The 72,089-nt window shown below is 51.0% G+C and overlaps 1 protein-coding gene and 1 long non-coding RNA gene across 2 annotated transcripts; both read left to right on the top strand.

Moving 5' to 3' along the window:
• Positions 1 to 20,348: 20,348 nt before the first annotated feature.
• LOC144947782 (uncharacterized) lies at positions 20,349 to 35,631 on the top strand. The gene is made up of 7 exons (XM_078877137.1): positions 20,349 to 20,444; positions 22,062 to 22,181; positions 22,477 to 22,740; positions 23,778 to 23,897; positions 24,193 to 24,456; positions 25,494 to 25,613; positions 35,503 to 35,631. The coding sequence occupies exons 1-7, from the start codon at positions 20,349 to 20,351 to the stop codon at positions 35,629 to 35,631; spliced, it is 1,113 nt and encodes a 370-aa protein (XP_078733263.1).
• A 13,915-nt stretch (positions 35,632 to 49,546) lies between these two features.
• LOC144947808 (uncharacterized) lies at positions 49,547 to 57,976 on the top strand. The gene is made up of 3 exons (XR_013640092.1): positions 49,547 to 49,622; positions 56,189 to 56,325; positions 57,763 to 57,976. It is a non-coding gene; the product is annotated as an uncharacterized LOC144947808 (long non-coding RNA).
• Positions 57,977 to 72,089: the final 14,113 nt, after the last annotated feature.

Below are 72,089 nucleotides of genomic sequence, written 5' to 3'. Positions count from 1 at the left end.
CACCACTCCGCAGCTTCCTCTTATCTTCGGGGTTGGCTCCCGATCGCCGTCGGCGCCCCCCCTCTCCACACTTGCCCGCGTGGCCTCACTCTTTTCCGCTCACACCCCGACCACCTTCCCCTTCCGGTTTACCCGCTTAAAAGCCCCGAACCTTACCCCCACGTCACATGACTCCACCCCCCGTGACGTCACCTCCGGAAGGTCGCTTACGCCCGCATTACAGTAGTATGTACCGACTCTATAGTCGTAACTACATTACTCTATAGTCGTATCTAGTGACTCTACAGTAGTTTCTACTGACTGCAGTAGTATCTACTGACTCTATAATAGTGTATATTGACTCTATAGCAGTAGCTACTAACTCGACAGTAGTATATACTGACTATAGTAATATCTACTAACTATAGTAGTATCTACCGACTCGATAGCAGTATCTACCATCACTAAAGTAGTATGTACTGACTAGTAGTATCTACTATGTCTACAGTAGTATGTACTGGCTGTAGTAGTAGCTATTATCACGACAGTAGTTTGTACTGCCTGTAGTAGTAGCAGCTACTATCACTACAGTACTATGTACTTGCTGTAGTAGTAGCTATCACTACAGCAGTATGTACTGGCTGTAGTAGTAGCTAAATGCCAAGAACAAAATGTTGATCTATATATGGCTTTCGTTGATCTAACAAAAGCATTCGACACAGTCAGCCGGGAGGGCCTATGGAAAATCATGGCCAAGTACGGGTGTCCAGACAAGTTCATTGGCATCGTGCGCAATCTCCATGATGGCATGATGGCCAGCGTCAGAGACCAGCAAGAACTCTCTGATCCGTTCCCAATCACAAACGGGGTGAAGCAAGGCTGCGTTTTAGCGCCAACGCTCTTCAGCATGGTGTTTTCTGCCATGCTGCAAGACTCATTCCAGAACCACAACACTGGGATTAACTTCATCTACCGTTTTGATGGTGGGCTATTCAATCTGCGGAGGATGCAAGCCAAAACTAGAGTGGAGGAAGTCACTGTTCGAGAACTTTTGTTTGCTGATGACTGTGCTCTGGCTGCTGGCTCAAATAAAGATCTACAGGACAGTATGGACCACCTCTTCTCAGCTTGCAACAACTTCGGCCTAACAATCAGCACAAAGAAGATTGAAGTCCTATACCAACCTGCTCCTGGGAAACCCTACACTGAGCCAACCATCTTTGTGAATGGGCAAAAGCTTTCAGCCGTTGACAAGTTTATTTACCTTGGTAGTACACTGTCTCGCGCTGTGCACATAGATGATGAAGTTAACATCAGGATTGTCAAGGCCAGTGCAGCCTTTGGACGTCTACGTGACTTGGTATGGGAAAGGACTGGCATCAAGCAAGAGACAAAACTGAAGGTCTACCGGGCTGTTGTCTTACCAACTCTTCTGTATGGGTGCGAAGCCTGGACAGTTTACCAGAGCCATGCCAAGAAATGTAATCATCTCCACTTGAGCTGTCTGAGGAAACTGCTGAGGATCAAGTGGCAAGACAGAATCCCTGACACGGAAGTCATCAGCAAGGCAAATATCCCCAGCATCTACACCTTGCATGCGAAGGAACAGCTTAGATGGACTGGCCACGTAACCAGAATGCCCTACGCGAGACTTCCAAAACAAGTCTTCTTTGGCGAGCTGAAGAATGGCAAGCGAGCACAAGGTGGCCCCAAAAAGCGCTACAAGGACACCCTTAAAGCTTCCTTGCAGAGCTTTGGATTCGACCTGAAAAGCTGGGAATCACTAGCACAGGACCGACCTGCCTGGAGAAGAAAAGTACAGGACGGTGCAGTCCTCTGTGAGAGTAGGAGAAGCTCCGGTGCTATCTTGAAGAGGCAGCAGCGCAAATCTACCAAGGAAGGACTTGTGGCTGCACCTCAGAGCTCTACATCCTCCTTGACCTGTCCAGTGTGCCACAGAGAATTCCGGGCTCGGATTGGCTTGTTCAGCCATCTGCGCACTCATCAAAACCCAACAAAATGACAAACGTGCCATGGTCATCAACTTTGATGGACGAATAAGAAGAAGAAGTTGACTCTATAGCAGTAGCTACTATCACCACAGTAGTATATACTGGCTGTAGTAGTAGCTATTATCACCACAGTATGTACTGGCTGTAGTAGTAGCTACTATCACTACAGCAGTATGTACTGGCTGTAGTAGTAGCTACTATCACGACAGTAGTATGTACTGGTTGTAGTAGTAGCTATTATCACGACAGCAGAATGTACTGGCTGTAGTAGTAGCTACTATCACTACAGGAGTATGTACTGGCTGTAGTAGTAGCTATACTAACTCTTTTGCAGTGTGTACTGGCTCTAGTAGTAGCTATACTAACTGTATAGCAGTGTGTACTGGCTGTAGTAGTAGCTATACTAACTCTATAATAATAATCTTTAGTTCTTTCGGTAAAGTCACGTAGATAGAAAAATAATTTTAAAAAGTGAATAAAAATAATAAGATAATAAACAAATATCCATTCATGTAGACTGTAGCCTGGTTTTTAATCGGAATGTACTGGCAGTCTATAACGTAGACTTTAGCCTGGTTTTTAAGTTTGGTGAGTGCACTGGCAGTCTATAATGTAGACTATCAATGGTTATTAAGAACCCAAGAATAAGTCTACATTATAGACTGTCAGTATGCTCACTCAGGTTAAGAACCTGGCTACAGTGTACATTATAGACTGCCAATACGCTCACCAAGCTTAAAATCCAGGCTACAGTCTACATTATAGACTGCCAGTACTCACCCTGTCTATGTGTCTCCGTGACTGTGGTTCGTCTCTCTCTCAAATTTAGCACTCTTTGTAAGAATGTAATCAACCAGGTAGGGTGTTGACTGTTATGTTAGCCGACTCTGTGTTGTATTGCATTATATTTCTAAGATTACTAGTTTTGATTTTTCTCATTCATTCGTACCTGATGATGATTGCTTGTGTTGCAATCGAAACATCGTATTCTATTATTAAATGTATTTTCTTTCTACATGACTTTACCGAAAGAACCAAAAAGTACTAACTTCACAGAGTGATGGTGAGGCCTAGTCCTGTGCAGAACTCCCGGCCTCGCTTAGATTGCCCAGCCTGCCGAGGTGGCACCTTGGCAGGCTGGGGCTGGGCTGCTACCCCCCCCCCCCCACCCATGGTCCCCCCGCCTGCTCTGCAGTAGTATCTACAACCTATAGTAGTAACATCTACCGACTCTATTGCAGTAACTGCACACATTGGGGTGGTTGGGGGAGAAGAGGACATCACACTTTGAAGAATTTACCTCAGCGTTTTGTGTATTTTTATAGCATTTTTAACGCGAATGAGAATTTTTCCCCAATTCCACCGATCCCGCTTGTGCGTTGCTAGGGGCAACCACGGCTTTGTCGTGCATGCGCAAATGCGTGCTTTGGAGCGAGCTCAGCGGCGTAAGGAAATAAATAAGTAATAAATTGTGCTAAATGCTTCATTAAACTATTTTTAAGTTGACGGACGCGAAATCGGAAAAGCGCTGGCTCACCACGGGGCTTATGGCGTGGTACCTGGGTACTTTTTAGAACGTAAACCCCACGGTTTGCGAGCCAAATCCTTAGCAAGTTTCGTCCATACACAGACAGACACACAGACAGACAGACAAAAAACGAAGTTTATAGGTAAGATAAACAGCCTCGCTTAGTAGTGTCAAGACTTGATTTGAAGCTTTCATGATTGCAGGAATCCATACTCTTTGGTTCTTTCGGTAAAGTCACATAGGTAGAAATAAAATAATATGAAATAAAACAAATCGCAACACAAGCAAGCCTCATCAGGTGGGAACACCACAGCAAGAAAAAATACTGAAGTGGGCGTGGCAAGAGGTTATATAGCAAGAGGGGAGAGAGGGGGGGGGGTAGGGGAAGGAGGTGAGCTGCGTGAGCGCTAGGGGGAGAAGAAGTGAGGCTGGGGGGGGAAGTAGGCGGGGCTTGAAGTGGAAAGCTGGGGAAGGGGGGGGGGAAGAGACTCGGAAAAATAGACTAGTAACTGGCAGGTATGATGAAAACAATCACAACAGTTAAGGTTTTACCTGGTTAATAACATCCTTCCAATGATTGCTCGATCTGTATCCATTTTTTCGGTTGAATTTAAGTCTATGTTTATATATCTGGATGGCTTCATGAACAAACCCTTGATAGTAGTCCGAAGGTTTGCAGAGTACCTTGTTCTCGGAAAAGATTATCATGCGAGCCCACAGCGTTATAACAATGGTGAGCCACGGCAGAGGTATTGGTTCTGGCGTGTTTCAGATCTGCTTTGTGTTCGCGAACACGGTCCGAGACATGTCGTTTCGTTTCCCCAATGTAACTACTACCGCAGGTACAACTCAGTTTGTAGACTCCAGGATATTGCATGTCAGGAATGGCATCCTTCACAGATGGGGTTAGATCACGGATTTTGTGTACTGTATTGAATCGGACATGGATCTTGTGTTTGTTTAAGATTTTGGAAATCTTTTCGGTAACACCTACTATGTATGGTAAAGTGATGGTTTTGATTGGCTTCTCAGGGGATTGTTTCTCCATAGTTGGAGAAATAGCTTTGAAAATAATGCGGTCCGAGTACCCATTCATCTCGAGGGTCTGGTGGATGTGTAATAAAAGACTCGGACGCTTCTCTCTGTCCTGTGTCCTTTATTTGGGTTCGATCTCTTTTCCCTCACGGTACTCCCCTATATACTCTCCACTCTGCAGCCCCAGGCTGCTGTCGCTCACGTAGCCCAACTCCCTCCTAGCAGCCCCGCTGCTGTCACGTCGTGCAGACCCCTGCTGCCCGACTCCTCCCTTGCAGACCCGCTGCTCTCTGCAGCCTCCTCGCTGCTCCTCCTGCCCCGGAGTCGGTCACCGTTGGCCGACGGTGCCGATCCTCGTGGCTCGGGTGTGTGGCGACCTCGCCACTCTCTCCTCACCCTTCGCCCTGCGTGGCTTCTCACTTTCCCAGTCCCCGATCACTCCCGACTGCTTCCGGTTACCCCCCTTATAGACCATTACCCTCTCCCCCACGTGACGTAACTCCTCCCCCCATGACGTCACTTCCGGGAGGTCGTTTACGCCCGCATTACACCACCCTCCCCCGTAGAGAAAATCCAGCCGACCTCGGCTGAACACAACTCCAATAAGCAATGCGAGCGAACACGACCGAATACGAAAAAGGACACAAAACACACGATAATATACCGAAAGAACAAGAACACAACACAATAATTAACGAAATGTGAGGGATTTCGAGTGGGTGCGGGTCGCCGGGCCGTCCCGGATGGTCGGTGGCCCTCCCGCTTAAGAGCGACAGGCTGAAGTTCGTCTGTCGCTATTGGAGGCCTGGCAACGTCCCGGTCCCCTATTTTCGAAGCCGCAGCATCAGAGGCGTCCCGCGATCGTGTCCGCGGCGGGGTTTGGAAGGGCTGCGGGCCTCAAAGGTTCCGCAGCCGTGGTAGGCGCACCCCGAGCTGGGTCTTCTTTCCCCTGCCGCGTCACGGGCGGCTCGTCTGTGAAAGGCACGACAGGCGCTCTAGCAAAGTCAGCAGGCACAGGCAAGGGCGAGTCGGCAGCAACAGACCCCGGCAAGGCAACCTCAGGAGATGACGCATCCGGTCGAGGGGCCACGTATGGTTTCAACCGAGATGTATGGACGAACCAACGCCGAGAACCAAACCGAACACGCGCCGACTGTGGGTTGGGAACCTCGATGAGGCGAACCGGCCCTTGCCATGGCTTATGTAATTTAGGAGGAGAGGTACCTGGCCGCACCTGTGGACAATGGAGCCAGGCCAGGTCCCCCGTTTTCCAAGGGCATTCCCCCTTTGAACGTCGCGCACACCGCTCGTTCCGAGCCTGGGCTTTGGCCGTAGCCATGCGAGCCTCCACCCGCGCCTCAGTGACTCGGCGAACGGTGTCCTGAATATAATCAGGAAGAGGCTTGACAGGTCCCCTCGCCTCGGTTCCCAACTGTTCATTAATCGGCGGTACGTTTTCACGACCGTACATTAGAAAAAACGGCGAATATCCTGTAGCCGCATGCGGCGTCATCCGGTACGCTGAAAGCACCCCAGGGATATGCAAATCCCAATCCGATTGTTTTTCACTAACCGTATGGCACAACATGGTGGACAGGGTCCGATTAAGCCGTTCCACCATACCATCCGTTTGTGGGTGGTAGGGAGATGTCCGTATTTTTTTTGTACCCAGCGCCGCACACACCTCCCCCAACAATTTCGAGGAAAAATTCCGGCCTTGGTCTGTAAGGAGCCTCTCCGGCGCCCCTTTGTCCATAACATACCCAAAAAGAAAGGCGTCTGTGATAGACGCCGCTGACTGGTCATGCAAAGGCCAGGCCATCGGCCAGCGGGAGAGGTACTCCACCCCTACCAGCAAATATTTATTTCCCCTAGCGGATGGCGGAAAGGGTCCCAAAATATCTAACGCCACCAACTCATTAACTCGACACCTGGATGGATTGTATCGGCGGCACATATGGATGTTTAGGTGGCTTACGGCGGGCACAATCGGGACACGCGCGAACGTGCCCGACGACATGCGTCGTCATGCCGTACCAATAGTAGTCTCGCTGCAGCGTCAATAGCGTCTTCTGCACCCCCAGATGTAAAAGCGTGTCACAATGCAGAGTCCTAATCAATTCGTACCGCAATGATGCCGGTACAACCAGACGCCAGCGTTCCTGCATCCCTTCCCTCCACATCAGCAAGCCATCACGGAGAGCGGTTTCCGGCACGCCTCCCGCACAGAGTCGCCCACTCCCCTTCACAGGCCGCTTACGTAACGTTACCAAGGAATCATCCAACATCTGTTCCCGAATCCACACAGACCTCGGGAGATGTAGAATGCCATCAGCCGGTCCCCCATCAGCCGACCCCGCATCAGTCGGCCCCGGCTCAAGCGGAGCTTCCGGCACTTCGACTGCCAGCGCGACAGGCGGAGGGGGGTGCTGAATCTGGCCACACCTATGCGTCCCCGACGCACACGCGCAAGGGGATCGCTGCGGCAGCCTGGAAAGTGCGTCCGCATTAGCGTGACGCACTCCCTTCCGATGGTGAATTTGGAAGGAAAATTCTTGCAGCGTGTCCAACCATCGCGCCAGCTGGCCAGATGGTTGGTCCATTTTAAGAGCATACTGCAAGGCCGCATGATCCGTGCGAACAATAAACGAACGACCGTACAGATACGGTCGAAATTGGCGGAGAAAAAAAACAATAGCCAAAAGTTCCCTGCGAGTGACACAGTAGCGGGTTTCAGCGGGAGACAAAACCCGGCTACCATACGCGACCACGCGATCTACACCACCTTTGGACTGAGATAACACCGCCCCAATGCCCGTGTCACTCGCGTCCGTATCCAGAATGAAGGGATGCGCAAAATCCGGATAATCCAACGTCGGTGCCGTAGCCAATAGATCGCGTAGGCCTCGAAACGCCGCCTCCTCTGGCGGTCCCCAAGCAAATTTGTGTCCTTTACCCATCAGGAGATGCAAAGGCCTCGCGATCGTAGCAAAATTTGGAACAAACCTCCGATAATATGAGGCGAACCCCAAAAACCGACGCACATCCCCCATCGTGGCAGGGGTTGGCCAGTCACGGACGCACGCAGTTTTGTCCGGATCTGTGGCCACCCCATCCGCACTGACGATGTGCCCCAAATAACGCACGGAGTGTTGCAGCAGGTGACATTTCTTGGGCTTAAATTTCAAATTAGCAGAACGCATCCTGGTGAAGACGGCCTCCAACCGCGATAAATGCTCATCAAATGTGCGGCTGAAAACGATAATATCGTCCAAATATATGTAATGCGGGCGAAAGCGACCTTCCGGATGTGACGTCACGAGGAGGCGGAGCCAGGTGACGTGGGTGAAAGGTAGGGGGTCCTTAAGCGGGTAAACCGGAAGGAGAAGGCAGTCGGGGTGTGAATGGAAAGGTGTGGGGCCACGCGGGCGTACGAGCCGAGGGGGCACCGTCGAAGCGGGGGCCAACCCCGGGAACAGTAGGGAGCTACTGGGAGGTGTAAAGCTGCAGATAGAGATAGGCAGTAAGGCTGTGTGAGAGTGGCAGCGGGGTGGCTGCCAAGAGTCGCAGGAGCGACGAGAAGGCGAGACAGCACGAGGCTGTCAGAGCTGCAGCAGGAACAGCCAAGGGAGCTGTGTGAGAGTACAGCAGCGGAGCTGCTGTGGGGCTGCAAGAGCGACAAGAACAGCAGCGGGCTGCTGATGGTGACTGGAGTGACATCGGAACCAGCACTGAGAGAATAAGAGAGACAGCCGTGTGGGAACGCAGTACGGACCGAATAAAGGACACTAAGCCAGAGATCGTGGTCAAGTCTTTTATTACATATATAAGACATGTCTCCCACTGCAACCCCGTTAATACCAACTCCATCAACCTCTGAAAAGTGGCAGGGGCCGCATTCAGCCCCATCGGAAGACAGTTAAATTGAAATAACCCCTGCGGCGTACGGAAAGCAGTCTTTTCTCGCGAGGACTCGTCGAGGGAAAGCTGCCAGAAGCCCGAAGAGAGATCTAGCGTTGAAAAGAACTTCGCCCCCGACAAGGCATCGAGAGAGTCGTCCATACGCGGCAGGGGATACGCATCTGCCACCGACACCTTATTTAATTTACGAAAGTCTACACAAAATCGCAATTTGCCATCTTTTTTCTTGACCAAAACAACAGGTGCGCCCCATGGGCTGTTAGATGGAGATATTATGTCCGCAGCCAACATGTCATCCACTGCCCCTCGAACATGCTCTCACTCAGCCGGACTCATCCGATGCGAGTTCAACCGAATAGGGGCAGCGTCCCCTGTGTCAATATGATGGTAAAGCAATAGCTCGATAACAATTTACGAATCGCACAACGTTGTTCCCCGGAAAGAGCTGAATTCTCCCCACACAATTCAGCAATCCAGCGGTCATCTACAGCTCCGGGGCCCGAAACACCTCCAACAAACCCCCGGCCGGACAGATCATCATGAGCTGTAAACGCAGTAGTGGCATGTGCCACAACGGTACCCGCCGGCACACACACGCTTTCGGCACTCGCGTTAAGCACCTGCAAAAACGGCTGCTGGTCTGGCCGAACAATAGTTTGTGCACCAACCAGCGCCGATCCACCCGTGATGGTGGCGGACGGTGACAACAAAACCCCAATCGCTCCTTGACGAGCAGGTACAGGCTTCCGATAACGCAAAGGAATGAGAATCTGTGAGCCAGGTGGAATATCAACAGACACTTCGGACAACGCCTGCACCTGGGCGACAGGAGCAGGTCGCCCCCAGGGCGACGGCAAAAAGGCAATTTTACGGCCTTCCGGTAATTGAATGCAGTTCTCATTAATTCTAATTAGAATGGGCATTTTGGCCAGAAAATCGGTCCCTAATAAACAAGGAACCGCAAGAGACCTCGAAATTAACACAATTCCCGAGGCCGACACTCCCCCGATAGCGATTGTAGCGTACACCTGGCCCACAATGCCCATGCTACCCCCGTTCGCGGTGACGCAGGAAGCGTAAGCCGGACTCACGGCCTCTGGTGGGATGTTCAAGAGGTGGATATTACATCTGAAATAATGGTCGCGGACGCTCCGGAGTCTACCAAAATCCGTACGTCCACCCCTTGTATCGACCCAGGTACGGTGGACGAACCGGTAGCGGCCGCGACGACCCGCTGAGCCAACTTACGCCACTGCATTACCGAACGACAAGGCACAGTCAATGGTCTCCCGTTATTAAAAACACCCGGATCACATGACAACGGTGATGAGTGAGGTGTCAAGCCTTGCCGGGTGTCTGGTGCGCACCGACTTGCCTGTGCTGGCGAATCCTTCCTTGGAGCGGCCGCTGTCGGGGCCTCCTGCTGGGGCGGACCCGGGACGCGGGCCCAGCAGTCCCTGGCATAATGGCCCTTACGCCCGCAGCGGAAGCAGTCGATGTTGTTGCGCCTTGCTGCGGGCGCCCCGTCCCGACGCGGCCGTGTCGGCGGCGCAGCCCGCGGCTCCGGCCACGGAGCAGCGGCAGCCGACAGCTCCTGCGGGCTCCTGTCGTCCGGCACATAAACTGCTTTCTTGGGGTCCCAACCCACGGCTCCCCCTTCGACGATGGGCCCACCCGTCCACGCCGTAACTTGCTTCCACCGGCGCAGGTTGAACTGGGCGTCCAGACACTTAGCCGCAGCCCGGGATGTGGGCTTCTCGTGACCGCACACCGGCATGGGAATGCCGAGATCCCGGGACAACTCCAACATCTTCCCCAGGATGAGAGGTTCCAACAGGTCAGGCTCCATCTCCGGGTATGCGGCCATTGCCAGCTCCAGTACCGCGCCCCTATACGCCACCGGAGACTCCTCGGGTGCGCGTTGTCGTTGCACAAACCGGCGATGAGCATCATCCGGCGGCTCGTAAGCGTCTGCCATCTCGTCGAACACACCACGCAATGTTTTCTTCTTCGCGGCTTTTATAGAGCGAAAGAATCTAACGGACTCGTCATCAAGGAGAGTCGGAAGAACTTCTAATGCCTCGGCGTCAGTCCACCTCGCCGAGCGTACCGCTGCCAAAAATCTGCAGGCGAACGCACTCCAATCGCCCCCGATGGAGAATTCCTTGACAGTCGTTAGGTGACGACTGCGACGCCTTGGCGCATTCCCTCCAGCCGCTGACTCTTCCGGTGGCATGTTCAACATGGCGTCGCAGCGTGGTGTCGACAAGATGGCGGCCTTCCGTCGCGGAGGGCCCAAAATGGCGGCTTCCCGCCTTTCGTCGTGCGCCACGCCCAAGATGGCGTCTTCGTGCCGCGTGGCTGATGGCGTCGACATTGAAGACAACCCGGGCTCCTGCGGACCACCAACATCGCCTTCCGACGCCGTCCTCGGCGTAACGAGCTCACACAACTGCGCAAGCACATTCTTGAGAGTTTCAAGTTGCTCCGCCATCTGACTCCATCTTAAATCCGCGTCCTTTGGTGCAGACTGGTCCGCCGACGCGGCGACATCTTGGACCCCTGGACCCGCACTCGTTCCAGCACGGATCTCCTCCTCTGCCGGAGTCGGGTCCACCGCAGGAGGAAGGTCATCGTCGTCGGAAGATGAAGCCGATGCCGGAGACGGGATATTCTTTTTTCTCAGTTGTTTAGCCATACCGTTACACTTCTGACACCAGTGTAATAAAAGACTCGGACGCTTCTCTCTGTCCTGTCCTTTATTTGGGTTCGATCTCTTTTCCCTCACGGTACTCCCCTATATACTCTCCACTCTGCAGCCCCAGGCTGCTGTCGCTCACGTAGCCCAACTCCCTCCTAGCAGCCCCGCTGCTGTCACGTCGTGCAGACCCCTGCTGCCCGACTCCTCCCTTGCAGACCCGCTGCTTTCTGCAGCCTCCTCGCTGCTCCTCCTGCCCCGGAGTCGGTCACCGTTGGCCGACGGTGCCGATCCTCGTGGCTCGGGTGTGTGGCGACCTCGCCACTCTCTCCTCACCCTTCGCCCTGCGTGGCCTCTCACTTTCCCAGTCCCCGATCACTCCCGACTGCTTCCGGTTACCCCCCTTATAGACCCTTACCCTCTCCCCCACGTGAAGTAACTCCTCCCCCCATGACGTCACTTCCGGGAGGTCGTTTACGCCCGCATTACAGATGTGTTCCAGTTCATTGGTCGGAAATGCAGTGGGCCCTATGGTGTAACGTTTTGATGGGCCGGATGGTGGTGGAGATCAGGTTTCAGATAGGAATCTGTGTGGGTGGCTTTCCTGTAGACAGTGTCCCAACGAGCCATCAGGTCTCTGCTCAAACAAAACATCCAGAAATGGTAGCTTACCATCCTTCTCCACTTCCATGGTGAATTTGATGGATGGGTGTATGGAATTGATGTGGTTGAGAAATTGGTTCAAAGCTGGCAGACCATGTGGCCAAATGACGGAAGTGTCATCTACGTATCTCTTCCACAAGGAAGGACGTAGGGTGGATGTCTGGATGGCATTTGTTTCAAATTTCTACATGAAAACATTCGCTATCACTGGTGATAAGGTGGAACCCATGGGGGTACCTTCATTTTGTTTGTAAAAAGTACCATTCCAGGTGAAGTGTTGGTAAGGCAGTGCCTAACCAAAGTTGGTACTTTAGGATTCAGTCCATGTTGGGCCAAGTCTTCAATTATTGCTAAGGTGTCAGGTACAGGAACCTTGGTGAACAGGGAGACTACATCAAAGCTGACGAGCAAATCATTTGGGGACAGTGAAATTCCCTTGATTAGAAAGACCAAGTGAGCTGAGTTAAGTACTGCTGAGGTAGTCTTGCCTGTCTTGTTGTAACAGCTCTCTCGCTGTGTTTCTTCCTGGTTCAGCAGTTGCACTGCTGGATTATTTTTTCCGCCTGAGGACGACCGCTTGTGTTGCGATCGAAACGTCGTGATATGTTTTTTTTATTTTTTTATACCTACGTGACTTTACTGAAAGAACCAAAGAGTATGGATTTCTGCAGTCACGAAAGCTTCAAATCAAGTTTGAACCAAGATAACTGTTAATTAAATATAGGAATGACATGTTAAAAGAAAATAAAGCCAATCAACGTTTAAACGGCTCATAAATGGACGTCACTGATTGGCTGAGGACATGGCTCAGCCCACTTACGAGCACTCGGATTGGCCGAAATTGGCACCTGTGTGCATAAGATAAACATGTTACCGTTAGTCAACAATGTTAACGTTAGTCGAAACCACAGATCCTATGGGAAGTGAAACGTTAACCGCAAAAAACAAACTGATATCACCGTTAAGCAAGGAATTACTCTCCCGATTACATTGTGTGCGCTTTGGTTTATGTGAATAAACCGGAGAACCCGAAGGGTATCGAGAGAGAATATACAAACTCCACACACGGAGAGGTGCCCAAGTTGGGAATGGAACCCCCCACCCAGGTGCTTGCTGTGAGGAACAGACAAGTGTGGCACTACTGGTTTATACACTGCCGCCCAAAAGTAGTTCCAATTGCCAACGCTTAAATTTATACTTGGGATATTCACTTTGTATATGTAGTGGTGGTGTTGACGTGCGCCGACAGTGATGGATTACGGGGCGGCGCGGGGTGCGGGGTTGGGCACGCATGTGGGCGTGGTGTGGACGCGCGCGCCGGGAGTGAGTGAGTACGGGGCGGCGTAGGGGATTGTGCGCGCTGACACGAGGTGAGAAAAGGGGATCGTGGGCAGCGCGCAGTGATTGGTCAAATGGGATGGGTGCTCTCAGCGACGTCCGCAGGATGGACATAAAAGAGGACGCGCGGGAGCACTCGTGGTTGTTCTTAACCAGTTGAAGATTGAAGACGGAGTTGAAGAAGTAGTGCCCTGAGACCCCTAGTCCCGCTGTCCTTGTCAGGACCGGGGCCCTGTGTGGCTCGGAGGCGAGACTGTGGGACCCGTGGTCCGACGCCCATGTGGGTCGGGACTGTGGGACCCAGAGTCGAGACGGACACCCCGGCTGGGTGAGTTCTGAGAGGCTACGGGGCGTAAGAGCCCGTGTTGGTGTAGCCAGGAGAACCGTGTGGGTTAGGCTGGTGTTAGCCACCCGTGTAACTAAGTGGGTGTTGGTCACCCGAGTAACTATAGCTGGTGTTAGTCACCCGTGTGACTATAGTTGGTGAAATAAAAGAGTGTGCTACCCGTGAAGTCGTCTCCCGCCGAGTTACTACATTACAACTGGCGTCAGAAGTAAACCTGTCTTCAAAGAAAAGAATGGATACTAGGAAGACTACCCGTACCCACGAGCGAGATCGGGAAGACGACGGCGTACCGGAGACACAAACCTCGGAAGGAGAGGACGAGGAGTTGCCGCCGATGCAGCACTTCGCGGCGATGGCCGACGCTCCGCTTGCCTCCGACACCAGCCTACAGGACGCACACTCCCGCCTGGCGGAGTTGCTGCTCGCCGCCGCTGCAATTTTGGCGGACATCACCGTTTCAGCGGGCGGAGGGACGGCTGCGGGGTTGGAGGAGGGAGCGCGGCTGGAGGGATCCCGCCAGAAGGCGCTTCGCGCCAAAAGTTTTGAAGTTGGCGCCGTTTTTGAGGGTCCGCCTTCGGTTGGCGGGAAGCGCGGACACCACGTGGGCGGAGATCTCCTCTCAGCGCAGCCCGCGTCATCGGCGCGCGTTAGAGCTCTCCATCATGCGCCTGCAGACGGAGCCGACATTTTCTATAACCACAGCGGCGCGCGGGAAAATCATTCCTCGGAGGCCGACGACCGGGTCTTCCAGCAACGATTGCCCGCGCTGACGGCGTTCAAGGCGGACGGGGGCGACTGGGGAGCCTTCCAACGAAGGTTCCTCGCACATCAAGAAATGTCGGGGTGGTCCGACACCACTGCCCTACGCGCGCTGCCAGCGACGCTCGACGACGACGCGCTTGCAGCCTTCACATCTGCCCCAAGGTCGTCTCGCTCAACGCTCCAGGCCGCGCTACATCTAATGGCTAAGGTGTTCGGCCCACCCTCGACCTGTCGCCACCATTTCTACGAACGGCGTAAGGTGCTTGGAGAAACAACGCTCGCCTATCGCACGGCGCTGCTCGCCCTGGCGGACGCAGCTTTTCCCCGCATGGACAAGGAGGGGAAGGACGCCATGGTGACGGAGCAGCTGCTGGCGTTGGCTCACGACCTGGGAGTCCCCATCAATACGGCGGACGAAATGGACATCTGCTCCCTGGGGATTGCCACGAGTATTCACGCATACGAAGTCCTCAAGCGCAAGCGGACGGTCATCTGCGCATCGGCGGGGATCGCGGCACTTGCCGCCACGGTCGCCGAGCCTCAGCCTGCTGCGGCTCAGGAGGAGGCCTTCACCGTATCAAGACCGGGGGAGTGGAGAACGGGAGGTCGTTCGCCCACACGTTCATCCCGCAAGCTGGAGCAACCGAAACCTACGACGTCCCTCGTCGTCTGCTACAACTGCGGCCTTCGGGGTCACGTCGCGTCCGGGTGCCGGGCTCCGCGTCAGCGCGCCACGGGACCACGTCCGGACGACGACCAGGGCCACAAGTCGTCCCAGCTAAACCCGGCAAGTCGCGGCACCTCACACGCTCGGTCCACATACACGGCACACTCGGGTCGCCGCTTCGCGGTGGGGGGACCGCGTATGGGTACCGGGGATTCGGTTCGGCGAGGGGGGTTCGTACACGGCCCGAAAGCAGTCGAATGGTCCGAATTGGCCCACAGGATGGTGGCTGCGTCGGCCGGGTCGTCCGTGGTAACGGGGTTTATTGACGGGGTTGAGGTCCGGGTGCTTGTGGACACGGGTGCGTCAGCCACTATCATTTCGGACCTTATTTATAACATCATTCCCGTCCAATGTCGACCCCTTTTGCCAGTGGACGTACCATTTTACGCGGCGAACGGGGGATCCTTGGGGATCATCGGCCAGATTCGGGCGACTATTTGTATTGGCGATATCAAATTGGCGGGTCCTATTTTTGTATCATCATCGCTGGCAGTTCCTTGTTTACTAGGTACGTACTTTCTGGCTAAAATGCCCATCAAAATTCTCATAGATCAGGCCTGCATTGAGCTTCCATCGGGACGCATTTTTGACGAGTCCTACGAAAATACGCACGGTTTGTGCGACGGTGCAGGCGCTGGCAACTCAGACTGTACGGGTACCCCCGGGATCGCAAATGTTGGTACCCCTTCGATTGAGGAAACCCCTCGGGGTGGATGCGGGGGGACAGGGAGTTCTGTTGGGGCCGTCAAACAGAGCTGTTGGGGGCCTCGGCTTAGCGGTGGCTCAGACCATGGTGCGGGCGGACAGTGAGCCGTTCGTTATGGTCCTGAATACGCGGTCGCGGCCAGCCGTAATTACACAGGGAACAGTGCTGGCTCACGCGGCGCTGCTACCCGTCGAGGAACAGCTCGTTGCTCACGCGGATTCGAGGGTCGATACGCATCCTCAAATTGAGGAGGGGACAGAGTGGTTGGACTCGTTGTGTGCTGGGTCTAGTAACTTGTCTAGTGTGCAGTTGGGTGCGTTGAGGGGCTTGCTACTCGAATTCGCTGACGTGTTTAGCAGACACAAGTATGATATTGGCTGCACAGACCTGTTGCGCCACCACATAGCGACGGGGGACGCGGCTCCTATTCGACAGAATCCCTTCCGGCTCAGCCCAGCCGAGAAGGAGCATGTGCAGTCGGCGGTTAATGACATGTTGGCGGCCGACATCATTCGCCCTCTTCCAGTCCGTGGGGTGCTCCCATCGTCCTTGTTAAAAAACAGGACGGGTCCTTGCGGTTCTGTGTCGATTTCCGCCGCCTAAACAAAATCTCAATGGCCGACGCGTATCCGCTCCCCAGGATGGATGAGTCGCTGGATGCCTTGGCGGGAGCACAGTTTTTTTCGACGCTTGATCTGCTTTCGGGATTTTGGCAATTGCCCCTCGATGACGAATCGAAACCAAAAACCGCTTTCCGGACACCGGGAGGCCTATTTGAATTCAACCGATTGCCCATGGGCTTACATTCCGCTCCCGCCACGTTCCAGAGGCTCATGGAATTGGTTTTGTCAGGACTCCAATGGGACACCTGTTTGATTTACCTCGATGATATCATCGTTTTCAGCCGGACTTTTGAGGAGCACCTCCAGCGACTGAGAGTGTTCCTCAGGATGCGTTCCGCTAAACTTAAATTTAAACCGGCAAAATGTTACCTGCTTCGGGAATCAGTCAGGTACTTGGGCCATATCGTTAGCCGTTCAGGGATCTCGACAGACCCTGCTAAGACGCACTGCGTCAGCTCATGGCCAACGCCAACCTCGGTCACTGAAGTCCGCAGCTTCATAGGATTCGCCTCCTACTACCGTCGTTTTGTCAAACAATTTGCCACCATAGCCAGGCCCCTGCACGCTCTGACGGCTAAGGGTGTGAGGTTTCACTGGGGGCCGGAAGAGGAGGCTGCGTTCTGCTCCCTTCGTGACGCCTTGGTGCGGGCTCCCCCCTTGTGTTACCCCGATTTCACGCAACCGTTTCTGCTCGACACGGATGCTAGTAACACGGGTATCGGGGGAGTGCTCTCACAGGTGGTCGGGGGGGTCGAACGGGTGGTCGCCTACGGTAGCAGAGTTCTGTCACCTGCGGAACAACGCTACTGCGTAACACGTCGTGAATTGCTGGCGATTGTTTTTTTTATACAGCAGTTCAGGCCGTATCTTTACGGCCGTCCTTTTGTGGTTCGTACGGACCATGCGGCTCTCCAATACGCTATGCGGGTGGCGCAACCCTCCGGCCAATTGTCCCGATGGTTGGAGGTCCTTCAGGACTACCAATTCACGACGATTTACCGTAAGGGATTGCGCCACTCGAATGCGGATGCCTTGTCGCGATTGCCGCCGCGCACGGAATGCGCATGTCTGCTGGGATCGGCGCGGTGTAAACCCCCTGTCGCCGCCCCCGCGGAAGTTTTGCTCGCCGCCACTGACACTACGGGGGTCGACGCTCCCACGGGGACGGACTCGTTACTAGCGTTGCCTCTCATCGAGTGGGGCCGTCTCCAAATGGCCGACAGCTCCCTACTCGCGCTACGTCGGAAGGTTGACGCTCCCGGAGGGGGGGAAACGCGGGTCAGTTCCTGGGTGTGCAGACAGGGCCTCTTGATGAAGTGGGACAACATGTCTCGGCGTCACGCGCTCGTTGTGCCATTTGCTATGCGGGGTAGGGTCGTTCTGGCTGCTCATGAACGACTCATGCATCTGGGTTTTCACAAAACGCTTGCCCTAATCCAGCGAGACTATTATTGGCCGGGGATGGGCAACGACGTGGCGAACATCCTTAAGGGATGTGTAGGGTGCGCCCAAAGAAAACCGCCACCGATAGCGGCTAATCCACCGCTGCAATCCATTCAGGTTTCACGCACAAACGAACTGGTTGCGCTCGACATCTTGGGGCCTTTTCCCGCTACACCTAGGGGTAATAAGTACCTGCTGGTTGGCGTAGAGTACTTCACCCGTTGGCCCATGGCATGGCCACTCGCCAACCAGTCGGCTGCGGCAGTGGCGGACGCCTTTGTCCAGGGCTATGTTTTGGACAAGGGCGCCCCCGAACGCTTGCTGACGGACCAAGGGAAAACATTTTCGAGTGTTTTGTTGCGCGAGGTGTGCGACCTGTTGGGTACAAAGAAAGTGCGTACCTCCCCGTACCACCCGCAGACTGACGGAATGGTTGAACGTCTGAACAGGACCATTACTTCTATGCTGTGCCAACAGGTCTGCAACGATCAGGTTGATTGGGACTTACAGGTACCTGGGGTACTCGCGGCCTATCGAATGGCCCCTCATGCGGCGACGGGGTTTTCCCCATTTTTTCTCATGTATGGGCGGGAGGCCGATCCGGCCATGGACGTCCAACTGGGGATTTCCCAGCCACGCGAAAAATCTAAATTGGCAGACCACATCAAATTTAATATCGCCAAACTGGCTGAAGCGCGAGAGGCTGCGAGATTGAATTCGCGGTCTCGGCAGATCGCGAACGAAGGGTTGCATGAACGAAGGGTGCATACGCACGATTGGAAACCAGGCGATAAGGCCTGGCTGCATTGTCCACATACACAGTTGGCTACGTCCCCTAAATTGTTGAGACCATGGAGGGGACCGGTGGAAATTGTGCGTGTTGCACGACCCCAGAGTATACAGATTAAATGAGAAAAACGCCGTTGGTACGTGCACCCCTCCCGACTGAAACCCTTCGCGGCACCGCGTGACCCCACTTTGTGCCGTGGCGACCGAGCGTGTGATGTGGCCGTCGACTCGGGGAGGGATGTGTCGCAGGCTGATCCTCACGTGTCTCCGCCTGACCCACCCCCAGGTGTCTCGGACCTGACGGCTGTTGACCGTCGGGAACCGGAACCCCGCGGCACGCGCGGATCTCCGATGCCTGGCCCGTGCCTTCCTGGACTGCCGGCACCACCGGACGGTCAACCGCGTCGGGTGCCGTACGACGGACCGGCAAGGCGGACTCGTGCTAGGACACAACACTTTTCATGAAGAAAAAAAAAAAAATTCAAACCCGAGCTCGCCGCCGCGTTCCCCCTCTGCCGGGGTAATGTCCCGTTCAAGGGGCGCTCGGAAAGAATGGGACGCTGCACGAGTCGGAAATTTTTTTTTTTGCATACACATTTATTGTTGTCACTCGCCGGATTGTACATATTGTTCTTGTTGTGTTGTTGTGATTGTTGTTGTGTTACGGGGCACACATGGGGGGAGGGGGGAGTAATACATTTTTATAGCAGCCGTGTCGGCTGCGAGCTATGTGGTAGGGGGTGATGTAGTGGTGGTGTTGACGTGCGCCGACAGTGATGGATTACCGGGCGGCGCGGGGTGCGGGGTTGGGCACGCATGTGGGCGTGGTGTGGACGTGCGCGCCGGGAGTGAGTGAGTACGGGGCGGCGCGGCGTAGGGGATTGTGCGCGCTGACACGAGGTGAGACAAGGGGATCGTGGGCAGCGCGCAGTGATTGGTCAAATGGGATGGGTGCTCTCAGCGACGTCCGCAGGATGGACATAAAAGAGGACGCGCGGGAGCACTCGTGGTTGTTGTTAACCAGTTGAAGATTGAAGACGGAGTTGAAGAAGTAGTGCCCTGAGACCCCTAGTCCCGCTGTCCTTGTCAGGACCGGGCCCCTGTGTGGCTCGGAGGCGGGACTGTGGGACCCAGAGTCGAGACGGACACCCCGGCTGGGTGTGTTCCGAGAGGCTACGGGGCGTAAGAGCCCGTGTTGGTGTAGCCAGGAGAACCGTGTGGGTTAGGCTGGTGTTAGCCACCCGTGTAACTAAGTGGGTGTTGGTCACCCGAGTAACTATAGCTGGTGTTAGTCACCCGTGTAACTATAGTTGGTGAAATAAAAGAGTGTGCTACCCGTGAAGTCGTCTCCCACCGAGTTACTACATTACATATATACGGAAGGTGTCGGTAGGTGGAAGCTATCTCTAGCTGTGCAGATGCAGCCTTTGCGAGTGAAAATGGATTATTAACCGTCTACTGAAGTATTTTGCATCCGAGTAGAATGTCTATTTCCTATGTCACACGTGTTTCAGTGACCATTGGGTATATATGCACATGGGTACATTTTATGTATGTACCATGTTGTCTTGATTTATTTTATTTTGGTAGCCTTTACAGTGCAGTATATCAGCTTTGAATGCTGTATTTATAATGTGTACGAGCAACAACTTAATATTTTCTCAGTTTTTTAAGCACAGCAACATGAAAGTTAAATATTAACTAAGAGTTCACATCGGCGCACATTTTTCATGAAGATGCTGATAAGATATGTTGGTTACTGCTGCGGTCTTGTGACAATGTACTTCCAGGATGAAGGGGACGGACAGAAGGTCGAGGTGGTTGAATACCTCTCCAGAATGCTGTGTGGACAAACTGTGAGCATGACACTGAAGGTACTTGGAAGGAAAATGAGCAGCCTTCACGGTGGCATCCAAGTGCCTGTACACGCAAACAGATCGGGAGAATTGTCCTCAACATGATTCATCACGATGGACGTGGCCTCTTTGCAGCCAACTGCATTGCCCAGGTTGCAGCATTGGCTTTGTTTACAATCACCAACGACTCCGATAACTTGGACGCAAGTGCACCAGACAAAGATCCCCCGTGTAGCCTTAACAGATTGTTGGGGCAAGTGCTGTTAACGACCATCTATGAAGGCTGGCATGGCACACAAGGGGGTGAGTTGCCAGCACAATTCCCGGCCACCTTTGTCTCCCTAGCGGCGATGTTTAACACACCGCACCAGGTACTTATTTCAGTATCGGTTCAGATAATCGTCACTGGTGTTGGTCGCAAGCGGGAAGTGAACTCGGGTCACCGGGTTTGTAGCGCAGCTCGCTAATCACGACACTACCACAGAAGTGCACACTCACACGCAGTAAGTGCATTGATTCGTCTGTGATGGCCGATCTTTTTTTATTAATCCGGGGTTTCCCACCAGTGAAGCAGTGTGTTCAGGTGGTGAAGGCAACACCTATAAAATCTGAACTGGGGTTCTACTACTGCTTAGGGTCCATACTTCATGAACTTCATGGAAAGCGATGCCTATTCTCCTAGTCTCAGCCTGCCCCTGCCCTATAATTCCACCCTCGTTTGTGGCAAACCACTGGCTGGGATTAAAACCAGCTTTTTTATGACATTGTTTTTAAATTATCAGTAATTTTTTGGCCACTATTCTGATGTAATTAATTTAAAACGAGCCATACTGTCTCCAACAAAATGTGGAATATTTTTTGTTCTAAATCTGCTGTCAACTTTGACTCCGGTAACAAATGTCAAGTGTGTGTGCCATGTGTGCGTTTTTGTGCCGTGCGTGCACGCGTTTGTGCCGTGCGTGCATGCGTTTGTGCCGTGTGTGCGCATTTGTGCCGTGCGTGCGCATTTTTACCGTGCGTGCATGCCATGCCATGCCGTGCGCGCACTTGTGCTGTGCGCGCACTTGTGCCGTGCGCTCGCGTTTGTGCCGTGCGCGCGCGTTTGTGCCGTGCGCGCGTGTTTGTGCCGTGCGCGCGCGTTTGTGCCGTGCGCGCGCGTTTGTGCCGTGCCGTGTGTGCGTGTTTGTGCCGTGCCGTGCGTGCGCGTTTGTGCCGTGCCTGTGCGTTTGTGCCGTGCCGTGCGTGCGCGTTTGTGCCGTGCCTGTGCGTTTGTGCCGTGCCGTGCGTGCGCGTTTGTGCCGTGCCTGTGCGTTTGTGCCGTGCCGTGTGTTCGCGTTTGTGCCGTGCCGTGCGTGCGCGTTTGTGCCGTGCGTGCGTTTGTGCCGTGTGTGTGCGTGCGCGTTTGTGCCGTGTGTGTGCGTGCGCGTTTGTGCCGTGCCGTACGTATGCGTTTGTGCCTCGCCGTGCATGCGCGTTTGTGCCTGGCCGTGCATGCGCGTTTGTGCCTGGCCGTGCATGCGCGTTTGTGCCGTGCGTGCATTTGTGCCGTGCGTGCGTTTGTGCCGTGTATGTGCGTTTGTGCCATGCATGCGTTTGTGCCGTGTGTGTGCGTGCCTTTGTGTCGTGTGCTTGCAGGTGCCCTACAATGAAGCGTCACTGCCCCTCCAAGTGGACATCTACACAGAGCAGCAGGGCTCCCTGGAGGCTCTTTTGGTGTTGGCTGAGCCTCTCGGCGGGGAGCAGTGCAGCCCACAGGTCTACACCGCAGCACCAACAACAACACTCTGTCAGGGCTTGGGACTACATTAGTTTACTGATTTACATAGTCCGTGAGCCCAGACCGAATTTTTCACTTGTTGGTACCACCTGTGGTGGCATCACTTTAGTGGTTCGTGCAACTCAACTCCATGTGGGTAGGTTGCTTCATATTCGTTCCATAATTGTGTTTAATGCTTTGGGTTAGGGTCTATTAAATATCTTTTGAAGAGTTGGGGTATGAAATCGTAAAGTAATAACGAGATCTTAAATGCATATCACCTGACATTCCCAGGGGCAAGGGCCCGTGGAAGGCGCGAGAAAACCAACGAGCACTGAAGGCCGGATTCAAGTGAGAGAATTGCCACGCTTCTTTGATAGCGTGGCAGTTCACGCTCTTAAAGCGGAGGACTCAGGAGAGGGGAAGGGTGCAGCTCTGGGCGCTCTTGGCGAATGGAGGGAGGAGGAAGATGATGAAGATGTGGCAGCTACGGAGGGGCCGGGGGGTAGCGGTGGCCAAGATGAGCAGGAGGAAGATGTCACGTGGGATGAGCCCCTGGTATGTTTTTACAAGTTATTTAAACAACTTATTTTTGTTTTTACAAGTTATTTAATCAACTTATTTTGGTTATTTTTGTTAAGTTCACGCGCTATTTGAACAATATATTCTCATTTAAATTTGCTTACGGTCCATACTTCATGAACTTCATGGAAAGCGAGGCCTATTCTCCTAGTCTCAGCCTGCCCCTGCCCTATAGTTCCACACCCGTTTGCGGCAAACCACCGGCTGGGATTAAAACCAGCTCGGTGAAGAGCCCAATTAAGAAATGCATTATTTTTGTTTGCAAGAGAGACCTGGAAAAAAACATTGTGCACGGTGCAAACTATTTTGATGAATAGCAACAAAATGTTTGACGAGTTTCCGCCACAGTTACGCGAATGAGAAACAATTGATAAAGAGATACACCCCCATTCCGTACACATTTACATCGAAAATTGCTTGGTTCCCCTTTGAATACATAGTGGACTGCCACGTTTTTTATGACATTGTTTTTTAATTATCAGTAATTTTTGGGCCAATATTCTGATATAATTAATTTAAAACGAGCCATACTGTCGCCAACAAAATGTGGAATATTTTTTGTTCTAAATCTGTTGTCAACTTTGACTCCGGTAACAAATGTCAAGTGTGTGTGCCGTGTGTGCGTTTTTGCCGTGTGTGCGTTTTTGCCGTGTGCTGTGTGTGCGTTTTTGCCGTGCGCGCTCGCGTTTGTGCCGTGGGTGCGCGCGTTTGTGCCGTGCGTGCGCGCGTTTGTGCCGTGCGTGCGCATTTGTATCGTGCGTGCCGTGCGTGCATGCATGCCATGCCGTGCCATGCCGTGCGCGCACTTGTGCCGTGCGTGTGCGTTTGTGCCGTGCGTGCGCGTTTGTGCCGTGCGTGCGCGTTTGTGCCGTGCGTGCGCGTTTGTGCCGTGCCGTGCGTGCGCGTTTGTGCTGTGCCGTGCGTGCGCGTTTGTGCCATGCCGTGCATGCACGTTTGTGCCGTGCATGCGTTTGTGCCGTGTGTGTGCGTGCCTTTGTGTCGTGTGCTTGCAGGTGCCCTACAATGAAGCGTCACTGCCCCTCCAAGTGGACATCTACACAGAGCAGCAGGGCTCCCTGGAGGCTCTTTTGGTGTTGGCTGAGCCTCTCGGCGGGGAGCAGTGCAGCCCACAGGTCTACACCGCAGCACCAACAACAACACTCTGTCAGGGCTTGGGACTACATTAGTTTACTGATTTACATAGTCCGTGAGCCCAGACCGAATTTTTCACTTGTTGGTACCACCTGTGGTGGCATCACTTTAGTGGTTCGTGCAACTCAACTCCATGTGGGTAGGTTGCTTCATATTCGTTCCATAATTGTGTTTAATGCTTTGGGTTAGGGTCTATTAAATATCTTTTGAAGAGTTGGGGTATGAAATCGTAAAGTAATAACGAGATCTTAAATGCATATCACCTGACATTCCCAGGGGCAAGGGCCCGTGGAAGGCGCGAGAAAACCAACGAGCACTGAAGGCCGGATTCAAGTGAGAGAATTGCCACGCTTCTTTGATAGCGTGGCAGTTCACGCTCTTAAAGCGGAGGACTCAGGAGAGGGGAAGGGTGCAGCTCTGGGCGCTCTTGGCGAATGGAGGGAGGAGGAAGATGATGAAGATGTGGCAGCTACGGAGGGGCCGGGGGGTAGCGGTGGCCAAGATGAGCAGGAGGAAGATGTCACGTGGGATGAGCCCCTGGTATGTTTTTACAAGTTATTTAAACAACTTATTTTTGTTTTTACAAGTTATTTAATCAACTTATTTTGGTTATTTTTGTTAAGTTCACGCGCTATTTGAACAATATATTCTCATTTAAATTTGCTTACGGTCCATACTTCATGAACTTCATGGAAAGCGAGGCCTATTCTCCTAGTCTCAGCCTGCCCCTGCCCTATAGTTCCACACCCGTTTGCGGCAAACCACCGGCTGGGATTAAAACCAGCTCGGTGAAGAGCCCAATTAAGTAATGCATTATTTTTGTTTGCAAGAGAGACCTGGAAAAAAACATTGTGCACGGTGCAAACTATTTTGATGAATAGCAACAAAATGTTTGACGAGTTTCCGCCACAGTTACGCGAATGAGAAACAATTGATAAAGAGATACACCCCCATTCCGTACACATTTACATCGAAAATTGCTTGGTTCCCCTTTGAATACATAGTGGACTGCCACGTTTTTTATGACATTGTTTTTTAATTATCAGTAATTTTTTGGCCAATATTCTGATATAATTAATTTAAAACGAGCCATACTGTCGCCAACAAAATGTGGAATATTTTTTGTTCTAAATCTGTTGTCAACTTTGACTCCGGTAACAAATGTCAAGTGTGTGTGCCGTGTGTGCGTTTTTGCCGTGTGTGCGTTTTTGCCGTGTGCTGTGTGTGCGTTTTTGCCGTGCGCGCTCGCGTTTGTGCCGTGGGTGCGCGCGTTTGTGCCGTGCGTGCGCGCGTTTGTGCCGTGCGTGCGCATTTGTATCGTGCGTGCCGTGCGTGCATGCATGCCATGCCGTGCCATGCCGTGCGCGCACTTGTGCCGTGCGTGTGCGTTTGTGCCGTGCGTGCGCGTTTGTGCCGTGCGTGCGCGTTTGTGCCGTGCGTGCGCGTTTGTGCCGTGCCGTGCGTGCGCGTTTGTGCTGTGCCGTGCGTGCGCGTTTGTGCCATGCCGTGCATGCACGTTTGTGCCATGCATGCGTTTGTGCCGTGTGTGTGCGTGCCTTTGTTTCGTGTGCTTGCAGGTGCCCTACAATGAAGCGTCACTGCCCCTCCAAGTGGACATCTACACAGAGCAGCAGGGCTCCCTGGAGGCTCTTTTGGTGTTGGCTGAGCCTCTCGGCGGGGAGCAGTGCAGCCCACAGGTTTACACCGCAGCACCAACAACAACACTCTGTCAGGGCTTGGGACTATATTAGTTTACTGATTTACATAGTCCGTGAGCCCAGACCGAATTTTTCACTTGTTGGTACCACCTGTGGTGGCATCACTTTCGTGGTTCGTGCAACTCAACTCCATGTGGGTAGGTTGCTTCATATTCGTTCCATAATTGTGTTTAATGCTTTGGGTTAGGGTCTATTAAATATATTTTGAAGAGTTGGGGTATGAAATCGTAAAGTAATAACGATATCTTAAATGCATATCACCTGACATTCCCAGGGGCAAGGGCCCGTGGAAGGCGAGAGAAAACCAACGAGCACTGATGGCCGGATTCAAGTGAGAGAATTGCCACACTTCTTTGATAGCGTGGCGGTTCACGCTCTTAAAGCGGAGGACTCAGGAGAGGGGAAGGGTGCAGCTCTGGGCGCTCTTGGTGAATGGAGGGAGGAGGAAGATGATGAAGATGTGGCAGCTACGGAGGGGCCGGGGGGTAGCGGTGACCAAGATGAGCAGGAGGAAGATGTCATGTGGGATGAGCCCCTGGTATGTTTTTACAAGTTATTTAAACAACTTATTTTTGTTTTTACAAGTTATTTAAACGACTTATTTTGGTTATTTTTGTTGAGTTCACGCGCTATTTAAACAATATATTCTCATTTAAATTTTTGTTGGTTTTAAGGGAGTCAAAATATTTTAATTTCATTCTGCAAATAATTTTTTTATGGGTTTACTTTTCATACGCGAAAGGATATGGCCCAGTAATTTTGTATTACTTATTTATCCTATATGCATGCTCACTTTTTGGGCGTGGGATTTTTGCTTTATGTATGTGTACTGGCTCATGGGCAACTGAGCGCAAATTTATAGCAAAAAACAACACATTTGTGAATAACACTGGCAATGCAGATTCAGTATTGCTAAATAATTTGTGTATCTTTATAACACAGGGGGCTGGGGAAACATGTGTCTGATAACCTTCATGCGATCATGCTCGAGGATAGATGGTTAGAATGCAACTTTGCACCACTTTTACCCCTTTTCACTGGAAAATCCAAGTTAGTCAGCACGGGCCATTACGGTATGTTTTGTTTTTCCACTGGTTAAATACTGAGCCGAGCCGGAACCAAACAATGCTACGCCATCTGAATCTGGCTCGTGACCAAATCAGGCCAGGTGCTGGGCTAATGATAGTGAAAATGCATGACATCACACCTAGAGTGTTTTAAATGCGTATAGCTTTGTGTGTAACAGGAATGTCCTCTTGCTCCGACACTTAACATTTTTTGATTGTGAAGTTCAAGAAGCTTTCCAAAATTGTACCAGTGGAACTTTTGTCTGGTACATATCCAGTGGATGGCTGATTGATTGATGACCGGGTGCAGTCAAGGGAATGCTCCTTACTGGTTAGCCATGTTAGTTGATGATCTTGTAATTGCTGCTCACTCTGAAAAGGAGTTGGAGACTGCTGCTGAACCTGGAGCATGCCACTAAGAGATGAAGCCTTTCCATCTGTCTCATCAAAACAAAGCACCTGCCTTGGTATTTTATGTCCATCAAATACTCGACCTCCTCATATCTCCATCTTGAGTCATGGGGCAATTGAGGAAGGAGTGGAGAGTTTCTCTACCTGGAGAGTGGGGGCCGACGCCCGCCTCCCCGCTCCCCGTGAGTGGGCGGGGCGCGACGTCCACCCCCTCCACTCCCCCCTCCTCCTCGTCGGCCGCCTCTGGCCGGGCCCCCGCCGATCGAGTGATCGGCCTCCCCACGCCAGCGCCCTTTCTGAGGGACATGGCTGATTGGCTGACTCACCACCGCCCGCGGTTATCCCGCACACGTCCACACACACCATCACACAAACGAACACGGAGGCGTGCATGCACGCGCCCCTGCAGGAGCATATTTGCGCTAAAGAAAACCCATTGTTCTTCCGTGCCCAGTAGTTCTAGTCTACGGGTCTGCTCTTTTTGCCTAATATTCCACCCTCAGCCTCTCCCAATGTCGTGAATAACTTATTGCGGTTGGCCCAGTGAACCTTTTCCTTCTGCGCCCATACAATTTTAAGCCAAATTTCGATTTAAAGCTTTCGTGACTGCAGGGATTAATCTTCTTGGTTCTTTCGGTAAAGTCACGTAGAAGGGAAGTAATAAAATAATAAAAATAAAACATAATTAAATAATTCTCACGACGTTTCGGCCACAACGCAAGCAGCCGTCCTCAGGTGAAAACCAGGTCTGTCGGGGAGACAGCGTCTGAATGAAACAGCACACGAGCATATATATAAGCTGGGTTGGAAGGGGGGGAAAGGGCGCTTCGACAAAAGATTTTGCATATCAAGAGGAATTTAGCATATTTATGGGAAATGCAGGAATGTGATTAGTACTACATATGCCTGTGCATTATGCAGGACTAGCAGCATCAAAGGGAGGGGATAGGGGTACAGGAAAGCCACCCATACGGATGCTTACCTGACACCAGATTCCCACCACCATCCATCCCAGAATAATTCCCTCATCAAGACTCTATACCATAGAGCCCAATGCATTTCCGACCAGGAACACATTGCCAGTGAACTCAAACACGTACGCCAAGCTCTTAAGGCTAATGGTTACTCCGACTACACAATCCGCAAGGCCATCACTCCAACCATCAAGAAGGATCCTGTTGAGGAGCCTCTCAAGACCATCACCTTACCCTACATTGCTGGGGTCACATAAAAGATCTCCAAAATCCTGATTAAACACAAGATCCAGGTCCGATTCAACACAGAACATAAAATCCGTGATCTGGTGCCGTCTGTAAAAGATGTGGTTCCAGACATACAGTACCCTGGCGTCTACAAACTAAGTTGCCTCTGTGGTAGCAGTTACATTGGAGAAACCAAACGACATGTCTCGGACCGCATCCGTGAACATAAAGCAGACTTGAAACACGGTAGGACAAACACCTCAGCCGTGGCAGATCACTGTTACAATTCAGTGGGTTCACATGACATTGACTTCTCCAAGACAGAGGTTCTTTGCAAGCCATCTGGCTACCATGAGAGATTCGTTCATGAGGCGATCCACATATACAAACACAGAGACAATTTCAACCGAGAAGATGGATTCCGGCTTAGCAATCATTGGAAGGATGTAATAAACCATTTCGGATCTTAACTGATTGTGTCCACGTTTACGGTGACTTTCAGACTGCGTTCCGCTCACTGACATTGACTATATATCTTGTATTCTCCGCAGGGAATGGATCCTTTGCTCCGCTGCAAGCTTCCTATCACCACTCTCCCATTGACATATTTCGTTGCTTCCTCTTAGTACCTTTCACGCGACGGTCAATGGTATAGTGTATAGCATATTGTATAATTATAAATAGTATTAAAGTGTAATGTTTAATACAATGTATAAGGTAATATATAGTATCGTAATTGTATAGTGAATATACAGCAGTGTGGTATACAGTTGGGTGGGTAGAATAATACATAGTGTAATATTACACTATGTATTATTCTAAGACATAGGGTAGTGTATAGTAATACAGTATACAATTTAATGTTGGGTTTGTCTATGGCAGCATATAGTACGGGATAGACCCGTGTGATGTAAGGAAAAAGTTTAAAAAATTTAGCTGGAAGCATATTATATTTTTTACGACCTAGAATTGTAATGTATTATTTACGGTTAATAGCTCAGCTTATTGAGAGTATATTTAGCATACTGATGATACTATGTAGTTTATACTTTAGCTTTTTACGTGGTTGTTTGGTTACTGCAGCTGCATACTATTAACATTCCTTCCCTTTATTGATGCTGCCCCTACCCCCTCCCTTTGATGCTGCTAATCCTGCATAATGCATGGGCATAATATGACTTTGAAAACCCCCCGCCCACCTCCTACGCATTTCATAAGTAGCACTAGTCGCATTCTTGCATTTTCCATGAATATGCTAAATTCCTCTTGATATGCAGATTCTTTTGTCAAGGCGCATTTCCCCCCCCTTCCAACCCAGCTTAAATAGACGCTCCAAGCATGGTGGTGTTTCATTTAGACGCTGTCGCCTCGACAGACCTGGTCTTCACCTGAGGACGGCTGCTTGTGTTGTGGCCGAAACGTCGTGAGAATTATTTTATTATGTTTTATTTTTATTATTTTATTACTTCCCTTCTACGTGACTTTACCGAAAGATCCAAGAAGATAAAACAACTCTGCTCACCAAGCCGAATTTGGACACATTGTGGACGCACAACCCAAACAAAATCAACCGGCCCCCTTTCAGGGTTGCAGCAACTTAGGGGTTGTGCCCATGGGCACATGCAGACAATGCAACCAGGCCCTATCGCTCGGCGACCAATCGCACAGGGAAACACGAACCCCCTTCAGCCCCTCGTTAGCCAACTGTCTGGCTCGGGAGTTGACCTTGGAAGCTTCCCGCGCTTCTGAGAGCTTTGCAAGAGTGAAACGAATGGAATCTGAAAGTTTTGACACTTTCACGGCCGGCGCGGCCTGCAACTGTATGGAGATGGGAGGATCATATTCCCGTCCATACATCAAAAAGAAGGGAGTGTAGCTGGTGGACGTGTGAGGGGCCATCCTGTAGTCGGCGAGAACCGCAGGGACATGCAAGTCCCAATACAGCTGTGACTCGCTGACCAAGTGACCCAACATGGAGGTCAGCATTCTATTCAGGCGTTCGACCATGCCCGTTCGTCTGCGGATGGTATGGTGACGTGCGCACGTTTGTCCCCAGAAAATCGTGAACCTCACGCAGCAGTTTCGAAGAGTTTTTTTTACCTTGATTGGTCAAAAGGCGCTCGGGCACCCTTATCCAGGACATAGCCATTAAGGAACGCCTCGGTCACAGCTATAGCCGATTGATTCGGAAGTGGCCAGGCCATGGGCCAGCGTGGGAAATACTCGACGCCAACGAGCAAGTATTTGTTGCCTCGCGCGGAAGTTGGAAATGGACCGAGAATATCGAGGGCAACCAGCTCGTTGATTCACGCCACCTGAATGGATTGCAGCGGAGGACAACAAGATTTCGCCGGTGGCTTCCGCCGCGCACATTGTACGCAACCTTGAAGCGGCCAGCGTTTTTTGCACACCCAGATGTAACAGACGTTTAGGGACAGCCCAAACAACCTCGCCACGCAGAGTGGTAGGGACAACAATAGCGTACCGGCGTAATCCACCGTCCCAGTGCATAAGCAGCCCGTCCCGCCGGACAACCGAGGCAACACCACGTGTAGCCGCCTCACCGGTGGGCTCTTTGACTCACTGTCGTAATTTAAGCAAGGACGCATCTTCCGCCTGCAAGCGCCCCCATACCTCGTAGTCCAACCCGATTACCGCATCCCGCGCAGCCGGGACGTCGCCCGACCCGCCCATTGTGTCCACGGCGGATGCAACGAGAGGGGGGGGGGGGGGGGTTGACTCGGCCGGTCTACAACGACCGGAACCCGAAAAGCATGCACACCCGCCGCCCGCGGGCAATCTCGACAGGGCATCAGCGTTCGTGTGACGAGAACCTTTGCGATACGTAACACGGAACGAAAAATCCTGCAGGATTTTAAGCCAGCGTGATAATTGGCCCGAGGGCTGATCCACACGCAGTGCATATTGGAGCACTGCGTGGTCGGAGCGCACCTCGAAATGTCAAGATAAGATAAGGCCAGGATTGCTGCACAAAAACAACAATGGCCAACAATTCCTGGCGCGTAACGCAGTACCGCTGCTCGGGGACAGCACCCTGCTCCCATAAGCGATCACATGCTCCACGCTGTTGACAACTTGAGATAATACTGCTCCAATACCGGTAATACTGGCGTCCGTATCCAAAACGAACGGTAATTAAAATCAGGATAACACAGGGGATTGGCATTGACCAGCCCATCGCGAATGGAGCAGAACACGGCCCCCTCCCCCCAATGAAATGTTTGCCCCTTAGCAGTCAAGGCGTGGAGAGACTTCACAATGGATGCAAAGCCGGCGACAAATCGGCGATAATACGAAGCAAAGCCAATAAAACTGCGCACCTCGCTCGCCGAGGTGGGTGTCGGCCACGTGCGGACACACGCCGTCTTCTCCGGGTCCGTAGCGATACCTGATTCGCTCACTATGTGACCCAAATATCGAACCGATTTTTATAGGTGACACTTCTGTGGTTTAAATTTCAGGTCGGCCGCACGCATCTTAGGAATAACAGTCCGCAGGGGATCCAAATGTTCATCGAATGTACGACCAAAGACAACGTCGTCCAAATATATTAGGCACGATTCCCACTGGAGGCCCGCTAAAACAAGCTCCATCAGCCTGTGAAACGTGGCCGGTGCGGATTGGAGGCCCATAGGGAGCCGGTTAAATTCGAACAACCCTTGCGGCGTACGAAAGGCCGTCTTGGACTTGGAAGCCTCATTGAGCGGCAATTGCCAAAATCCCGATAAAAGGTCAAGGTTAGAAAAGAACCGTGCTTCCGCCAGGGTGTCCAGGGAATCGTCCATACGCAGCAAGGGGTATGCATCCGCGATGGAAACCTTATTGAGCTTGCGGAAATCAACACAATCGCAAGCTGCCGTTGTGCTTCTTGACAAGCACGATCAGGGCACCCCATGGACTGGTGGATGGTGAGATGATGTACGCGGCCATCATCTCATCAACCACCACATGAACATGTTCCTTCTCGGCCGGGCTCAAGCGATAAGGATTTTGCCGAAACGGGGCAGCATCGCCCGTATCAATATGGTGGCTTAAAAGGGACGTGCGACCAATATCAAATTGACTTTTACAAAAAATGTCAGAAAATTCACGCAAGAGAGCACGCAGCTTCCCCCTTTATCCCATAGATAAATCGCCGCACTCAGAGCAAAGTTTATCAATCCATCCTTCGTCCACATCCTGGAACCCACGAGCTTGAGCGCCGACCCCGACACTTCCCACAACGTCCCTCTCTGGACGCGCCGACGAAGCATGTGCCAGCACGGTACTCTCCTGGATGGCCGTTGTCCGGCCCGACATTAAGAACCTGAATGAAAGGTTCTTGGTCCTGGGACACCAATGTCTGGGCTGCCACTAGCGACATACCGCGATTAAGTTTATTGGAGGGCCCCAAAACAACACCCTCATCCGCAGTGCGCACATTGAGCAGTTTTCGCAACTGGAGGGGCACTAACATTTGTGCGCCAGGCGGAATCCGCAATGTTCGGCATGCAATAGCCTGCACCGTCGCGTTAGCGGAGACACGAGTCGGAGACGGAAGAAATGCCATACGCCGTCCCGACGGCAATTCCAGACAGCCCTGATCAACACAAATCTTCAGGGGCGTCTTGTGCAGAAAATCGGTCCTGAGCAAACACGGGATGGCTCGGGCCGTAGAAACCAAAACGTGGCCCGACAATTTGACATCGGCGATATGCAACTCAGCCGTTATCCGTCCGATTATTCCCAACGATCCGCTATTAGTGACAAAACACGGAGCATCCACAGGTTCCAAAACGTGATACCGAGGAGGTAAAATGTTATAGATAAGTTCAGAAATAATAGTCGAAGACGCGCCGGTATCAACGAGCATACGTATTTCCGACGAACTCCTGGCCACCGTGACCACTCTATGAGAAAGCTCCGACCACTAATCCGGTTGGAGCTGGCGCGCGTCACAAACACGTCCCGACTCCCGCCGAACCCGCGCGCGACCCCGACCCAAACCGGACCCCCCCGATGGGTGAAGTGAACCCCGGGGCCGAGTGTGGGGTGCGCCGTGACTCGCCTTATGAAGCAGGGAGCCGTAGGAAGGCGGACTTCCCAGGGGTCGCCGTCGAGGAAACCGACAGCCCGACTGGACGTTCCCCGGCAGGCCAACAGTTGTAGCAGACGACCCGGCCACTCCTGGACTGAGATGATGAAGACCTCGCACGTCGCCGGTCGTCCCTCCGCCGATCATCAGCACCCCGATGGGCGCCACCCTGCTGGTGCAGCGAGCATGCAGGAGCAGGCTTGGTCTCCGCGTAGGCCTCCGGCTCTGTGGAGGATGTGGCGCATGCCACCAACACCCTGCTGCACCTGTATGCACCTGGCAACCCGGAGTGAAGACACCGCATCGTCCTCAGCGGGAAGCACAGTGTGGAGGTCTTTTGCAACTCCCAGCATCTTCTCGAGGACCAAGGCGTCAAAGACCGTCGTGGTCCATTTTAGGGTACGTGGCCTTTGCTAGCGCCAAAAGCGCGCTATGGTAGGCGAGAGCTGACTCACCCTCCCCTTTACGTCTTATGGCGAACTTTTGCCGGGTGTTCAACGGAGGCTCAAACAGCCGCCATCTGGTCGAACGTCAGCAGTAGGGTGGATCTGTCAGACGACGGGATGGCGAGGAACGCCGCCAAGGCGTCGTCGTCGAGGGTGGTGGGCAGCGCTTTTAACGCCTCCGTCCATCCCGCAAAGTCAGCATTGGTCAGAAACACCGCTTAAACGCTACCCAATCGCCGCTGGCAGCAACAAATTATTTAATGAAGGGCAGTCGGCGGCGGAGGGACGGGATGTCCATCGGCGAGGACCGCTCTGCTTCGAGCTTTGCGGCCTCCGCGCTCCGCGCCGGCAGTAAAATGGCGGCCGTAAGCATGGGCTGCGCCGTCGACGTTCCCGCCCTTTGTGAAATGGCGGCCGAGTCGCTCCGTCCAGACGACTCCGCCGCTCCCTCCTCCGCCGCAGCAGTTAGAGGATGCAGCTCGGCGAGGATCGAGGACGCCGTCTGAAGAAGCTCCGCAAGGCGACTGTGCAAGTCTCTGACGAGCGCTACGCGCTCCGACGGCGCTCTGCTCTTCTTCATCGACGGCCGTGGGCGGAATCCGCTTTTCATCGTCTTCGTCGTCCGAAGCCCATGTACGAACTTTGCGATGTGTAGACATGACTGTCTACCGCTAGCTATTTCCTAGCAAGTTGGCCACTTCCGACACCAGTTGTAGTGAGTCCAACTGAGTCGCAGACGTTGTCTTAGGGAGCAACACGTTTTATTAAACTATTTGCACAACATACTCCAGGCTATTAACAACATACTCTTGGGTGGTGACCACCAAACTAACCACGCTACGGCGGAACTAGACACAGTTCCGCTAACCCAGTCCGGACCACAAGCTGGGTCCCGGACCGCGTGGCTGGAGGCTTCTTCAAGATTGACATGGATCTCCTGCCTCTCCAACAGTAAGAACCCCAAGCCCCTCACTGGGGGGCCCCTCTTATATTGGGCTGGGCTGGGGCTGGCTTCGCCTCTCGCCCTGCCCACCATCTCGATCTCTCTCACCATTGCCCGAAGGCTCTCGAGAGTTCTTCCCGGACCATGTGACCACCCATTGGCCCCCTCCACCGATAGCCCCCCTCCAGTATCATCCGGTCACATGTCCCCATGTCAGCCAGAGTATCATGCCCCCAACGTAACCCTAGCTGGCTGACACTCTCGCTTTCTCAACGGGAGCCCACACCGCAGGCTGTGCATGGTGCCACTGCGCTTAACCAGCGCTCACCCAAGCCCCCACTAGGGTTGGTACTACACCCCGTGTCCGGGGTGTACACACAACAGTATACATCCCGCCGTGGCCTCGCAGGCCAGGCACCACACAGTGACATTCCCAGTCACTACAAGTGTGCCAGTGGGAAAGAGGAAATAGACTTCAGCATCTCATACCCACAAGTAACCAATCGGAGGTCTTTTAAGCAGGAAATATGAGCGAGGATTTTGTAGCCTGAATTCCAGAAAGGCTAAGCTCGGTAGGTTTTATTCCGGTAGACACATGAGTAATCACTTTTAAGTCAAACTTGTGTTTACTACTTTGGACTAACAAAATATTGTGGTGTTTTCTCCGTGTGTATTCATGATGTGGTGTGTGCGGTGTGGTGCAGGTGTTCACGCTGCAGAAAAGGCCAACCAGGTTTAGTTTTATGATGCTGCCACCCCCAGGACAATATTACCCAGTTTCGGTCACCCATTTGGAACTTCCCAATCAGGTAACAGCGATGGTTAACAAGTAGACACTGTCAATTCCGAAAGTGGTGGTGGTGGCATCGCCAGGAATCCAAATACAGTTGACTCGATTATCTGCGTGCAGTTTATCTGATTTGCTGATTAACTTGTACCTGAGATTTTGACAAATAAATAACTCATGGATTTTCCCTTTAGCCCAAATTAATAATCGAAAAATAGTTGTACATAGTTATTCTTGGAAATGTTTATTACAAGTTACTTGCTTAAACCGAACAAATATGTTGCTCCGGTTGATCCGAAATCCATGTGATTGCCTCTACAGTAGATCTTTACAGCAGTGGGTGGAGTTTGATTGATGTTGATTGGCATGGCTCTGCTGCTGTCCACTTAGGGGGCAGGGTCTTCTGCACGGAAGCAGGAAAGTGTTATCACTGAGCAAGGCCATCGCATACTAATGATCGACCGATCGATCGTTAGTATTTGTTCTAAATCGAAAGAGAAACAATCATTATCATCAGTTCTGCTTCATTTTTATTTTACCTGATCATTTATTTTGTGAGTTGTAATGTATATCTATGTAAGTGTTTTTTTATAGCATAGAGATCTGCGGACAATACATATTTTGGAATTATCCATGATTTTTTATTATCCGCGGCCATCCTCCCCGTCATTAGCGCGAATAATCGAGAGTCTACTATAACGTTGAGTTGTGCTGCATCATACTGAATTGTAATAATCTGAAGAGCAATGTATTTGTATGTAAGAACATATATGAGGCAGTGTTAAGATATAACAGGCAAGCATAGGTTGTGATGGGGGTTGGGGGGTTACTTTTGCATGATGGAGGAGAGGGGCAGGTCACAGAACGGCCACGAGAGTGGCATCCAGAGGCTGGCGACTGAAGGGAAAGAACCAAATCCACCAGGTGATGACTATAAGAGAGCAGAGACCTTCAAGGTCAGCTGCTGATTTCTACAAAAGCTTTGGGATCTGGTAGAAGGGGAGAAGTGTTGTCATTGTGTTTGACTACAAAGGTATTGGCCATTGTCAGAATTATTAAACAACCCTCACGAATAACAGCGTTTGGGGGAGACCTTCAGCGGTGCATTAAAAATGAGCTGCGGAAAGCAAAATAAACTGCTACCCTAAATGTGTGTATTACATATGGGGCGCTGTTATCTTAAAGGAATGTATAAAGCTCCTTAATCAAGGGCGCTTTTCAAAGAATTAACAACGGTGCAACAACGTATGAATGTAATGGTGGAGATGAGGTGAATAAAATAAATGAGAGGAAGCAATGGGAGCAAATCTGTGATGCGGAAATTCGGTGAAAGTAAAATTTACAGTCAGTTGATGTATGGATTAAATGAATAGGAATGAGTGAAAGCCATATCATGAAGATATGAAGAGGGAAAATAGCGGTGGCAGTTATGAGGGGGAGATTAAGGGGTCATGGGGTGAACTAGGAAACAATAAGTAAGTTTTGAGTGAAGAGTGGAAACTAGTGAGGGAAGGTGAATGCTTAATGTGAAGGGGGAACTTTGTTCCAGTGAAGGGGGGCAAGAAAAGAAGCATGGATTGAGCACAAGGAAGAGAAGGAAGAACAAAGAGAGACAGCAAAGATTGAGAACGTAGAGGGCGAGAAGGCGACAGAGAAAGATGCAAGCATGGCAAGATACTCGTTTTGTGCAAACGGTTATTCTTGGTGCAGTGAATGGGTTTTGTGATCTCTTGGTGTCATGATTTCTTGGTAATGATCCCACCACATAGGTGTACATCCGCCTGTCTGCCAGCTCCCCGCCAACACCGCTTTTGGAGGGCCGAGAGGATGAGCAAGGCCTCAACCCCAAGCTGATCGCCGCTTTAATTAAAATCCACACATCACCGGTCCGCCTTTCTCCACTAAAGGATTTTAATGTCGGTAAGTAAGACGATGCAGTGCTCATTAAACGTTTGTGCTTTCCGAATTTACATTTTTCTACTCCTCTTAAAGAGCCTCGTCACCATACTAAACCAGAATGTGTCGTTTGATCACCATGTACAAAATATAGTCAGGTCGAGCAATTTTCATATCAGGGCTCTACGACACATTCGACCACTATTGAGTCGTGACGTAGCCAACACGGTGGCATGTAGCATCATATCGACAAGGCTCAATTATTGCAACTCGCTACTCTACGGGACATCTGGCAAAACTATTACCAAGCTGCAGCGTATACAAACTATTTGCCACGTGTACTGCAAGATCTGACCATGTCCGTCCGGTGTTCGCCGAACTGCATTGACTTCCAGTTGCTGAACAAATACACTAAGGTCACGCTCATTACACGCAAAGTGCTTGCCACAAATGAACAACAATACCTTGCTCATCTCATAAAGGAACGCGAACCATCATGCGAACTCCAGTCATCCTCACAGCGGCTTTTGACTAGCCATCGAACAAAGATGGTGGTCACGGCATTGCACGCTTTTAGATGCGCTGCTGCGTCTTTCTGGAACACACTTCTGATATTAGAAAGCCACTGGAGCTATGCACTTTTAAATATACATTGAAAACTAATTTCTTTAGAACTGCTTTTTGTGTGTTTCATTTGTTGTCCTTCCCCCACACCTCCAATTAGCACGATTGTCTATGTATGGTGCAAAAGAAGTTCCATACAAACAAAGATCCCCCATAGAGCCTTAACCGACTTTTGTGGCAAGTGCTGTTAGCGAGCACCTATACACACATACATACAACATGCCTGTGTAGGTTTGCACATAAGGTTATTATACACAAGTTCGCCACTTGACAACTTATTCCAAGAAGGCTAAACAGAGTGGTGTGGCAACAGCCACTCCTGCAGCTTCATATGTTGAAACAACAACCGCCGTTCACCCAAGTGGCAGTGACATCACCACGGCGCATGTGCCATGCTAGGTGCACTTTGAGGCCAACGTGAAGTGTAGAAGGCCCGCCGCTGGCAAGAGGAGGTCACGGAACAGACTCGCAAGAACACCACGTGCAAAATTATAGTCAGGTTGAGCAATTTTCATAACAGGCTCTACGACACATTCGATCACTATTGAGTCATGACGTAGCCAACACGATGGCATGTAGCATCGTATCGACGAGGCTCAATTATAGTGGGGTGGAGCGGCCCAGCCCCCAGCCTGGCCAAGGTGTCACCTCCGCCGGCTAGGCAATCTAGGCGAGGCCGCGGGCTCTGCACGGGACTAGGCCTCACCACGGCAATGTAAAGTACGATTTAATTGCTTCATTCGAAGAACTCACGTAGATTGTTTACTATTATGAAACAAATAAGTTAGCACATATTACAAAAATAATGTTTGTGTGCAGACAACTAATATTTCAATAATTAGTTGCTAAATATTTACTTATTTAGGTGTCTTTTTATGACGCTGCACCAGTGTACTGCCAGTCTGTGCTGCTGCCTGCAGATTAATTGACGTCAATGCACTGCCACTATTATCTACACTGCTAATTTTGCTTTTGGGCATTTGTAAGTGTATGCTAGTTTATAATATGTTGCCTATACTCAAACTTTTTGGCTCTTTCGGTAAGTCACGTAGGTAGAAAATAAATTAAATCACGACGTTTCGAGCGCAACACAAGTGCCTGTCATCAGGTGGAAACAACCACAGCAATAAACAATTGCTGAAGTGGGCAAAAGGAGGCTGCTTTCAGCTGCTGACCGTATTGCCAGCTTATTATGTCGACTCTAGCAATGCTTATGTCATTGAGTCAGCGTACTGGCAGTCTATAATCTAGACTGTAGCCTGCTTCTCAACTTACCTGTGCGTACTGCTGCTCTATAATATTGACTTCATCTTATTTCTTCAATGCATTTCTATTGTTTCCATTGCTCACGTCACGCTATTTACTGATACGCAGTACTGCGATGCTGAGTACTATGTTATACTGTTAAATACGTTGGACTTTCGTAGTTACAGCCAATTACATTTACTCTATCATTTTGTTACATTTGTGGGAACATCAACCATTTAAATTTTGCCATACCTCACCTTTTCTTTCCTCCAAAGCGGGGAGCATGTAGGGAGGTTCAATGCCCTAAATATTGTTGATGTTGCTGTTCTTTCGGTGGGTTAGGAACATTGTGAGAGAAACATTGTTCTTCCGTACCAAGAAAACACCATCGCACGATTTCCTGACACTAACAGAGCATACGATGCCCTACAATAACACATTTTACTGTCGAAAGTCCAAGATGGGTACCACGTCAAGATTCCTCCAATTACAAAGCTGCAAGACAAAGACATCCTCACAAAACTGTCTCCTCTAAAAAAACTTTTATTTCTTCATCATCATCGACAGAGGAGGAAACCACATTATGGTGCGCCAACCTCTTTCACCAGTATGTTGTCAATGAGCATGCCAACATTGAGAGTGAGCACCTTCTTTACATTCAACTGAATCAAAACCGCCTGCGTGTGAACAGTATGCTCATCTCTGGGACGCCATAAATGCCGACGGAGATGCAAACGCTCAGAATGTGGGCAGATTAGCTATTTTGCCTTCATTCACAGCTCGACCAAGATACATGCAAGAGAAGACTCGGGATGCCATGACGTACATCAGCCAATATGGCAGGCCCCATCTCTTTATCACCTTCACTTTCAATCCCAAATGAAAGGAGATCCAGGTTTACCTTTATCCAAACCAAAAGCCACCAGACAGACATGACATCTTAGTGAGGATCTTTAAACTCAAAGTTGATGACCTCATGATGCTTTTTACAACCAACGAAGGCGGCATCCTTGGATAGACAAGCAGTAACTTGCACACCATTGGGTGGCAAAAACGTCGTCTTCCTCATGCTCACATTTAGCTATGGATGAGGGAAACAATTCATGCAAGTCACATTGACACATTTATCAGTGCTGAGCTACCTGACCCCTATCAAGACCCTGCACTTTTTCAATGTGGTCTGCAACCAAATGGTCCATGACCCATGTGGCCAGTTGTATCCAAATGCGCCATGTATGCAAGCCCACAGGTGTACCAAGAGGTATCTACAAAACTACTTTAAAGACACTCAGTAGGCCCATGATGGCTATCCTCTTTATCGTCGCATAAATACTGAGCATGGAGGATTTAAAACAACGCTCAGATCTGCCACTAACTCAGATATTAAAGTTGACAACAGGTGGATCGTTCCCTCTTCTCTGCAAGATCTACCAGGCCCACTTTAACGTCAAATTCTGCTATTCTACAAAAAGCCATCAAATATGTTTGCCAATACATCAACAAAGGCTCTGACATGGCTGTCTTTGCCTTACAAAACCAAGAGGCAAAGTGTGCATGAGGTTAAACCTTTTTTTCAAGGAAGATACATCAGCAACAATGAGGCCATTTGGAGAATTCTTGCTTTCCCCATCCATGACTGTTCCCCCACAGTCGTCCATTTGGCAGTTCACCTCAAAAATGGTCAACGCATCTACTTCACCGAAGGAAATGCCCAACAACAGACCCTGGCTGCACAAGATACCACCCTGATGGCATTCTTTGTTTTGTGCCCAAGTGACCCATTTTCTGCCAACCCTCCTACTATAGATGGACTGCTAAAAAAAAATGGAAGCGACGTGCTGATGACGGTAAATCTGATGCCTTACAAAGAGTCTACACTGTTCATCCTAACAATCAGCAGTGCTACTTTTTCCCAATGCTTCTCCATGTTGCCAAAGGACCCACATATTTCCAAGACCTCGAAACAGTGGAAGGAGTTGTCTGTCAAACATATGGGGAAGCTTGCAATCTTCGTGCAATTCTTGCGGATGATCACCATCTTCATAGAGCTATGACAAGCTTCTGTTAGTCCCCTTTCCAACTGACATTGCTCTTCTGCATGAATATTCAAGTTTGCAGCCCATATAACCCCATGGGACTCTGGCAAAAATACAAAGGCATGAGTGAGGACATCCTCCACGGAGCTCAATGAAAAAATACAAACCTCGACATCAACTTTTCTGATGTCATCTTCAAACAGGCCCTCATCCTCCTTCAGGACAAACTGCACTCCATTGGTGGAAAATACCTCACGTCTATGGGATTACCAACACCCTACAGGGACAAACTGCATGCCCTTGCTCAAGAGATCCTACGTGAAATATGCTGTGATGTTTTAGAGCTTTTAATTATTTAGGAAAATTAACCAAAGCTGATGGATGCACAAATGGAAGCCTACATGAAAATCTTGGAAGACATTGAGACTACAAATGGAGTCATTTATTTCCTTTATGCACCTTCCAGTACTGGGAAGACCTTTGTTTTCATACTGTTCTTCGCTAAGGCTCGCCAGAGAGAGAATTGCTCTAGCTGTGGCATCATCGGGGATTGCTGTGTAAGTCGATGTGTGTGTGTGTGTGAGTCGATGTGTGTGTTTGAGTCTATATGTATGTGCGTAAGTCGATGTGTCTGTCGTTTTAGCCCGGGCAACGCCAGATGTGTGTGTGTAAGTCCATGTGTGTGTGTTAGTCGATGTGTGTTAGTCGATGTGTGTGCATGGCTCCATGTGAGTGTGTAAGTCACTATGTGTGTCTGTGTCAGTCGATGTGTGTGTGTACGTCGATGTGTGTGTGTGTGAGTCAATATGTGTGTTAGTCCATATGTTGTGTGGTTATTCTTGACACCACTGGAGACTTGTAGATCCATGCGTAGACGGAGCTTCATGTAAGGGCTTGCGCCAGTTGTTTATTAACCACTCTTCACATGTCATTTACACTTGAGTATTACACACTCACTGCTTACACTCCACACCCGACGCCTGCCCCCGTTATGGTGCGCGTCAGAACTCTGGTCTGCACGTGGAACTGTCTCCCATTATTCTACACCCCGGCACGGCTTCCCCTCGTCTGCCCCGGGCGGGGGCACGCCATCACCGCCCGGCGACGAGGTTGGGGTTCTAAACTTCTAGCCTTCCTTCGGCGGCTGGGCTGTTCCCACTGCAGGCACACGTTCCCATCTCTACTCACACTCCACACCCCAGGGGAAGTGTACTGGGGATTCCTAGCACTCACACAGGCTACTCTAGCCTGGCGCTAATTTCCCCCTACCCTGGGTCCCAACTTCCAACCTCACACCTTCGTGGCTCCTTGCGACGACCCAGAACACGTCACGGGTCCCACCCTAAATATCCCCGGAGGACATGACGTCACCGTCCCACCCGCCATGCATGACGTCACTCTCTGACGTCACTGCACCGGAGGGCGAGCGTGACGTAACGTCATTATTTACAACTCTACATCACCCCCCCCTGTGAAGAAAAATCAGCCGTCTCGGCTGTCCACGTCCCCTCACATATAAACAACAACAATCCTAGACAACCCCAACAACAAACCAATCCTAGACCCTGTTGTATATGTTGGATTATGAAATTTTGATAAAAAATAATAAAAATTAATAATTTCCCGAAAAATGCGCAAGTCGCATTAATTATGTTAATGTGTGTAATTATATGCATAAATTATGATAATGTATGTGATTATATGCATAAATTATGATAATCACGGAGATAATCGTAGTAATTTATGCGGAAGCTTGTGACTATGTTAATGTGTGCAGTTATGATAATTAGGCTTAGTTTCGTTTATCAATCAGGATAACACGATTATCATTGATTAAACATTTACCGATTATCCTAGTGTGTGTTATGATATTTTAGGTCTCCATTTTCATATCTCATCGCAGGTAACAGCTCTTATGAATAAGACAGTTTTGCATGGACTTGGAAAGAAGCACTCGAACAGTTGGTGTTAAGCAATTTTAATTCTAAACAAGCACATGACACTCTAGTATGCGAAAGCGAGTATACGTCAATAAATTCATGGGCAAGATTATGCAATTAACGAAATTGAATGACTAAAACATTTCTTATTCATGTAACTCGACGGCAGCAACTGCTTTGCACGATCAATTGGTAGTGAACGCACCACCTCGAAATGGCAACCCTTTTTGAAACGCAAAGATAAAAAAAAATGTTTAAGTCTTATTCGTGTGCGTGCTGTGTGTGCGTTGTCCCCTCGTAATATTAATTAAATTTCTTAGAGCCGGGAGTTGTGTCGTTAGCTTGCGTGGTGTGGGAGGATACAACCCGCCGCCAGCGAAGTTCCTCTCTGGGTTGGGCGTGGCCGCAGCGAGCCCCTGCTGCTCCCTCGCTCGGACGTCTCTGCTTGTGCGCTCTCTCTCTCTCTCTCTCCACTGCTGGATGACGAGTTGGCACGACGCTCAGTGACGTCCGAGTCGTGCTGCTCTTGCGCTCTCTCTCCCTCTACTGCTAGATGACGAGTTGGCACGACGCTCGGTGACGCCCGGGTCGTGCTGCTGCTGTGGCTCTCTCCTTGATCGTTGCCAACTTCACACGGACACTCGCCCTTGCTTCAGGCTGTGTTGGCTTGTGGCTCTGGACGACGCGGCTGTGCTCACTGGGTCGTTGGTCGGTGTGCGCCTCAAACACACGGCGCAGGCGATGGCTCTTGCTCTCTCTTGGTGGCAGCCCCCGGCTTCTCCACTGCTGGACGATTGTTGAGTCGGCACGATGCTCGCCGTCGCTCTGGACGTATAGTCTGTTCTCACTGGCCGTTGGTCGGTGTGCGCCTCAAACACACGGCGCATGCGATGGCGCTGTCCTCCTCCTCACAGCCGTTCAATCAGGCTTTCTCCACTGCTTTGCGCTCTCTGCTTTGCTCGCTTGGCGATCTCCGCCCTTCCTGCGGGTTGTTCGCTGGTCGTCATTCTGACGAGGAGCGATGTTTCGTTCGTGGCAGGGTGGACGTTGGTGTCTTTGTTGAATTCACTCGCAGCTCGGCGACTCAGGGTAGCGATTCTTCTCAGGTGGTGCAGACCTCGGCTTGTTGCTGCACGTCGCTACCCCGTGAACCTCGTCATTCTGGATGACGAAAAACTTCTTCATTGGCGGTGACGAGAGGAGGTGGAGCCGACGCCCCGTGACGAACTGTGGTGGGGCTGAAGCCCCGGAGACGAGATGGTGGGGGCTCAAGCCCCGGAGACGAGATGGGGCCCAGAGCCCCTGATGATCTGGCTTGAATGGATTTTTCCTCGGCTTATATCGGGAAATTCCACTCAGTTTCCCGAGTTGTTCAAAGGCTGTCATAAAACCTTCCTGTGGGGGTGAAGTTGTGCGTCCGTGTGTGTCGTGTCCGTCCGTGTGTGTTAGTCCGTATGTTTATTAGCTTTGAAGACACAGCTGTGTAATTATTCTAGAAGGAGGGGTGGGGGCCTCGTGACGGCGCCACCTAAGTTATCCATTAACCAGACCGACGATTGCGTTCGCATCGAGTTATAAAAAAAAATATTCTAATCCATGTTTTTGTTTCTGAATAATATTTGTCGTGAAAACCTACGCGTTAAGCGAGCTTAATGATTCCCTCCCTTGCTCGGGAATCATATCTTTTGTCTCGCACAGCTCAAGTTTGTTTTGGTTTGGAAGTTGAAATGCGACTTATTTGCTGCTTAGTTCCATTGTGACTTGATTGCGAGCGACCCTGATTATGCCGTAACCGTGTTCACGGTGTTTCATCATGGCCCGATCTCCCCATAAAAATGTTATTTGCTCGCGTGTGCAATTTTTGCTGTCCGTGTTGCGGGGAGACAAAGACGGTTGTTTCCACGGTGGAAGCACCCGGCGCATGCGCTTATTTATTTATCTTCGGAGGCATGTGTTCCAACCTTTATTGGGGCAATCTCCTGGCCCCTGGTGTGTGGGTGTGGAGATCCTCTTCGGGAAAACAAAGACGGCCATGTTGCGTTTGGTTAATTATGAGAGACTTCTCCGCCCTTAGCTCCTCTAGGAGATCCACTTTAATTCCGTACTTATTATTTGACTTCTTGTGATTATTTAATCTGATATCCCGGCTAGGAATTTTTGTTTTGGAGCGACCCAAGCCATAATTATTCTTTGATGCTTCGGCCCGGCCGCGTAGAAATTATTTAAAGTAAATAATGTCCGTATTTAATTAACAATTGATGAATCGCGACTCTGGTGCAGACTGTAGTCTGGTTCCCAATTGGAGTGAGGATAGATACTGTCTGCTTAATCTTCATGGCTAAGTTGGTAACTTGTTTATCTAACATGGTTCAAAACCCGTCTGTGCTTTTTGTCGTCAATGTTGTTTCCTTTGTTAAGAATATAATTATATATTTCGTGGCCTGGTTTTGTCTTTATCAAAGGGTTTTTTTTCGTAAGGCTTTTTAACGAAATTGTCATCCTAACCCTCCGCCTGCCATTCCCCCCTCCCTTGTTCCTCTTGTGTGAAATTAGGGGAGTTTTTATGACCTTTATTGCCCTCTTTCATGCCCTCTAGCCCTTTGAGGTGAGGTATGCGCGCATCTGTGGAAGTGTGGGGGCGTGTTCGTTCCACGTTGCCCCGTGTCTAAAAAAAAATAATTATATATGTTGGCAGAATAATTCTTTAAAAAAATAATAATATTAAAAAATATAAAAAGGGGGTATATACACAACAACCCCTACGCCAAGCATCAAAAACGCCACACAGCAACACACCACAACACCAAGCACCCAACTAACATCCCTATGAATAGCAAACCAAAACCCCTAAGCTAACCTCTTCCTGGCCACAACATAACAACAAAATAACACAAAATAACACTCGCACAATCCAATATGCAAAAAAACAAACACTGAGGGAAAAACCGTCCGCGAGGAACACAAAACCGGAGAGTCAAACTGAAAAAAGTCCCTCCCAGCAGTGTCTCCAACGTCGAAACCCTCTCTTCAATCACGGGCCCCTCTCGCTCTCACCACCGATGCCCTCCCCCGCTCTTCTTACTTCAATGTGGGGAGGGAGGCCCGTAATCACAGGGCTGCAGCGGCGCGCCGCCAGGCCGGCGCAGCACACAAGGCACAAAAGGCGGGAACGCCGCCACTGCAGAAATGGCGGGAACGCCGCCACCGCGAAAACACCGCCACGGTGAAAATGGCGGGAATGCCGCCGTGGGAAGTGCGGGAACGCCGGCACGTAAAAAATGGCGGGAACACCGCCGCGGGAATGGCGGGAACGCCGGCACGTTGAAATGGCGGGAACGCCGGCACGTTGAAAATGGCGGGAACGCCGCCGCGGGAATGGCGGGAACGCCGGCACGTTGAATTGCGGGAACGCCGGCACGTTGAAATGGCGAGAAACGCCGTCACGGTGCAAATGGCGGGAACGCCGGCACGCTGAAAAATGGCGGGAACACCACCGCGGTGGAAATGGCGGGAACGCCGGCACGGTGAAACTGGCGGGAACGATGCCACCGCCGAAACGGCGCGAACGCCACAGCTGTGTCATCTTGCAATTTCGCCATCACTCACCAACACCCGGCCGCTCCCTCGCCACCAGCAGCTGGTCGAGTTGACCAGCGACGTCGCTCCAGCTCGCCGTCGATGGCGACCAGCCCGGGCCCGCAGCCTCCTCCCATGCAGGCTGCTGTCGCCCATCCCCTGGGGCACATCACCGGAGCCCCGGACTCCGGGGTCGTCGCAGGGAGAGGCCAGGTGCAGCCCTCGCCGTCCATCCGCACCTCCGGTTGGGTCTTGCACTTCGCTGCCAGCTTTTACACCATGGCAGCGAAGGGTACAGCTTCTTCAAATTAATCAGCGAAAGTTCGATGACCACTTCTGACACCAAATGTTGTGTGGTTAAAAAGGACGCTGAAGCCGGTCGTGTAGGGGCTGACGCCAAACGTTTATTTAGGGCTTACGCCTAACTCGGGGGAAGGGGTTAACACGAGGGTTATTAACTAAGCTCCCCAGGGGAAGGGTACTGGGAGTTCCCTACACCCCACCAGGCTATCGGGCTCTTCCCACAGCACTGACCCAGGGTTCATCCAACTCGGCCGGCCGGGTAAAGTAGCCCCTTAGCCTGGCTCTCAATCCCTCTATCCTGGAGCCCCCTACTTCCTAACCACTCACTCCTCTGACTCTTGGCGAAGACCCCGTCCACGTCACGGGTCCCCCCTCAAATACCGCGGGGGCCATGACGTCACTTTACCCTGACGGCATTCCCCCGAGGCGAGTGTGACCTGACGTCAGCACTCCACTCCTCAACACATATGTGTGTAAGTCCATATGGGGAGCCGTAGTGTAGCACTTAGCGCGCTGCGCAATGAACCCGGCGACCCGGGTTTGATTTCTGCTCAAGGCCAACACCAGTGACGATTATCTGAACCGGTTCTGGGCCTCCCCTAGGTCGACTCAGCCTCAAATGAGTACCCAGTGCGGTGTGTAAACATTCCACTGGGGAGACAAAGGCGGCCGGGCGTGGTGCTGGCCACCCACCCACCCTCTCGTGTACCATTCCGGCCTTCATAGGTGCTCGCTAACAGCACTTTCCCCTACAGTCTGTTAAGGCTATATGGGGGATCTTTGTCTTTGTAAGTCCATATGTGTGTGTGTGAGTCGATGTGTGTGTAACTCCATGTGTGTATATCTAAAGTCAATGTCTGTGTGTCTGTCTATGTATGTGTAGCCAATGTGTGCGTGAGTCTATGTATGTGTGTGTGAGTCGATGTGTGTGCGTAAGTCCATATGTGTGTGTCTTAGTCGATATGTGTGTGTATCTTTTTCGACCGGGCAATGCCGGGTACTTCTCGCTAGTATGTTATAAATTGTTTAAATATTTAGATAAGCTACCCCGAACCCAAAACATGTGTCTATCAAGTTGTTGTTGTTGTGTGGGAGTCCATGATCCCCCCTGAACTTCCACGTGCCCGTGGCTACAGGCTCGCTCTGCATGGCGCCATTCAGCGAGGACGGCCGCTGGTGCCGGGCTCGCGTCAAGGGCGGCCCCCGCACGCTCACTGACGGCGATGGCGTCCTGCTGGTGGAGTACGTGGACTTTGGCAGCTGCTACGAGCATCGCCCCAGCGAGTGAGCGCTCCTCTGTTTTTCACTGCTTAGTAAAAGCGCACAACTTGTTGGGCGTGACTTGCATCCAATCCTTTTTTTTTCCATAACCAATCCCTTGCCACCGTTTCCTGAATAAACCAAGAGAAATAGTCGTATCCATAATTGTTGAATGTTAGGACGTTGCTCTGCAACACACCGTAGTAATGCATTGTCACTTCTATTCACATGGCAACTTTATGAGCCATTTTATGAATTGGCTGTGTGAGGTGGACCACGCTTCACGACACACGTTTAAATTTGGAGATCTGACCCAAAAATCTATTATAACTAAAACAAAAGCGTAATATAGTCGTCATCCCTCAAAAATGGGAAATTGCAATATAATGCAAGAAATGTCCCTATTACATGTGGGATGCTAATTGGCTTGGAGCATTTGTCATCTCTCACTGGCTGAGCGAATGTAAACAAAGATGGCGGCAGAGTGCGTTTTCGTACCGTGGCACCACAATTAGGGACCCACCATCACACACAGTGCAGTAGTCACTCGGTTAACTTTTCTAAGAGAGCTGTTTCCACTGCCAAAACAGAATACGTAATGTAAACAAATCCAGTCGAGATCTGAATGGCTCATAAAATGGGTGTCACTGATTGACTGAGAGCATAGCTCAGCCCCACTTACAAGCGCTCGGATTGGCTGAAATTAGCGCCACCTCGTGCATAACGCAAACACGGTAGTCAACAATGTTACCGTTTGGTCAACAATGTTAATGTCCGTCAACAACTTTAACGTTAGTCAACAATGTTAACGTCGGTCAACCATGGTTCCTATGGGAGGCGAAACATTAGCCACAAAAACCGTTGAACTCATGTCGCTGTTAACCGAGGGACTAGGTGTTGTGTTTCTCACGACGATTATGGCCTTTCCACAAATGCTTTTCAGATTGCGAGCCATCCCGGTAGAGCTGCTGGAGTTTCCGGTGCAGACAGTGCAGGTGCGCCTCTGGGGGCTAAGCCCACCCCCCTGCGTGGACCCTGCTTCCGCTGCTGCTGCTGCCGGGGAGAGGCTCCCCTATGGGCCCGAGTGGCCCCACTGCACCTTGATAGCAGTTCGCAGCTGCGTGGATGGTGTGCCGCTGGTGGCCAGCACAGTGGTGAGTGTGAGGTTTGCGTGCGCTGCTGCTGCTGCGTGTGTGCTTGCCACTGTGGTTTACGCTTCCCTGACAGTCTGTTATCTGAAACTGGTCTTTGTGCAAAAAACATTCTTATTCAGGGGCCAAAAAATACCTGCAAATAACTCAGTTGAGATTGAGTGAGGCTTTCGTGGGTAAAGAAGCATAAATGGTAAAAGAATTAACAATGACAATACTGCCATTTGATAGTAAACTGAGCGCTGCGTTTTTTCTTTTCGTCCTACGCTGCTGATCACCAGTCCAATGGTTTGTTCATGTTTAGCAATTCCCCTTTGGGCCATGGAATGCTCTGTGCTCATCGTCGCATTTTCCAGCCCCCCTACCCAAAAGCCTCACTTCTTCTTTCTGCACCTGGGGGGGACGAGTTGTAGATAACAAGGCTAAAGCCATCTAGTAGTTAAGAGTTACACGTTTACATATATATAAGTTCATAATTAAAATTATCCAGTGCTGCGCGATTATCCGTGGCTTCCAACATTATCCGGCGGTCCCGGGCCGATCCGGCAAAACCGCTCTGAAGACTGTCACCAGTCCGGCGATTGGCACCGTGTGCATGACAAAGAAAATAGCTATGCTTGATTTTAGTGTAAAATATTTAAAACACTACATTATACACTACATACATACAAATTAAGCAATTAATATACTGCACGTATATACATCTTTCATAACTAATAAAAATATATATACAGTGCGATCCGCTGAAAAGTGCGTGTAATTTGGCGTTCGCATAAGTCCGGCAATCGTCAAACACAAGTTTTTGAGAAACAAGAGCGTAGTAGTACTACTGTACTACGTACATCACCCCATGCACAGTCTTTGAGATTGGAGTGGAAAGTACGTTCCAGTAAATACGGCATCTTTTTGCAGTAGGATATTTTTGTCTATTTGTATGTTTATGCCAATTTCACAAACATTTAAGACACTTCCAAAACATATACACAACACCTAAAAATATAATGTCATGCAAGAATGTGCCAAAATAAGCTATTTTAAATAATGATCTTTTTTGAAAACCGGCATCCCTTTTCCTCCGAAGCCACCGGATAATCGATGATCTACTGTATATATTTTGTACACAGCTAGAGCCTCAAACAAGCAAGGAACCCGCGCATCTATCCTTGCCTTTTGCTCGTTGAGTGGCATCCGGTTTCTGGTCCACATAAATATTTGTAAACAAAAATGTTCTCGCCACGCGGCACAATTAAATATTTGCTGTTTCGACAACGACGTTACCGCGCGTGGCGCCTAAACCTTAGCTTGGACGCTGTAAATGCGTGGCAGAAATGTTAAAGAGTGCCGATTCACAACGCTCGTTGCTTTTACATGCCTCGGAGTCAGACTGCAGTGTGGATAATTGTGAGCTGACTGCTGCAATCTTTTTTCTCCGTTTTTGATAAAGAGGAGAGACAGACGCCCGGCTGTTGTTAAATTGGCAAGGGTGCGTGAAGTCGCTCGTACCGCCTCACGACAAAATTATGTGTGCTGCTTCCGACGTCAAAAGGAGCCTCCCTCTTTACCCAATGACCAGGTGGGGGTGCATGTCTTGCGAAGCATGTGCACCCTTGTGGCACGGTGCCGGTCTGGCCTGAAGGATCGCGCTGCGTCACGTGACGACGCCCAGAGAGGCGGGGGAGTCACCAGCATGCTGAAACAGGGGGGCTTCTTTTGCTTCGAGGGCCGACGTAATTCTCGTCGGCCACTGGCGCCGCACGCGGGGGTGCAGTAACGCAGCGGCACTTTATTAGCTCCACGTTAGCGAGCTGCTGCGGCTATAACACTCGTGCGGACTCTGGCTCAGGCAAAGTTCGCATCGCTGCATTGCTGATTACGGAAGCGATTTGCTCTGCTATCATTGACGGTCCTGCTTTCCAGCAGCGAGCGCATCGTGGCGAGGGTGCAGTGGCGAGAGTTGCCGTGGCGAGGGTTGCCATGGCGAGAGCGCAGTGGCGAGGGTTGCCGTGGCGAGGGCGCAGTGGCGAGGGTTGCCGTGGCGAGGGCGCAGTGGCGAGGGTTGCCGTGGCAAGGGCACAGTGGCGAGGGTTGCCGTGGTGAGGGTTGTCGTGGCGAGGGCGCAGTGGCGAGCGCGTCGTAGCGGGAGCTAGGCCTCGGCAAGGTAAGGTAAAAGTTAAAAACAACGAGCCTACCTTTACCCTACCTTTTACCTTACCACAATACAATCACTCTACCCTACCTTTTTACCCTTTAGCAGGTAAGGTAAAAGGTAATAGGTAAAAAGCAACGAGCCTGCCTTTACCCTACCTTTTACCCTTACCCCATACAAATTACCCGATTACAGGGTAATTACTAGGGAACTACACATGAACAAGGTTTAATAAAAGCGTGATTTTTTAAAGTTGTTTTAAATATTACTTGTTAAATGGAGGCCACGGACTGCGCCACGGAGCTTTTAGTGGTAAACTAGGCACCGTATTTACCAGGTAATACTTCGCGCTACCTTTACCCTTCCGGGTAATTCTTCTGAGCTACCTTTACCCTACCCTTTAATAATAATAATAATAGTTCAATTTGTAACGCGCGCAAATTTGCAGACGTAGTGGCCGCAACTCAGAGGCGTGGAGCCAAGCTCAGAGTCGCTCAAAAGCATGATTATAGAGGTGGGTTTTTAAGTCTCTCTTGAAGGAGGCGATTGAGGTGATGCTGCGAATGTGCAGAGGGATATCGTTCCAGACTGTTGGGGCTGCCACCGAGAAGCGGCGCATAGACATGACCATCCTGGATCTTGGTATCAAGAGGAGGTCGTGAGTCGCGCTGCGCAGGCATCTGCCGTGTGCTGAGCTGCAAGTTGTCAATAATGAAGAAAGGTACGGCGGGCAGGCGGATATGAAGGCATTGTGGCAGAGGCAGGCGGTCTTGTATGTGACCCTACTGGCGATGGGTAGCCAGTTGAGAGCACGGAGACAAGCTAGTGAGTCGAGACGGGGATGAGTGTGGGCAATGACGACGCGTGCTAGGTTATTTTGTAGTCTTTGAAGTTTCTTTAGGTTGCCAGCGGAGGTCCGGACTAGGACGGAGTTACAATAGTCAAGGCGAGACCCAACTATGCAACATGCCAATGTGTTGGCAATTTCAGTAGAGATGAGAGGACGTATGTGTCTAAGAGCCTTCAGGTGAAAGTTACATGAGCTGATGATATGGTTGGTTTGACGGTCGAAGGATAAAGTTGAATCTAGGATGACACTGAGGTAGCTGAAGTGGTCGGTGAACTTGATGCTGTGACCGAAGATGTGTATGTGTGTGGGGAGTGCTGCTGAATTGAGACGTTGCTTGGTACCTAACATGATGGCCACTGACTTTTTCGGATTAAGGGCTAGGTTGTGTGCAGTGAACCATTGTTGCACGGCGGTGGTACATTCCGAGAGCCTCTCGAATCCAGATGCATTGCTAGAATCGATGGCGGTGAATAGAATTGTGTCATCCGCGTATGAGTGATGCTTAACACCGAAGCTTGCAATGAGCCGGCCGATCGGGGAAGTGTAGGCTGTGAAGAGCAGGGGACCTAGAACAGAGCCCTGGGGAACCCCGCATAATGCTGTTGTTTCAGGCGATGTGGACATGCCCACCCTGACTGAAGATTGCCGGTCAGAAAGGTACGAAACTATCCACTTGAGTGCTGAGCCGCATATACCGAAGTCAGATTTCAGGAGGGAAGTAAGGAGCGAATGGTTGATGGTGTCGAAGGCTGACGAAATGTCCAGACTTACAAGTGCAACAGTTGAGCCGGAATCAATGATCGTTAAAATGTCATCAAGCACTCTAGTGAGTGCTGTTTCTGTGGAATAGTTTTGACGGTAAGCTGACTGGAAGCAGCAGTAGTTTGCGGAGGAGGTGATGTGTGGTTTTAGCTGGGCGAGGGCTAGTCGTTCAAGGAATTTAGAGAGGTTCGAGAGGTTAGTGATGGGACGATAACTAGAAGAAAGTATGAGGCGGTGGTCGGAGTAACCAGTTTGGAAAACTCCCAGTGCAGTGATGCGTCAGTGCTGGTCAGGTTCCAGAACCAGGTCGAGCATGCTCTCAACGTTTGTTGACGAAGCTCTGGTGGGGCCTGAGTTTGTGATGACCAGGTTATGGTAGGCCAAAGTTGACTCAAGGTGACTATCAATGGAGGCTGGGGTATTGCCGGGGCAATTAAAGTCACCTGTAAGCACGAGCCTGTGAGATGGGTTAGGAATCAGATATAGGAATTCCGAAAGCTCATTTAAGAAGGTGTTGATGCTGCCATCTGGAGGGCGATAAATGGAAATGATGGAAAAGCACTCGTTGTTAGTAGTAAGGGATACGGACTGGACCTCGAAGGTGGCGGGAGCCATTGGTAGATAGAGCTCTTTAATTTTCCAAGTGAGCATTGTAAACGACCGCTAAGCCACCACCCCGCTGGTTAGTTGCGCGAGGTTTATGAAGAACCTTGTATCCTGGGGGCGCAACTTCCAGAGAGATGGCTGGCGGAGAGTCTTGCCTGCACCAGGTCTCAGTGATGAGCAAAAGGTCGATGTGGTGGTCCGAGATGGTGTCGTGAATCAGGGCTGATTTATTGCTGATGGAGCGTGCGTTGAGTAGGCCGAGGCGGATGTGTGAAGGTAGATGTGAAGATCCGTGCAGGTGAGGTGTCGAGGGAATAGAGGAGTTGGCTGGTTCGAGGTCGACCTGTGAACGGCGGCCCCTACCACCTCTGCAACCACGGTGTCGATGCAGTCTCCGACGTTGAACTCGGAGAAGGACAGAGAGCGTCCTCAGGAGCGCGGGTTCCAGGTGCAGATGATGAAGAGATGGTGCATGTCGTAGCCCTATTATATCAGCCCGTGCTGCACCGATGGTGCTGATGAAGGGGCCCGGATTCGGGTGGACTCCAATCAGCGGCTCTGCTGCCCTGAGCAGCAAGTCGAGGTGTCGTTGTCCAAGCTCCACGCTGTCAGCAAGCACTTCCCCATACGTAGCGGATGCAAACACGCCCGTGTAAACACTCGTTGAGCGCATACACGGGCGTACAGAACCACGCAGGCGGGGCGTGCAATGGAGCAGCCAGAAGAACACGAGGTCCAGTGGATTAGCTGACCACGCGCTGTGCTCCAGGTGATGCAGCAGGATGGACGAAACTCAGAGCTCCCGTTCACTGGTGGTGCTGGGCAGCAGGCAAGCCAACTCTCTCGTGTTGAGGAGATGACAGTCTGCTTCGCGTTCCCACTCGCTGATGGTGGTGAACATTGGATGGAGCACGTAGATCTCCTACTTGCTAGCGATGCTGGGGTACGCCAAGCTCACAATCGCTGATAGTACCGGAAGAGGTGCCTTGTGAGGACGTTGCTGGTAGAAACCGTACCCGGGCGGCTGTTAAGCCACGCCGCATGAACAATACAGCCAGCGTCCTCCAGCTTCGTGAGTCGAAGCAGCAGGCATCGTTTACTCGCACTGCCCAACAGCTGTGCGATGCGGCAGTTAAGGCGGGTTGTGTGACACTGCAGTAAACGGCATTTGTCAGCTGTTGTAGTGCCGCGAGGCGTGTGCAGTGAACACGGAGGCGGGCGGGTTTGGGTGCAGGGATCTGCCGCCACCCAAAACTCGGGCGACGCCAAAGTAATAATGAAAAAATGAAACAAAATAAATTATATGAAAAATGTAATGGAAGATGAATGTAAGAAGAGCGGTGGTGAGTGAAGAAGGACGTGGGTAAGGTACGAGGTGTGGTGTGCCGAGGCCTAGCGGGAGCGGAGTGGCGAGCGTGTCGTAGTGCGTGTGTAAACGTCGCAGGCCCCGATCACGGCTTGCGCTCGGACTGCGCAGCAACTCCGCCATCGCGATGTGGCATTCAGTTTGCCAGGGCCGCCTCAACATCGGCCGCTCATGGTGGTGATGTTGTCACCCCGAGTCGGTGGCTCTGTGCTCAGTGGCGCGACCAAGTCGCAGGGTTTAAATTAATATCTTGAATTATTCACGTGTTCTGATATAGGTGTATATTTTTAGATCGAGTAGGGTTGGAATGACTAAAACACATCCGTAATTGTTCGTATTAAATTTATGGGAAAAGCCATTCCGATTTTACGAAATGTCGTTTAATAAGTGTTTTTCGAAGCACTCGTCCCTTGTTTGTAAATTGAGGGCTACCTGCATTGTAAAACAAATGTGTTTATGCGCGCCTGTATGTGTGTGTGTATGCGTGTCCAATATTAAATGGATGCACGAGGGCCCCAACAGTCTGTGCAGGCTGTACGGGAAATCTTTGTCTTTACGCAATAGTGGGGAGCAGTAATGTGCTGCGCTACGAACCCGGCGACCCGAGTTTGATTTCCCCTCCCGGCCGACAACAGTGACGATTATTTGAACCGGTAGTGGATCTCCCCAAGGTCGATTCGGCCTCAAATGAGTTCCTGGTGTGGGGTGTAAACATCGCCACTGGGGAGACAAAGGCGGCCGGGCGTGCTGTTGGAGACTGTTGGGGCAAGTGCAAACAGCACTTGCCCCAACAGTCTCTTCAGGCTATACGAGGGATTTTTGTCTTTGTGCAATAATAGACGGATGCACGAGGGCCGTGCGTGGCGCTGTACCATGCTGCGGACCCAGGCGGCCCCCTGGTCTACCATCACATCCCAGCAGAAGGTCTGGCTCAGTGGGAGGTGGGCACTGAGGAAGCGCGGCCGCCAACACACGGGTGAGTCCGATCACGTCATGCCACTCAATGCCACTTTGAGCTGTCAACTTCGCTAATTAGCTTCCACTTCTCTGTCGCAATGCACTTTTGTTTTCCCCAAGCGCATCTCACGACCCCTTAAGCTCCTCATGGCTACCACTCATTCCCCATCCATCTAATCCATTCGTCATAATTTGCTCTTTGCTATTGTATTATTTATAAGTAAAAATTGTATTCACCTTCATCTTCACCTTGGTCAAGGTGCTCAATAAACTACGATAAATATATGATCCCATTTAGTTATAACCTTAGCGGCAGCCCATTTGAGCCCAATAATCACAGCAGTCACAAATTTGATGAGTAATGATGTCAGTGCCAAGCAACATCTGAACCAGTCCTGGCCACGCACCCCATTTACCAATGTGCATCGACGAGAGATTTGATGAGGCCGTAGAGGAGAGAGCGTTGTAGCAGACACGTTCCGGGTGTGATAAATGCACTGATGAGGGTCTTGGCTGCAGCTGGGGTAAGGATATAGCGTATGCAGAGATGTTGGATAGGGTGGAGAGAGGTCCTGAAGAGTTGAGATATTGATGCATGGGGCAACACTGTAGATATTGTAGTTAGTTATATTTTCAGTCATAATTGAATATAAATGTCCACATTGTTACTTTTATTACATAATATATATAATATTGGAAGTGGCAGAGTGGCTATTGTATTAAGTTAGATTTTATATTTTTCAAGTCACTTAAAAAATATGACAAACAGGCACTGATTGAATAGATAATAGATTGTTCATTAAAAGGTACTTTCTGTTGGCCTGTGGTTTACTGGATGCACAATGATGTCTTTCTTTCAAACTATTCCTGTGTCTACTCAGATTACACATAGTAATCCATTAGAGGTTATTTTTGGGGTTAGATGGCGTAAATATAAATGTGTCGTTAAACCCGCCACCACCCGACAGCCAATTAGTAAGGTTTGTCACGTAAACAAAACATGCTGATTAGTTACTAGTTGAGCACTAACCGGTTCTGTGTTGGAGAGTAAACTCACAACATTTACAGTTCGAGTACCCGTGACGTTTTTCAGGTAATTACAACAACCGGCCTCATCAGGCAACATCCAGAGTTGTGGAGAAATCCTCCTTCTGTTTCGGACATTATTCATATTTACGTGATCTAATCCAAAACATCTCTCTTTTGGATAATGTTGGTAGTAACATCGCTCATTACTGGCAAACTAATTCCATCTGTGAAACAAAGCATCTTCGTAAAAAATGGCACAAATACCAAATGAATATACCAACTTATGGTTTACAATTTATGATTGTAAAAATGTGTAGGTGTTCTAGATTGTCACAATGCTAAGTTATTTGTTTGAGCATTGGAATATTAGACCTCGTAACCGCACCCTGTGTGGAAGGAATCAAGATTGTTTCTTACTTGTGCGCAGATAAGCAAGTGCCGGATATCCTGCAAGCTCCCAGTGCCGGATCGTTTTCACAGACAGAGAATACTCGTATTTCTCCAATGCTGCGGCTGCACTTCTGGGCTTGCTGCTGCTGTTCTTCCTGCTGGTACTCACACTGGTGCTGTGCCGACGACGATGCTTCCACGCCGTCCAGTCCCAGCGCCACTTGAATGAAAACAGCCTCACTATATGGAGCATTCAGCCGTGCACTCACCTGACGTTGAGATCATCGGTGAGGAGTACACTGCCACAATGGAGGACTGAAAAAATGTGTACACTCAGAACGACAAAGCACCTGCGTTCAATCATTACTTGCTTAGTTCAGTGATTCTTAACCTTTACTGCAGCCTTGCCTGCACCCCTTTGGTTCTCAATCATAGAAACATATATAATGTTAATAAATACATAGGTTTGATGAAACAAAGTAGTTGTACTTACGTGCCCGTGGTTAATTTGTATTTCGATTATTTACCTTCTAAAAAATTATGGCCATGTCTCGCACCCCCAGAAATGGCATCTCGCACCCCCAGGGGGGTGCGTCCACCCCAGGTTAAGAACCACTGCCTTTGTTCAAGGCCATCGCTTATATACAATGTCTTATAAAACGTGATGGTCCAGATATTCATTCAAATCTTCAGATTTGTAGAGTTCAGTTTTGCTTTTAAAATAGCAATTTACTGACATCTTTCCCAAACTCTTGGAGTTCCTCAATCCCAAAGTTTGTCATGAAAAGTAAATCACTACCAATTCTATTAATCGAAATTCAATCCATTTTGTTTGCATATAATGTTGAATAATGATTTTCCATCATTATGCCCATTTACTAGATGTTTATTTGCAATTGTAATTGAACGTAATTTTATGAGAAACTGTATATCTACAGTTTGACGATGTTGTGGAATAAGAACACTTGCCACCATCCGTGAGTTTACCTTCTGACTGAAAATAGGCAACTTGAAAACCACAAGTGTCCATCACTATACACCGCAATACTGCACTGTATATCACTGTTTTAGAGACGTAATATTTTCCATCAAATATAAGTGTGAAAAACATTTAAAGAACACACACTTAAAAAAATCCAAAGTCAAAATGATATTCATAATACGTTTTCATTTAAAGAAATAAAATTCTCACAGAAGATGTTATCTTTTGTGTATGTACTATTTTTTGCCTGGAGGTCTTTCCAAAAATATTTTATGGATCATGACTAGCATTACATGAACACTTTGTGGCCGATGTTACAAGTTTCATTTATTTGGTATAGCTATGTGAGCCATGCGGCTCTTGAGTCGGGTGCAACCGCAACAAACAAAATATGAACACAACATCTGAAAGCGACGGAGCGCACCCCGGGAGCGCGAGCCTCAGGCGGCCATCAGTGGAGAGCACGGGGCTCCCTCAGGGCAACAGTGGACGGAGCACGGCTCAGGACAGCAGCGGAGAGAGCGCGGCTCTCCCTCAAGCCAGCAGTGGAGAGCACGGGGGTCCCTCAGGGCAGCAGTGGACGGAGCACGGCTCTGCCTCACTGTCACCCGTCTCCCTCAGGACAGCAGTGGACAGAGCACGGCTCTGCCTCACTCTCACTCACCCGTCTCTTGCTCGCGGGCACTTGACACACTTCAACCAATCCGGGGGCATACATGTTTGGGAGGGGCGCACCTCTGGTTGGCTGCTTGCTCGTGGTCACGTGACGCACTTCAACCAATCCGTTAATCACAGTTACTGACAGAATGACAGAGCTGGGTGTTTATCATAACCAATTTGGCCAGGTATGGGAACACCTCCACTCTTTCCACAACTGCCTATCATGCAGAGTTGAGGGGAGTGGAATACTTGAAGATATACAAAATATCCAGGTAGGTACTGCTTTGATTTGGTAGGGCAAATGGTAAGGCCCTACCTCTTACTGGAACGATCCAGGCTCACCATCAGACTCCCACTCCTCGAAGTGAACAGCCATGACGAGATCATCATCACCACCACCATCATCAGCACACAGATCATCAGTTGTTCTCTCTCCTTCCAGATCAAGAAAAACCGTGTGGCATGTTACACGTTCAAATTTTTGTTACATCAGGATTCGGAGGGGGTCGAGGGCAACGCTCCTCAAGGTTCTCGATCCTACTTTCGGCTACATCTGCTCGAAGCTCCGGCATTCCTCTCTACAATTGGGCCATCACCACCTACACGAGAGTCGACGACGTGCCTCCACGCCTGCTTTGTGTCGACGTGGGGAACGCGTGCTTGTCGTCCGCACAAGCTTGCTTCCCGCGTTTTTCAAAAACAAAGAGCAGACTCTGTTCCACAACCTCTCTCGCATATATATGGATTTTTATATTTTGACCACTGATAAACACGTTGCCTGCGTGCGGCGACGCTGGATGCTTTGCTCTCTTCCTTATCCCTTCACCACGGAATGAACACAGTACTGCAGTCATGCGCATTATGGGGTGGGGTGGGTGAATAGGTGCCACACAGGACTTGTCCAGGTTTGCCGGCACACAGCAGAGGCTGGTGTGGCGTCCCGGCCACAACCCGTAGGTGGGGGGGGTTCCCAGGGCCAGTAAGGTATTCCACGCCACAAATACTTCGGGCAGCAGAGGTAATAGACATCTTGGTAAAAAAAGAGCATTAAATGTTTTTCTTGCGGTAAAATTACAGGGCAGAGATATCACACGACTGATTGTGTATAACCCACCATCATCAACACCGCAATTGCGATTGTCCTGGTCGAGAAGAGTGGGGAGGTTATTATGGGAGGGGACTGGAATTTGGTCCTGGACCCTGCTTTTGAAAAATCACGTGCAACTACCTAGGATCAAAACGGTGCGCAGACTTCTGGCTGAAATTATGTCCAAGGCACACAGGACGCTATCCATAATCGACTACTTCCGCATTTCCAAACCTCCTTGCCACAGCTCATTAAGGTTAAGATCCTGGACATGCAGCTGCTCGACCGTGCCCCAATAATAATTCGGCACATCTTAAACCCCAATGAGGGAGTGAGTAACTTCTGGTCCCTAGATAGGCAGCTTCTGGATGAGGAATATAAGAGAGGAGATGAGGAAAGAGATAGAGGAATTTATCCGGATTAACTCCGTCGCTGAGCTCCCCCTCCCACATAATAACATGAGCTGGAGGGGAGCTTAGCTAACCTTCATGAGAAGTTGAAATCCTCATGAATGTTTTACTAAGACGGCGTGAAAATGAAACCAGAAAGGCTATTGATTGACCAAGCTAGACAGTTATTCAGGAGAGCCTGGCTGCTCTTCCATCATCTTTACTCCACTACCGCTAGATTTCTGGCAGGGATGGTTAAATCCTGTCGGCATCGTTGCTTCATCGCATATATCCGTTGCATGAAGGACCCACCAGTAACCAAGACCAGGAAGATCAATGCGCGTTTTAAAGAGTACTATCTTACCTTATTTTACAGCAATTACAAATTTGTACATAGCCTTGGTAATTTGAAATAAAAAAATTGAGTTATTGTAGGTAATGGTGGTGGTGTAGTTTAGATGCAGTAAAACAAGAGGGATTGATAGAGGGTTGGGATAGGGCCTGGTCGTAGCTGGGGGGGGGGCGACAAAAAACTGGTAGGCTGATAAGTAATGGGGCCCCATCGTGTAGGACACTTACAGGGCAAATGTGCTGGTAGCACGAGCACAGCTGCCATAACCCCTTAATTGGGAAGGGGCAAGTAGCCGAGAGCAGAGTCTTGCAGCTCTCCCATTGGAGGAAGAGCCGCTGACCCCATGACGTGCTCTAGGAGAGGTCCCTACGAGGGACACGATTGGGGGAGAGAAAAGAGCGGGGAGGGAGAGGCGGGGCGAGGGAAAAGAGCGGCAGGTGTCGCGTGGAGCCAGGAGCGATGTCCGTCCAGAGAGGACATGGATTCTTTTCTGGCTACGATCATCACCCTTTCCTGATCTTGGTCCAGACCAAAACATCGAGCTGGGCAGACCTATTGCTCCTCAGGAATTCCTAGATGCCACGGCCGCGTAGCCAGCAGGGAAGGCGGCTGGCCCCTATCGGATACCGGTGGAGCTCTAAAGAAAAGTAGGGGTCCCCTTTACCTCTTACCCCCCCCCCCCCCCATGAGTTGAGCTTGACGATGTTATATCGCCCACCTACGACTGTAAATAATAAATGGGCCACATTTACCAGACAATTGCAATTCCATCAGAATAGCTCATTGAACCTAACTGACAATCTCGGTTAATCAGTGTTTAAATAACCCCATAGTATGTATCAACATGCACATCTTTGTCCGAGGGAGCGGGATGCGGTTTTAATCCGCCTTCATTATATTATGAAATGCATAACGAGCGGAGGCATCACGCCTGCGATTAACATCGTTTTAAAGACACGTTTAACTCCCGTATCCAATAAACTCCCGCTTTGCGTTTTGGACTCTGTGCTACGATGCCTCCGTCGCGTGAGCAGAGACCGCAATGCGGAATCTGTGGTTTCTGAATCTCAGGCATTCACACAAACCCCTAAGTATGGCTAATCAGTGGCTTACTGCGTGTCCAACGACGGTGGATGTTGACTTTTAGAGGCTTTGTAGGACAAGAGGGCTGTCAGCGCGTCAGACTTTCATGCTTATTACGCACTCGCTTATCAGAAAATTAAGTCAACTAACCGCCAGTCCGGAAATCGTTTTATAAACCACTAATTAAATGGGCGTTGGCTATTTATTTTCTAACTTTATCATTTTTTTGAGCTTGGTTACTTGGTTTTTTCATCACTCGTGACGAAAACAAATATTTAAGACATCCCAACACACAAGTCTAAAAATATCCAAAAGCCACTGCATAGGGTGGGGGTGGACTGTGCTGCCTTCTGCACCGCACATATAAGATCTGGGACTCCTAGGGTTTTCCATCTGGACAGCCCTTTGACGAAATTACTTGGTGATAATGCATTGACAGCGGTGCACAAGCACACAAAAAAACCTAAAACTCACATTCAATACCGCCTTATCATGTTGTTTCACTCAAACGTGGCTACCGAATTAGGGAACGCAATTCGAATAAAAAAAGCATCGATTAATCAACGTATTTCCTATACTCACTTAACGACCAAATTACGTAACTACCGGTTTTGTGGAACCAATTACCATCCTTAAGAGGGGTTCTATTGTATATGTTTTGCTATATATATTAATTTCCAGAAAAATGCCACCAAAAGAAATCGCACCCAGAAAGTATCCTACATTTCCATAATTAGGGGCCGTCCATAAATGACGTCACGCACCTGGGGGGGGGGGGTCAGACATTTGTGACGATGTGTGACGAGGGGGGGAGGTTTTAGAAATGTGACGTCACCTCAAAATGCGCAACTTTAAATAAATATAGAATTGTTATAACAACACTAATTGTTTTAACAACACTCCTACAACATCAGAATGCAGCGCCACATTAAATACGCACTACAATGACAATAGTTTAAAGCGATTTGAAGCATGTTTTATTTTCAAAATGGAAATATGGTTTGGGGGGGGGCAGAGCTTTGTGACGTCATTTGAGGGGGGGTCTGACTTTTTGTGACGCCGTGTGACGGGGGGGGGTAAAAAATCGCGTGACGTCATTTATGGACGGCCCCTTAAGTGAATGGCAAAATTGGTTTCGATTTACATTTCACCTAACGTGATATTCAATGTAATATATCGAGAACTTCAGTGCTTGGGGGATTTTGGAGCTGGCTCACCGCCTAGCTGCTGCTGCCTTCCCACTCGACTGTGGTTGCTCGCACCTCCGAGTCCATAGCTCCAGTGGCTTCTAATATAGGAAGGAAGCGCACCTGAAAGCTCGCGATGCGGTGATCGTCTTTGTTCAATGGCCAAGAGCTGCTGCTGCGAGGATGACCGGAGTTTGCGTGATGATTGTTTATGCTCCTGGATACGAGATCTGCAAAGTGTCATGTTTCATTTGTGGGATTTTCACCGCCTGTACGTGATCACGGCAGGGGAGGGGGACTCAACCGTCGACGCGCCCACCCGGGCCCCACGTTTGCCGTGAGGCACCACGAGGGTTAGAGGGCCTCCCCGACGGCAAATGCTAACATTTTATACATTACAAACGATGAGTTAAACCTCTTCTTCTACGGATAAAATATGATTCATAAATAACATACAGCATTGTGTTAGTCCACCGCAGGATGAAGACCATCAGGTGCCATTTGGTCACGAGCAGTCTGTATTGTATTATTGTACAGTACAACAAAACACGAACGTGCACTGACCATGCAGGTTGGTGCGTGTTGTAGAAGGGATAGAGGCCAGAACTGGTTCAAACACCACTCGCTACTCATGTTAATCGTGGCCAGGCATACAACTTAAGTCCACAGTGTAGTACGCTAACCGCCTGTTGCACTGCTACACCCTATTATATTTATATCCCGTATGAAGTGCCAGTTATTACACTGTACAATGTCATCAGTGTGTAGGGTAAGTCTATAAAAGAAAGGTAAAGGTGCTTGTGGAAGGGTCTCCATTAGAGTGAACTCTAGACTAATCAGTTGCTCACAACCAGGAGTACGCAGACCCCAAGGGGTTACATGGCAATGTCCCAGGGGGTACGTGAGGTGATTTATAAACGTGTGAAATATTAGAGTCATTGGTGAATAATGACGCACTGGTCAATAATCACGTATAAATCTGCCAGAACTGGTGCCGAACTCTGCTGCATACACAAAATCCAGAACCAATGCAGACCTCTACATTTGCTACTAAATGTGTTGTGTCGTAGTGAAAGGGTTGTGTGTTGCTCAATGCCTACTAATAAGTAACTATCCAAATACCAATATACTGTAACAAAAAATTCGGGATTTTTTTGTTACGTTAAACAAGCAGCCCACATGTCCTTTGGACCTGACCTGACCGTCTGTCCGTCCCTCCTCCCATGGCTGCGGGCCGCGTGCCAAGCGACTCCGCACGTCTCACGAGATCGCATTAAACCTTGAGGGGTGGAAGTTTCAGAGACGGGTCACATGACGCCAGGGCATAGTGCCGTAACGGACGCGGGAGCGCGGCGGTGACGTTGGAGGTGACATAAGCGGTGACGCGAAGACATTCGAGCAACGTGGAGTGGAAGCGCCCCAGTGCCATGGACTACACGAGGTATCCTCTCGCTCTGCATCGCCATGGTGAACTTGACTCTCCAAGATACGCGCCATTATCACAGCACTAACACAACATACAGCACTAAAACCAACTCAACCACCCACTCACCCACCCACCCGTCTTCTCACTGAGCCACCCTCTTAATCAAGTACCCACTAACTCACTCACCCACCCACTCAAGAACTCACCCACCCACTTATTAACCCACACACTAACCCACTAACTCATCCACCCATTGACCCACCAAACACACCCACTCACCCACCCCCCCACCCACAATCCCACCCACTCACCCACCCCCCCACCCACAATCCCACCCACTCACCACCACCCATCCACTCACCCACCCACCAACCCCCAACTCACCCACTCCCCCACCCACTCAGACACTGACCCACCCACTCACTCAACTACCCAACCCCCATTCACCCACCCAAGCAGCCACCCACCGAACCAGCCACCCACTCACCCACCCACCCACTCGCCCGTCCACCCACCCACCCGCCCGCCCGCCCGCCCAGCCACCCACCCACCCACCCATCCGCTCAACCACCCATTCACCAACCCACCCGCTCGCCCACCCACCCATTCACCCGCCCCCTCGCCCCCCCGCCCGTCCGCCTGCCCCCCCCCGCCTGCCCGCCCCTGAACGCCCGGCCGCCCCGCCCGCCCGCCCCCCCCGCCTGGGGGGTGGCCCTGGTGGGGGGGGGGGGATCTTTGTATTTTAAATTCCTTGGGTGAGTGGGTGGGTAGGTGGGCGGGTGACTGTGTGGGCGAGTGGGTAAATGGGTGGGTAGGTGGGCGGGTAGTTCGGCGGGTAACTGGGCGGGTGCGTTGAGCGCGTGGGTGGGTGAGTTGTTGGGTGGGAAGGTGAGTGAGTGGGTGGGTCAGTAAGTGAGTAGGTGGGCGACATGGTAGTTGGTGACTGTGTCTCTCCTGCTGTGCATGACTCCTGCAGATCGTTGGGCGATGTCCTGCCCAGTCAGGAGAAGGGTGCCGAGGAGCATCCCACTTCATAGGGCGCTCAACAGCCACGACCCAGAATTTGTTGATTTTGTCAGCTCCTGCGTGTGGTAAGAAAAAACCCCTACTCCCTCGCATCCCCTTTCCACGAGGATTTCCTCCCTCTAAGTTATTCGAGATGACTCAACCTATTACCAGGAAAATATGGAGCTTGGAGCTAAGTGGGTCCGCAAATAACCAGGACCACTGTGTCAAGATCGCCCTCTTTGGAGGAGGTCCTTGAAAGACGCGCCTGGGCAGTGCAAGGCTCAGTGCTACTGGGCATTGGAGGACTGCCGCTACCGCTTCTGATGTGCATTCCTGAACCCCGTGGCAGAGCGAAAGAACGTCAATGCTAGAGCCACACCTCTCTCACTATGTCCTCTACGCGTGTCCCCTGTGCGTCTTTCAACAGATGGGATCCGATTGTCGCATGACGCCCGCACAGGCGCTGGCTCACAGCTGGCTCCGAACCATGGCCACCAGCACCACCACCACTAGGAAAGCCACCACCACCGCTGCTGCTCCTGGCAGTGTGCAGGGCACTAGAGATGCTAAGCGTCGGTAAACAGACTGTACAATTGCGTTGTTGTTATTATGTACAGCAAACGCTTCCCTTTCGCGGGTTTAGCTATCATGGTTTTGCGCCTAATGTATTGAGCTACAGTTCGCCGATCACATGCCTGTGGCTCGACCATTTGCCGACCACCGCAAGATTCGTGTACGCATTGTAACTGTACTGCTTGTGATCATGTTGCCACGAAAAGCCTTTGAGTTTGCAGATCGCGGATTTGCGGCTATTTTCAAGAACGTAACCAGACCCAGAATGGGCAAGGGTTTGTATTATTGCAGTATTGTTATAAAGCGGGGATAATCTGCCACTCATTTAGTCCCCCCATTGACGATGGGCGGGGATGACTGCCGATCTCGTAGCAGGACGGTAAAATGGTGGCATGCGGCTTTCTTCACAGAGCGGGGCCGAAGCAGCTCCCATCCTCCTCGCTCGCACAGGCCTCTGAAGGGAAGTTGGAGGTTGTTGAGGAGGAGACACTGGTGCAGGAGCTAGTGGTGCAGGAGGGAGGCACTGGTGGAGGAGCTGATGGTGCAGAAGGATGAGGACATGGAGGAGACAGTGGAAGTAGAGACAAAGGATGAGGAGGAAGAGACAGAGGTGGAGGAGATAGTGGTGCAGGAAACAGTGGTGCAAGTGATGGTGATTCGGGATGAGGCGACGCTGGTGGAGGAGCTGGTGGTGGACAAGGAGCAGGAGGAGACAGGAGGTGGAGGAGACAATAGTGGAGGAGCTGGTGGTGCAGCAGACTGAGGAGACGGAGGAGACAGTTGAGGGGGAGATAAAGGATGAGGAGGAGGAGGCGGAGGAGGAGGAGACGGAGGAGACAGTGGTGCAGGAAACAGTTGTGCAAGGGACAGTGATTCGGGAGACGCTGGTTCAGGAAACAGTGGTGCAAGAAGAGGGGGAGGAGGTGCTGGTGGAGGAGCTGATGGTGCATGAGGGAGATCAGACGCTGGTAGAGGAGGTGGTGGTGCAGGAGGAGGAGACGAGGAAGGAGGAGGTGGTGGTGTTGCAGGATGAAAAGAGGAAGTGAGGGGTCCTTGCCCGCCTAGACAGAGCAATCCGTTCACTCCGCCATGCGCTGCTCTTGTGGTGGCCGGTCCACCGCACAGTAGGGGTGGTGCTGGTTGTGGATCGACCACTATCACTACATGTGAAGTATTCGGAATGACGGCGGGAAACCACTTGACGGGTAGCACACTTTATTAACACTTGTCTTTCCACAATAACACGTGGTCACTATTTCTCACACTACACACTCCACTTGACACGTGTGGTCACTACAACTCACGCTACACATTCCACTTGACACGTGTGGTTACTACGGCTCACGCTACACGCTACACGCTCACGCTACATGCTCACGCTACACGCTCACGGGCACTCCAGGCCCGTAGCGTCCGTGGAGCCTACAGACCCACCCCAGCTTGGGCGTGGGTCACGACCTCTGGGTCCCGCGGCCCGGCCCTCACACGGACGTCCGGCCCCAGGTCCCAAGGTCCCGCCTCTGAGCCACACAGGGCCCCGGTCCCCACAAGGACAGCGGGACTAGGTGTCTCAGGGCCCTATCTCTTCCTCCTCCGTCTTCTGTCTTCACTGGTCACCAACTCCCCGTGCGCCTGTGCGCACCGCCTTATATAGCCTCCGCTCCCGGGAGACGGAGCGTATGCGGACCGCGATGTGAGCACCCCCTTAGTTGACCAATTCCCACGCGCTGCCACACGATCCCTTCGCTGTCAGCGCGCGTCACCGATACCCAGCCAATCACCGCCTCATAACCCATGACCCCGCGCTGACTCATGATCCTTCACCGTCAGCGCGCGTCACCAACACACACAGCCAATCAATACGCGCTGGCACACGATCCTTACCCCAGCGCGTATCACCACTACATCACCCCCTCCCACATAGCTCGCAGCCGGCCCGGCTGCTAAACAACACAACAACAACAACAATAGTAACAACAACAAAATCCCCACCCCCCAGTGTGCCCCGTAACACAACAACAACAACACAACGACACAACACCAGACAATAACCTATGTACAAACCGACAAAAAATACAATAAAAAGTCAACAACAACATACAACACCAGACAACAAGCTATGTACAAACCGACGAACAACACAATAAAAGTAATTCCGAGAAAAAAACGTGTCGAGTGTGTCTGTAACTATCGATCCCCCCTCCGCTCGCTCCTCAACCGGGGTGATAGAGCGGTCGAGCGGATGGGGAACGCAGTGACGAGACGCTCCGGCCGCATCGGCCCCTCATTCAGTTGGTCAGGAAAAGTTGCGCGACTTAGCGCGAGTCCGCCTGGCCGGTCCATCGTACGGGACGGGACGCTGACGACCGTCTGGTGGCTCCGGCAGCCCCGGAAGGCACGGATCGGGCCTGGAAGGACCGGCCGTGTCGCGGGGATCCGGCCGCCGGTGGTCGGCAGCTGTCAGTTCCGAGCCACCTGGGAGCGGATCAGACGGAGACATGTGAGGATAAGGCGGAGACATTTTCCTCCTCGGGTCGTCGGTCACGTCAGATGCTCGGTCCGCACGACACAAAGGGAGGCCATACGGAGGCGAGAACGGTTTCAGCCGGGAGGGGTGAACGTACCAACGGCGCTTTCCCCATTTTATCTGAACACACATTGCGGGCGTGCAACCCGCACGACCTCCACGGGTCCCCGCCATGGCCTCAACAATTTAGGCGACGTAGCCAAAGGTGCCTGAGGGCAGTGCAGCCAGGCCCTATCGCCCGGTTTCCAATCGTGCACGGACACCATTCGTGCACGCAAGCGCTCGTTGGCGATTTGCCGAGACCTCGAATTCAGCCGTGCGGCCTCCCTCGGTCAGCTTAGCAATGTTAAATTTAATATTATCCGGCCAATTTTGAATTCGTTCGTGGCGCGGAAAGTCCCAGCTGAGTTTCCATGGGCGGGTCGGCCTCCCGACCATACATCAGATAAAATGGGGAAAATCCCGTTGCTGCATGGGGGGCCATTCTATACGCGGCGAGGACCCCCGGGACCTGCAGGTCCCAGTCAACATGTGCCTCGCACACCTGCTGGCACAGCATAGAAGTCAAAGTCCTGTGGAGTCGCTCCACCATCCCGTCCGTCTGTGGGTGGTACGGGGAGGTACGCACCTTCTTAGTACCCTCAAGGTCGCACACCTCCTGCAGCAATTTACTTGAAAAATTCTTTCCCGTGTTCCGGGAGCCCCCTTGTCCAGAACGTAGCCCTGGACAAAGGCGTCCGTCACAGCCGCCGCCGACTGGTTGGCGAGTGGCCACGCCATAGGCCACCGGGTAAAGTATTGCACACCAACCAACAGGTACTTGTTACCCCTAGGCGTGACTGGAAAAGGCCCCAAAATATCGAGCGCAACGAGCTCGTTAGTGCGCGAGACCTGAATAGATTGCAGCGGTGGATTTGACGCCACGGGCGGTGGTTTCCGTCTGGCGCAGTCTACACACCCCTTTAGTATATTTACCACATCGCTCCCCATCCCCGGCCAATAATAGTCACGCTGAAGCAGAGCAAGCGTTTTGTTTACCCCCAAATGCAAGAGGCGTTCGTGTGCGGCCAGGACAACTTTTCCCCGCATAGCGGAAGGCACCACGAGTGCGTGCCGCCGGGACAAATTGTCCCATCTCATTAGCAGGCCCTGCTTGAGCAGCCAGGAGCCAGTTCGCTTCCGGCCCTCCTCGGGACCCCCCGCCCTGCGACGCAACGCTAGCAGGGAGCTGTCAGCCATTTGGAGACGGCCCCACTCAATCAGAGACAGTGAGAGCAGCGAGTCCCCTCCCTCAGGGGTAGCGGGAACGTCACCCATCGGCGCATTCGCGGTCGCGGCCAACGCACCCATGCTTACAGCACCTGGCGGTTTACAGCGCGCCGACCCCATTAAGTACGCACATTTGGGACAAGGCGACAATCGCGACAGGGCATCCGCGTTAGTGTGGCGCAACCCCTTACGGTAAGTGGTCGTAAATTGATAGTCCTGGAGGACTTCCAACCACCGTGACAATTGGCCCGAGGGTTGGGCGACCCTCAATGAATACTGAAGCGCCGCGTGGTCCGTCCGGACCGTAAAATAACGGCCATAGAGATACGGTCTAAATTGCTGTACAAAAAAAACAATAGCCAGCAACTCGCGACGGGTGACGCAGTAGTGCTGTTCCGCCGGCGACAAAACCCTGCTACCATAGGCGACCACCCGTTCGACTCCCCCAGCGACCTGTGAGAGCACCCCCCCAATGCCCGTGTTGCTAGCATCCGTATCTAGCAAGAAGGGACTTGTAAAGTCAGGGTAACGTAAGGGCGGGGCACCCACCAAGGCGTCCCGGAGGGAGCAGAACGCGGCCTCCTCCTCCGGTCCCCATCGGAACTTGACTCCTTTTGCCGTTAGAGCGTGCAAGGGTTTTGCAATGGTGGCGAAATGCTCAACGAATCGGCGGTAGTAGGAAGCAAAACCAATGAAACTGCGTATGTCAGAAACCGACGTGGGCGTTGGCCATGAACTGACACAGTTCGTCTTCGCGGGATCGGTAGAGATACCCGAAGAATCGACAATGTGGCCCAAGTATCTCACGGACTTTCGAAGAAGGTGGCATTTGGCCAGTTTAAACTTCAATTTAGCCGATCGCATCCGCAAGAACACCCCTCTCAACCGCTGGAGGTGTTCCTCAAACGTTTTACTGAAAACAATAACATCGTCTAGGTAAATCAAGCAAGTATCCCATTGCAGACCCGACAAAACCAACTCCATAAGGCGCTGAAACGTCGCGGGAGCGGAGTGAAGTCCCATGGGTAACCGGTTAAACTGGAACAGGCCCCGTGGAGTCCGAAATGCTGTCTTAGGTTTAGACTCGTCGTCGAGTGGCAGCTGCCAGAATCCCGATAATAAATCAAGAGTAGAAAAATATCGCGCACCAGACAATGCATCGAGGGACTCGTCCATTCTGGGGAGCGGATACGCGTCAGCCACGGAGATTTTATTGAGGCGACGGAAATCTACACAAAATCGCAAGGACCCGTCTTGCTTTTTAACCAGCACGATAGGTGCTCCCCAAGGACTGGAAGAAGGCGAAATGATGTCGGCCGCCAGCATATCGTTGACGGCCGACTGAACGTGTTCCTTCTCAGCAGGACTCAGCCGGAAGGGATATGGTGGCGCAACAGGTCCGTGCACCCAATGTCATATTTGTGCTTACTGAACACATCAGAGAATTATATCAGCAAAGCACGCAGCGCACCCAACTGTACCCTTGACAAATCCTTTGAGTCCGCACACAGCGAATCGACCCATTCAAGGTCCTCCCCCGATCTAATTTTCTGCGCCGGGACTGGATCAACATGCGCAACAAGCCGCTCTTCCGCAGGGACCCGTGCCGCGTGAGCAAGCACAGTGCCCTGCTGAATAATGGCCGGCCGCGAACCAGCGTTTAGAACCATAACGAACGGGTCCTTGTCAGCCCGAACCAACGTGTGAGCCACCGACAAATCCAGACGTCCGACAGCCCTATTTGATGGACCCAAAAGCACGCCCTGTTCCGAGGTCTCCCCATCCAATGGCTTCCTCAACCGAAGGGGAATCAACATCTGC

Source organism: Lampetra fluviatilis, chromosome 47 (genome assembly GCF_964198595.1).
Source record: "Lampetra fluviatilis chromosome 47, kcLamFluv1.1, whole genome shotgun sequence".
In the NCBI taxonomy this organism is placed as follows: Eukaryota; Metazoa; Chordata; class Hyperoartia; order Petromyzontiformes; family Petromyzontidae; genus Lampetra; species Lampetra fluviatilis.
Note: the sequence above shows the minus strand (reverse complement) of the source record. Positions and strands in the feature narration are given on the sequence as shown.

Excerpts from the sequence above, each read along its gene's own strand:
- LOC144947782 (XM_078877137.1), top strand. The coding sequence starts at position 20,349 with ATGTACTTCCAGGATGAAGGGGACGGACAGAAGGTCGAGGTGGTTGAA. Across the intron at positions 23,898-24,192 it reads GGGAGCAGTGCAGCCCACAG|GGGCAAGGGCCCGTGGAAGG; the intron begins GTCTACACCGCA and ends TGACATTCCCAG. Across the intron at positions 24,457-25,493 it reads TCACGTGGGATGAGCCCCTG|GTGCCCTACAATGAAGCGTC; the intron begins GTATGTTTTTAC and ends GTGTGCTTGCAG.